This window comes from Gavia stellata, chromosome Z (genome assembly GCF_030936135.1).
Source record: "Gavia stellata isolate bGavSte3 chromosome Z, bGavSte3.hap2, whole genome shotgun sequence".
NCBI classification, from domain to species: Eukaryota; Metazoa; Chordata; class Aves; order Gaviiformes; family Gaviidae; genus Gavia; species Gavia stellata.
In genome coordinates this window covers 19,480,526-19,552,614 of record NC_082637.1, presented here as the reverse complement: position 1 = coordinate 19,552,614, position 72,089 = coordinate 19,480,526, and positions in this window count along the sequence as shown.

Here is a 72,089-nt window from a genome sequence, read left to right as displayed (position 1 = left end):
TATAGATCACTTGACTCTTCAAAAACCTGGTTAGCTAGAATTAAAAAAAGAATCCTTCCTGGATTTCTGGGTGATACTTTTAAAACCTTAGATCTGGTCACTTGTTAGGAATTGATTTCTCATTGGGCACCTTTCAAACCAATTCAGGAAAGAGGGCCATCATGATGTAGTGTCCAAAGATCACCCCTACAGTTTGCAATAAGGTGTGGGAAGTTAAAGGAAATGGAAGAATCTGACAATCCAAATTCTCCCCTTTTAAGGTTACAGATGTACTAGAGAAATACTGTGATTACTCTGTCTTACCACATTTCTATGGCTGGCGCAGTGCCATTCGAGGTGGCTGACTGCCAGTGAGGTCTGTGATCTTTTGATTTTCTTCTCAGTGTGAACCATCTGCTCCTTGAGTCCTTGCTGCAACTCAACTTTTTTAGCAAGTTCAAAGTTGGCTACACCTTTCTCAGCCTCCCTTATTTTCCAGGAAACCCTCTGACCCAGATTGCTGATTACCTTCTTGATTTCTTTTTACTACTGCATTATGGGAACGTTGTTATTGGTCTTCCTAATGAATCCAGACATTTGTCACTGAAGAGTGAGGTGTTTTCCCTCCTTTTCAGTTTTTCTCTGAGCCCTTCCTGGGAAGTTTCCAGACGCTGTTTTAATTCCTTCTGCGAAGCTTCAACCTCTGACTGGAAAGCATCTTTGGCTATCTTGGAGTTTAGCATGCTCAACAGCAATCTGAGCTCACAATTTCTTCCCCTGGGGAAATCTTTGGTTTCCTCTTCAAAAAGGATCTCACTACTAACAGCATTGTTACTGTTTTTGTAGAGTAGGTAGCCAACATTCATGGTTTTGCAGACTGTTTCTATTATGACAGAAGGTATACAATATAGCCATATCTTTTTTGATGTGATCCTCTTTATTTACAAGGTGTACAAGGTAACGTTCAGATTCCAGGAGCTAAATAAAGGTCATGCAAGAGAAAGCATTTTCTTTGCTCACAGATACAAACATTTTTTCAGCCAATACTCTGTTCCCCAAATTCCATGAGTTGGCTTTCTTTCAAACTCCCAAGTACTTGTCTTGCTGTCTTTTTGGCTTCTTTGCTTGCATCTGGCTGCTTCTGCCTATAAACACACACACTTTTACCAAACAGTACACAGTTTAGATGAATTTATAGTCATCTCCCAGCAAAAGTCCTTCACCATCTAGCTCAGCTTCTGATTCAGCTTACATATGGCCAGAGTTTTGGGTAGTGACTCATTTGTTTCAGCTGTCTTATGTGCCTTACACTAAAAAGGACTATAATTGCTTCTTCTGTTTGCCCTATATGAGGAGGCCTGTTAACAGCGTCAATGATGTCTCACTCAACCTTCACCACAATACTAAATCTGTGCTTAAGGAGCACTGGATTATCCTGTGACAGATCACAACTGTATAGTCTGCCGTAAAACTGCAACACAGTTTAATTTATGTCCTTATCCATTTTCATCCTACTGGTTTTCTTGGAGCAGTCCTCAGAAAAGAAATTCTGTGGCATCAAGTGAACAGGAAAGACTATCTGTGAGTTAAAGTTCACCCTCTATTCATCCTGCAAGGCATGGGTTAATAGACACAACTGTTTCTTGTTCAATCAATTGCTTGATCAGTCAATGAGAGGTGAGATTACCAATAAATGCAGCTTCACGGTCTTTTATTTCACCACTTCCCGTGTCAGTAAGGGATGGTATTGGCTGCCGGTGTTGGCAGCAGGGGGCTGCAGGGTGGCCTCTGTGGGAGGAAACTAGGGGCTGCCCTGTGCCCAGCCAGGTCCCATGGACCCACGGCAGGACGCAGCTGAGCCCATCAGCCAAGCTGGTGGCACCTCTGAGAAATATGTTTATGAAAGGGCAAAAACACTGGACGGGCAGAGGAGGGAAAAGAAGAGTGAGAAACAGCAGAGGGAACAACGTGTTCCTGAGCCTCAATTTATCAGACCAAATCACACCTATATTGCTGTACTAGGGACATCCAGTTGGCTAGAAAGTCAACTGTATAATAAGGCATGGTTGGGGTGCTGAGGGGTGAGCTGCCCACTGCCACACACTTGGAAACAAAAAGCAAAAGCTTTTAGGCAGAACCAGAACAGCTGAGTCTCCAGTCATAGCTCTGTGTGGTTTACATCCTGCAGTTCTTTTGGATTTGTGTTGGTGAAAGACAGAAGGCAATTAAATGTTGCCTATACGTATGCTACAGAGACATTTTTTCAGTAGCTGCTGAAAACACATTCTCTCCTGTACGTGCAGACAAATAGTTTCTGTAGGAGGGCCTTGGCCAGGACACAGGATCTTAGTGCTTTCAGACTGTGGAAATACAGATCTATAGATCTATTTATCTTTTTCTAACTTATGTTGTAATTACAACCAGTAAAAAAAAGGTCAGAATGTCAGATGCAAAAAGTATAGCTATGACACAGAATAGGCTGAATTTAACACCTATGCTTTAAGTCAAGACTGAAGTTAAAAATAAAATCCATCTTATATATTGATCAGCAATCATGTGAAACAAAAACTCCTTCCCAAAAGCTGGCATTTTTATTGATTATTATGACTTAAAGTGTATTTGAAAACAGTAATATAACTGTTAGTTATGAAAATACATACATTCTTTTTCAAGAAATCTGTGCAGAGCATCCTTGAAGCTTTACTGAAACGGCTTTCCTTTTCTCTCTTCCTGAACACACACACAAACACACACACACACACACATTTATTTGTGATGCTTACTGCCAACCTCAACATGACTTGGCTATCACTATGAAGAATTCAACTGCACATGTTCAGTGGGAATCTGAATGAACCCTCCCTGCAGATGGAATAGTTCTGAGAATGTCTTTATCCCTTGAGCTGGGACACTGGCCTATGTAATTTTTTGAATTAAGTCTGTTTACTTTTGCCTTAACAACTCTGGAACTTTTGTTCTGGCCAAAACCAAATCAACGCCATTCAGGCCTTTTTTTGTTTCATTTTCTGATGGTCCTGTAATAAAACAGAAAAAGCTTTTCAAAAATCTGTTTGTTATTATAACTTCACCCTAATTCCTCCCATACAGGAGATGGATCTCAGTGTCTCAAAACACAGAAAATTCCTGAAGATCTCCGGGATTTAAAGGAATTAACACTGCTCTTTAAAATACCTAGCCAGCCTTTCTATACAAAGAAAACAAAAATAAACAAAGTGCTTTAAGAAGTCCATAGTAATAAGAACCTTTTCTTTTATTTGTTCGTTCTTCATCCAGACTTTATGTCATTTCTTCTTTCTGAAAAGGAGCTGAAAGAACAGCATGGAAAATATTTGTGTGTTACCTTAGTAAACTCCAAACAACATACCCCATCCAGTTCTATAGAGCATAACACAGTGTAAGGCATGGGACAGCAGTTCAGTTATGCTATCCTTGTTGTTGCTGCTAAGGCTGTTTCCTGACTCTATTTCTGCCACCTCACCTTTTGTGTTCTAAGCACTAGTAAAGAGTTTTGTCTAAAAATCAGAGACACATTGAATAAGCAATCAGAAATTCTAGTATCACTGGGCATCGTGGTATCACAATTGTTTGGTTACCGACTTAGTACACCTATCTAAATAAAATGTGGTTCAGTCATCACGGTATGTAAGACAAACACAATCAAATGATGGCAGATAATTTAGAGAGCCACTTCAGTGATGAGACATAAATAAGCTGCTATTTCTTCTATCATCAAGAGTTGTGGTTAGAGCAGTGATAAATCTGCCAGCTTTTCAGTTTCCTGAAGGATTGATCTACACATTTTTACCTATTTGTATTATGCAAGTTTTGAGTTAAATCAAAAGCCTCCTGTGAAATAGATGCTGAATTTTATTAATATTTCTTAATTAAAATCCATACAACTGACTCATTTAAGACAGTTTCTAGGTAAAAATCAAGAACAGTGATCAGGGAACTGATCTAAAAGACTTTGTGATTTTTGTGCTAAAGCTCCTCTGAACTGTGCTTGTAGTTCAGAAAAGCATATTCTTGCTGCCTGGAGGTTTTGTGAACATTTTACAGACCCAGTGGTTTTAACAAGAAAATCACAACTGCACAACTTGATTTGGTGGGATGATTTTAAACATAGTTTCTGTCTAAGTTACACCAGGAGGTGTCAAGGTCTTTGAATATTCATAGTCTGATCTATCCTTACTTAGTACTGTTGTATGGTCCTCAGATCATTTCATGGTAACTGTGTTTTTCATGTTAATTTAAAAATTTTAGGGTGGAATTTTTATATTTCTTGTATTTAGTTGTGCATCACTCCTAAAGCATCTCTATTGGTCCTGGAGTAAAGTGACATCCAACACAAGTAATGGCAAAAGAATCAGCCCTGAGCATTGAAAACAGTAATATGATACAGACCTAATTAATGGAACTCTAGAGATACATGGACACAATATTATATGCCATTGGGGAGGAAAAAACCCACCGTTTTATTCAAGAGAGAGTAAGGAGTATGAAAAACTATAAACTTCCAATGAGTCCCAGTTAAGCAGCTCATGCTGAAGATCTTATCTGTAGAAAGATAAGTAAATAAAATGATCAAAATTCTAAAAGAATTTAAGAATAATTCACCCTAAAACTAACCCAAAAACTTCACCCCAAAGTAGGTAATTCTATTTGTGCTGTGTTTACAAAGATAGTATCTTTATCTCTGATGTGGTTGGAAATGCAATTAGTTAATAGCAATATATAAATTAACTAAACATTATTTTCACATCCATAAACAATAACAAGAAGGTAGCATCCAAAATCCCATTCAAACTGGGACATGGATAAAATCTGCCTATGTTGCAGATAATATAACAATCACTGTGTTTTTCCATCACTGTCGAGCTGCATTAATCTAATGAACTTCTCCCTGACTGGCCTGCTAGTTTCTCAGGGGCCTGACTTCAGTTGTCGACTTCTGCTCACAGATATACTAAGAATGTAAGTGCCCATGTCTTGCTCTAACTCCACTGCTGTATAGGTTCCAGTGGGGAGGCTGCCTACGTTTTCCCTAAGTAACCAAAGAAGTCTGGTAATTTGTCATGGCTTTATGGTTGATTTCAAAAAGTGACCTCTTGCTTAGGAGGTTGTTCTCATGCTCTTCTGATCCTGACAAGTTGTGAACCATTTGAATGTGTAGTAATTTGGGTGCAATGCTCTTTTGTCAAAATCGAAAATGCACACATACGGGGCCAGAAGAAGATCAGGCTATAAGGCTCTAAATCAAACATAAGAATGGACCAAGGCTTTTGATATTTACTCCTAGCTGGATTCTTCGATTTATTTTTATACATACCCAGTCCCCCTCTGAGGGGAGAGCCATTTGTCCTTTTAGCCCATTTACTTTTGCATTTTTTGAAAGGTGGGGAGTGCATCCTTGAACCTGCTGGGTAAGTGACTTGCCTGAGCCATGGGAGCTGTGACCAAACCTCTCAAACTGACAGGGGCCCCAGACCTTTTTGATGGCCCTTCCTCTGGGTGGAAACAGCTCCCATGAGACCACATGCTCATGGTCTCCACAGAATCAGGGGAGCCACGGACAGCTAGTTTAGTTGGACTGAATCTCTTACAAGATGTCTTCAAGACCCCAACTTTTCTCCATTGATTTTATGGGAATGTGGGCAGTTATTTTAGAAAGACAGGATCACCCCGCCCTGGAACTGAGTGACTAAGATGCAGGCAATTCCTAAGCCAGGCATTTATCACCGAATCTCATCTGGTGCTAACAACATTAATAGATCTGGGAGCAAACACTACTTCTATGGTATTTCGGTGTGACACATTACATCATTATCACTGAGTCACAAATGGCAAATTTTTAATGGTACTTTTAAAAAAATCTGCTTTCCTGTTTAGTATTGGTTTATGATAATTTTTCAAATTATTTATTTAATTATTTATGGCTTTATTTTCTTAATGAAGAAAACACAGGTGGAAATCCCTCAGCTGAGTTCAGCAATGCTGTTTAATGAGCTGACAAGCTTAAAAGCTACAGTGCATGTGCTTCAAATGGCATAGCTTTTCCAAACCCCCTCTTGGAGGTAAGGGTGGTGACTGAGCTATGACTGACAACACCATGAACTCTCTGATGGCGACAGCCCTTCTCTGTGCTGTACAGCACACAATGTGTCACGTTGTCATACCGTCTGCTGCCTTTGATCCTCCCTGGAACATGAACTCCCTGATGAAGAACACCCAGATGTGATCATCCAACCTCCAGATTTGCATCAGGAAAATTCTTAATTAGGTCAAAATATTCCTGCGTGTCCACTCTGTGTGATGCAGCTCTCACTGACGTAGATAGGTATTGCATATTTTAAGCACCTGTAGCCAGTGAGTAAGGAATGAAGGCCAAGCCCCTTTTCCCTGGCTACTTTCGTTAGCCTATACACGGGCTGCTGTGTCACACAAATGGACTGACTCAGCTATGCCTTGACCCTGCATTGACCCTATAGTTCTCAGTCTGAAGGAAATAATTAAGTAATAACTGAAACACACACAAGGTGTATCTGCTTACTGTATTATTTTGCCCAGATTTACAGTACTTAGGAGCCATCAAGTATTTCACTTCAACAGAGGAATACAATTATAATATTAAAATTAGTAGTGAGGGATCCTTCTTTCACAACCTGTATATGCTTTTTCCCTACCGTTGACTGAAATGGAGACCACAGGAACAGTCATTGCTTGGCTGCAGTTTTTTGTTTAGGTTTTTTATGTGGATTTTTATAGTTTCTTTCCTGTTGGAATTAGGCACATTGTGTGGAGAGGCCAAGGGCATCAGGTCCCTGCTCTGTCGGCTACACTGCATTTCAGGCATGGGAGTTGAGGTGGCAGGCAAGAGCATCCCGCACCATCAGGCAGTACATAGATGGGAATGGGGGGAACTAGTCTTGTCATACAACTGTACGGGAGGGTAGTCATCATATGAGGGAAATCATATGCTCTTAGCATCAACGAGTAGCACATAACTTTTCTCCTGGACCAAGAACTGCCCACACCTGTAAGATTATGGATTTGCATTTAGCAAAGGCCAAATACACAGTGATCCTGAAAGGCAGTGGAGCTGCCTTTCCCTGAGTAAAGATCTACCTCACCAAAATGAATGCTGATATTTGCATCTACGCAGTCTTTAGCTGACTGACTTTTAAAGGGCTTATGGCTGCTGCTCTGGACACTTGATGGAAAATGCATTTTCCGTGCATTCACACACTTGCAAGCTGTAGCACTGCAAATCTTTCTATACTTTCCTCACCAGTATGTGTGAGCCTTGTCTTGAAGGAGCTGGATTTAGGGGTTACTTCATTCACCCTATGCCCACCATGAGTCTGTGGTGTGGTCTATGTGCTGAAACTGCCAACAAGAACACAACTGGCTATGTGAATCATAATGACATGACTGAAAAGGGTGTATTCTCGCCATATCAGCAAATGTTCTGGGTGGCTTTATAGTATGGTCATATGTAAAGTGGGCTGAGATTGCCAATTTATTTCATAAAAAGCAGCAATGATTTATATTCATCATCCAAAATCTGCAGAAACCTGTGAAAGCATTGATGGAAATGCTACTGCCAAGCCATTGAGCCATCAGTCCCCGTGGCTGTCTGGACTGCCATATATGCCAGCACGAACCACTGGATAGCTGCCGGCACTCCACGGCACATGCGAGACAGAGGCAGACTCAGTGGGTCATGGAAAGGTACAGGGGGCCCCATCTCTGGGAGTGAAAAGGTTTGGTTTTAACACCATTTGGGCACCTACCTACTTGCCTAAGCACTTCTCTGTCATTGGTTTCAGTAGGCACTTAGGCATCTGTTTGTGTTTTAGCAGCTGAAATATTGAAGAAGAAGGCAAAAGCTTCTTATCCTGCTGTGATGAGCAGGTTGCCTGGTTTCCTGGGGGGATCCTCTAATATCAGTAAAGCTTCACATAGACGAAAGGACCTGCTTGCTAAATAAGTCAACAGAATCAGGGCCTCTGAGGGGGAGAAGCTGAGGGAAAGGACTGGACACAGTACAAACAGGGAATCCTACTCCCAGCTGCCAAAATTGCAAATCTGGAAGCATTATTTGTGACTCAGAATTACTCATTATCCAGACGTTCTTCACATGTGCTGTATATACTCCTAGGGTGGAGGTTTTAAAATGGGGAGAGGGAAACCTGAACATTTCCTGGGGTTCATTGGAAAGAAAAGGTTATTACAGTTTTTATTTATTACTCTTGAATAATACATCTTTAGCAAAAAGTTATCCCTGAAAACACATTAGATGCAAATAAAAGATAAAAAGAAAAAAAAGAAAAAGGAGAGGGAACAGCTGAAAAAAGTGTAGGTCACTGCAGCTGTGTTGGAATCAGAATGGTTCTGTGATGGACTAATGAAAGATATGTGAATAATTTGTTTCATATTTATCTACTTTAAGGTCATGTACAACATCTATTATCATAACATTTGAGCTCCTCACAGTCTCTGTTGTATCTTCACATTTCCCTTGTCAGATCCTATTATTTCCATTGTACAGCTGAGCAATCAAATCAGCCAGCAAGCCAGGGAGGATTTACCCTGCTTTTACGCCATTTATAGCACCTAAGTCAGAAACTCAGCCCTTGTGAGGATGGCCTGTACTCAGGAGGGAAAGTCAGGCATTGCCAGAAGGTGCTTGAGATGTACCTGGGTTTTATCACCATCCAGGGCAGCCTGTCTCTACCCCTCTGAGGGCCAGAGGGCAGCTGGACTCCAGGGAAGACTCTGTTAACTGCCGTGAGTTGGATGAGATGAAAGTGGATCTCAGGGATGTGCCCACGATCAGACAAGATGCTTGAAGCAGGCCATGAAAACAGTGCACCCTCCTGGTTCCATATTGCTAACCTAGCTGTTTCTGCTAGCTGTTTTCTGAGAGAAATATGTCCTTTCATAAACCTCAGCACAATCTATATGTATTATCAGCATGCCCAGATGCCTTTGAATTGGCACTGATACAGGGACATAATAAGCTATTCTCCAGCTACCAGACTATATGCTGTTGTCAATATATGTTATTCAGTACAATTCAGCATCTTGGTATGGCTGGAAGTCTGTTACTGGCTTGCACACAGTGTGCGTCTTTTTAAAGGCAGATAAACTGTAGGCTGCTCAGATTTTATAAACATGTTTTCTTCTTCCCAGCTGAAATAAAAGCTGGCCAGAATTCAGGCTCACAGAGACACCAATTTAAGTCCCAAATAAGTCTTTAAGTTATGTTATTTCAGATTTACATGCATGTAATCAGGAGCAGAATTTAGATTATTATGTTTAATCTAGCTCTACTCTTTCTAATTCTTTCCTGGTGGGAAGATATTAAAGCTTTCAAGAGTCAGTCTTTGTTCCAGTTTTTTGTTGTACCCATGGCAGGTTTATAATTTTTATGTTTCATCCAATTGGAATGACAACCACATGCTGTAGGATTTTTCCCCTCATTACACAAACCTTCACTATGTGCTCTGCTGAGCAAGTATCTGGTCTTGTATCAGGTGAGTAAAACTTAATGAATTAAAGTATAAGTCCCAACCTGCTTAGATTGATTCAAAACCCCCTTTTCCAATTCATGTACTCTGTCTTTGCCATTGCTTGTGGCTTCCCAAAATTCCTCATGGGTCTTGCAAGGCTGGACTTCTTCTCTTTGCTGCTTGTACTGATGGCTTTTGACAGATTAGGTTTTTGAAAATAAAAATACTTTGCATGAATATAACTCTTAAATTTTTAATGTTCTTAGCTTAGGGTTTAAGTGACTTGCCCGAGGCAACAGAAGGAGTTAGACAAAACTGGATTAGACACAAAGTGTTTCTGGCTCGTTGACTTGGGCTCACACCTCTAGACAAGGCTTTTCTTTCCAGAACAGTAAAATTGCTCTTTCAGTATTAAAAAAGAAGTCCAGTAGGTAAACTTTCAAAAACTGTGAGCTGAGCTCATTGAGATTTGACTTAGAATTTCCCAGGTGTTGATATATAGGAGCATCACTTTTCCCTGCCCAGCACTTAGCTCTTACTTAATTTGTGTCTTTTCCTGCTGTCTTCCTTGTATTATGTGATGCAGAAAGACGTGATGTTAATATTTGTTTATTTTTGCTAAACTGTTGCTATTTTAATTAGTTGCACTGTTAAGAGTGTGTTATTTATTTCTTTTCTTAATTTCTTCTGTCTTCTAATGCAGCCTCTTACACTGGTGTCTATTAAACTGAAGACCTAATGGTTGGTGATCAGATGATTGACTCTTAATTTTCTTTTGGTTAAGCAGAACAGTGTGGGCTGCTACACTACCTCAATATAAAGTAAATTTCCCAATTACCTATTCATTCTCATGGTTCTTTCTGCAATCTTCTGTGAAATACCCACCTTTTTTCAGAATTGTGTACACTGGAAAAGACTACAGTGGAAAAGACAGAGTGGGTGGGAGCAAACTGACCAAATGTGGACTACTTACTCAGGAGTCCCTATATGTCACTGAAGAGAGACAGTCACTTGCAGGATGGAATTAATCTAATAGGTTTCAGAAGTCTGCCCTAAATGAATCACAGCATAAAAGTGCCTGTTTCTCACTCATTACTGTAAGGAAACCCAGGGTGAATAATTCTATGTGGATGACCTAAGTTAGGTGATATGAGTCCTACTTTGTAATCCAAAACCAAGGCACACTCATTTCAGAAGAAATAAAATAATTTTCTGCTGGAGATTCCTTTAGTAGTACACGCAAGGGTTAATTTACTACTTTTGATATTGTGGGAGAGCTCAGGCCACAGTTTGTGGGGTGTTTGCAACCTTGGGGGATAACTTCAGTTTGTGGCCCTACAGTGCTTTCTCTGGAGCAACTTTAGAGCTAACTGCATGCTGGGCAAGTTGCCTTGGTAGGAAGGCAGCATGTTGCCCAGTGCCACCTCTCCAGGTGGTCCTGAAGCCACGTAGCCATTTGGTACAGGTCATACAACCAGAGCTTAGCCAGGGAGCCACACGGGGAGCAGAAGCTTAATGCCACTGGGTGTGAGTGCCTCCCAGCTCCATTGCGTGCACAGCTGCCCAGCGCTCCCCCGAATCTCCAAATGCTCGTGTCTGCTTGTCTTAGCCTACTTGCTGTGCACGTGCATGCTCGTCCCAGCTGTTTGGCAGGTAAGGCTGCTGTAGTAGCGGTTCTTTTCTGTCATTCACAAAAGGTATGCAGCCTGCCCAGGCAGATAACTTGGATGCTGCTGTCTATCCCAACAGCTGATTTTCTTCCAAGATCACATAGTATCTTTCTTAAGTTGTTGCTTACCAAGCTGGAGTCTCCATCTCCTTTAAATATAGTCGATCTTCTCTTCTCATACGTGTGTGATTTTGTATTTGGGTGTATACATATAGTTTTCTAGCCCATGCAGCACCAAATAATTCAGAATTTATTTGCATCAATGACTTCTCTCTTTTTGTCATTTATCACTTCTCCAGTATTTGCATGGGCTATAAAATTTGACAGTAGGAATTTTATGTTTCACTTCAGGTTAGTAATTGAAGATGTCTAATGAGAGAGGAACAAAGAACAGACTGTAGTGTGACTTCAGAAGGAACAGTGATTCTCTGATTACAGTTGTAGGTTAATGCTTATCAGTCAACCTATTTTAATTTGTGTGGGCCACACTCACTTGTTTTCTCAATCATGAGTTTATGCGGCAGCATATCAAACATCTTCCAGAATTACCACATAGAGCTTCTATGTTTTAAACAATTGCTTATGAAAGGAAAGCAGGCAGACACACAAAATACTCACATTTTCCTATACTTACTTTGATTTGGAGGGAAAAAGTGTTCAGTGATTTTTAATAGACAAATTACCATTTTTTACAACCAACTTAATAGCATCCAATTCTTTAAAACAAAAAACAAACAAAACCCTCTGCAGTGTAGACAAAATCCAGATAATGGAACTACTGGTTGGATTTCGACAGCCTGGCTGGTACAATCATCATGAAGAAGCAAGGAGTAAAATCGTAGTAATAAACATAACTGTATTTCTTAATCAATAACTTGAGTCCTCTGGTTTACTGAGATTATACAATATATTTGAACCCTTGCGTCTGTACTGTTTTACCTTCTGATTGCTTTAATAGAGCTGCTGAATTTAATTAACATCTGAAACTACTTGGATAGCCAGATACTACACAAATACTTTTATTGAGAATCTGAAGTCTTCAGACAAATTGTAGTTCAGACTTGTTCTTCCTAAAATGCAACGAACTGTGTCCCATGCCTCTAATTTCCATTAGCTACAGTGTGAGTAAATCAAAGTCCTCATAGCCTTTCAGCTAGTGCTAAAACTTGCCGGAACCGTGTCCTGTAAGTCTGTCTCCCATCTGGGCTGGAAACTGAGCAGCTGAGTTGAGGATTTGCAGACATCTTTATTTTTCTAGAGGTTAAAAACTCTATAAACATTCTTCCCCGTTCTCTTGCCTTCCCTCCTGATGTTGTAGGTGGTCATTTTATAAAAGTCTGTGCAGCTGGAAAAGTTATACATTCTACATGCAAAAGCATAGCCCTACCATTCCTAATGATATTGGAACTAATCAGAGCTATTTCCCAAAAATCTCTGAGCATGATTAAACAGAGCACACTGTGGAATTTTTCATGCAGATTGGGAGACAGTTCAAAGCACTGTCAAAGTTAAGCTACTGCTTCAAAAAGAACAGATGGGAAATGTATATTTGATTTCCACACGGAATGGAATGAGGAACTGAGCCGACCCTGGACCAGCCCTAAGCTGGAGGCAAGATCAATAGCACTGCACTTCCAGGTATGTCTGTCTGATCCACTCATGCTTCCCCTATCTCTCCTCCATCTGTAGTGAGAGTGCTAAGGAGTCTGGTATTATTTACAGTATGTTTGCTACACCTGTCATAGATTCAATGGAGATTTAATTCTATACAAGCCAGCACAGGTAGAATGTAAAGAGGAGAAAAACATTACAACTGCTTCTTGTTGACAGACAGCCTCCAAGTGAAGTTGGATAGCTGTCCTAACTCTAGCCTGATCCATTCGGTGCAGAAGCTCTGTAGAGACACACTAGTAACATGCTGTTTAAGGAAGGAAAAAAAGAGAGAAGTAAAATCTGGCATTTTTGTCACTGCAGTCATTACACCAATGAACATTACTGGGCAATTATTAATCAACTCAAAACTTTCTACATGCAAACTGGTAGCACTTCTTTAAAGTTGATGCATGGTTTCTCTGTGCAAAGACTTTGCAGAATCAAAAGCTCTCAGTGCAGGAGATGGATATAAAGATGATTTAGACTTTTGGTCATTTGGGCAGTGACAACTCCCTTGCTCCTCTTATTCCTCATTCCCTAATTGTCCTTCCCTGGAGATTACACAAGTATATCCATCGCAGTGCTAATTTTGCATCTTTTGGCAGGATCTTGTATGATGATGCAGTCTACATTCCAGAAAAAGAAAAACACTGGTATTTACAATTGCAATTTTGATGAGCTGTGTGGCAGCTAAAATCATTATGGGTGAAATCTGATCTCAGCTTCCAGACCACAGAAATAACGTGTCTACATTTAAGTAGGGAGGGGAACACTGATTCATATAAAATAAAGCTTGAATCATAGAAGAATGAATGCTTCTTGAAGGCTTACAAAGTTAGGTTAATTATTTGCATTTAGTGTGCATTTTGATTTCCCACAGGGCTAGGAAAATGTAGAAATACTGTCCTAACCAAAATAATACTTGTCTTCACCACGTTTCTAGCCCACAGAAATGCAAGAGGTCGCCTTGAAAATCCTAATCCCACCAGACTTCCAGCCTTGTTTCCAGAGAGTAGAGGGCAGGTAAGTCCAGATAACTTTCAAAGTTTGTATGCATATCAAAACCAGCTACAAAATCTGTAGATGGTGTAAATCAGCATAGTTCCACTGATTTAAACAGGGCTGCATCAATATTCACCAGCTGAGCATCTGGCTCCTCATCCCATCTCTTATCTCAAACATGTGTGCACTAAATATTTCACTGTATCTTTCTGACATTAATAAAGTTTTTCCTCTTACCCTGTCTCTCACTATACTTTCTAAAGCAACTCTCTTACATGTGTTTGCACTTTGCAGCTATCATTTCCATCTAATACCCATTATTTGTATTTTAACTATCATGCTGTTTTTAAGAGTACATAAGAGCTATTTAGCTATGTGAGGCGGAAGTGCCATAGCAGATTGTGTTATTGCTTTTGACATTGATCTACAGCTCTAAGTTATATTGCTGCTATGCTTTCATAAAAAAAGAAGTAGATAATTTTCTTCCTCCACAATACATGAGTGGTTTTTTTAAAATGTATATAATTACAGCCTAATACAATTATATATACCAGCTGGCCAGACTTTGACATAACAATAAAAAACTTTCCTTTAAAATGTCTTCACAGTTTTGAAACACACTTTTTCTCAGCTGGTCTTACCCCTGTGGAAGACTAACTCATCTCATTTCATACCCTAGTTACAATACGATTTGGATGGAGTTCAGGAACAAATCTCCCATTCTTAAGATCTGTATCCCAGAGCAGCGCTCTCACATTAATGTGAAGCATGTGGCTAAATCCCTTAAATGACTGAAAACTTCAACCATCATCTTTTCTTTTTTTTTTTTTTTTTTTGGCTCAGCTCCTACTGTTAATCAGAATTTATTTTTTTTTTTTAAAAAAGGATCCTTTCAGAAAATAAAGAAAAATGTGAAATCTAGATGAATGGGATTCCTCCGATAGTGTTCAGATTCTATTCTTCCCAAGTTTCACTATCCACCCTTAAGAATTTAGTCCATACCCAACTCCACGCTACAGCTGCATTGCTAACAGTACACAAGCTAACTCGGTTAAAGCCAGTTTAGTTGGGCTGACAAGCTTTAATATCCCACTTTGATTGCAATGTAGGCACACCCACAATGTGGGAGAGGGAACAGAAGTAAAGCAATATGCCCAAGATTACAGAGGGAGCCTGCAGCCGAGCCAGCTAGGAACTCTAGACTTGTGGCTTCAGGACCAACCCCTTTTATTCCCTTCCAGGAAACTGTAGGATGTATTCTACCTTCCAAATTTCAGGCATAATGGCATTTATAATTTTGGAATTTATGATATATTGTGTTTTGATTCCTCCCATATTCTGTCCTTTATTTTTTTAATTACATGATATGTTTGTGGATATTGTCTGCCTAGCTACTCTTATCATGAACTGGGGATGTTGGATGCCTGCAGAATTCTTTTCTGCACTTTTTTTATTGTATACGTAGTCAAGACTGAAATCTTTTCTTGCTGGTTTCTGTACTTACAAGGCCTGAGGCATCGCTGCACTACTGTAGTTTTAGGTAGTAAATAATCCTTTCCTCCATTTTCCACCATGATTACTGAATTAGGCCCAGTGTTTATGTGCAATTAAGAAAAAAAGAAGTGATAAAAATAAAACAATCTCTAGTGGCTCTTGGGGCTAATAGGAAAAAGTAGTAAGGAAACATCCTCAGAGATTGTTTTAGTGTGATGTAATTTTGCTGGTACTCAGACACCATGGGAAGGAAAACCTTGGAAATACTTAGATATAAAGCTCCAGTTGATTTTAAGAGAGATTGCACATTAGGGTGGAATTTGGCCTTTCTAATTCACAGTGGTCTTATGATCTGACTCAGGCTTATTTCAGCTCCAGCTACACACTCTCCCTCTCCAAAGGCTCGCTGCTGTGATCCGTTCCAGGACTGCACAGGAGGGGCATTTATAATGCAAAGCGAGGCACTGCAGCATGGTTTATTCCCAGAGCTGCCATTGTCTACCTGAATGACCTCAAACAAGCCGCTTTACCTCCTGAATTTTTCCATCTGTACAGCACTCTGAGATCTGCAGATGAAAAGCACTATATGAAAGTGAGGAATTATTATGGACATGGCTTAACGAAGTTATTTGTTTGCAATCAGTTCCTTGTATCACACAGTATGTTTATATTGCCTCTTTACACTTCACAGCAACGTTTTCACCCTGATCAGTACTCAGAACAGGGAGGACGTGACTAGGAAGATGACTCATATCATCCTCTAGGATACAGAAATGATATCAATTATGCCTGCTAATCCTCATTATACCTGTCTCAGCCTTCTGGGAAAGAAAACTCTTGTTTTAGTTAGTCTTTTCTTAAGCAGTGGGAATTTCCCAAGTAATGTTATTTAAATACTATCTCTAAATATCCATGCTAGTTCCCAAGACTGCCATTTGTTCTGAGGGTACAAACAGCACAGCACAAGCATTTCTCTGGATCAAAGCAAAGAAATGCCTAAAGGTTTAGTTTACTGGCATTACCTAGGTGGTTCTAACTCTCCGGTTTCCTTGCGGGGTCATACTTGCAGTAGGCAAACTGCCTGGGAGAGCACAGGATGTGGAAATACATAGTGCAAAGTAATGCTATTACCATGCAACAGTGGTCCTCATTACTTTTATTTAGGGATGCTGGGCAGGCAGAGATTTAGGGGGCAAAGTGTTCAACCATGCACCTCCTTCCTAATTAACTCACAGTGTGGCCAGCAACAGCAGAGCACTGAAGGAGGCTCCACCAGCCAACAGATCTTACTGAGAAGAAGAAAGGGTGTGTGGCTCAGCAAAAAATAAGGCCTTCATAAAATTATTTTATTTGGATCCTTGCCTACAAAATCTCAAAAATAGCTGATATTCCCAGCTGCCCCTTTGGTCAGTAAGGCAATATCCAATCTCGTTTAAAGTCATTCTCACTAGGAGAATGGTATTTCTGTCATCCCACAGGGGACCATTTCACAGTCTGATACACCTCATTCTCACATTCATCCTCCTTTCCTTTTCTCAGCATTTTGGTTGTCCTAAAATAATTCCTTTCCTATTAGACATGTTTTAAATATTTATCCATGTGGCCTTTTTTTTTCCAGTTAACCAAATTTGACAGATTTAGTACTTAATCTTACCTATTAAAATCAATTCTCCGCACCTCTACTTTTTTTTATTGTTCCTTCACTGCTCTCCAATACACCGATTTTTTTTTGGGACATAAGTTCCTAAAATGTAGTGGAGTGTTGTGGATGGAATAATACCTACAATGTTCAGTAAAGGACTTTTGCCATACTGCCCACTGAGGATGTTACCCTTGCCTATGCAATTCACAGCTGTGTTACCCTTTGGATGCTGTATCCTGTTCCCAATGCATGCCTAACTTTCTGTCCACTCTCACCTCTTGGCTTCTTTAAAATGACTGTTTTCCAAATTCCTCCCTTCCTCTGAATGTGTTTTTCCCTATATTCATAGGCCTCTTTAAAGACTGACCCTTTATTTCTTTTCTCCCATTCATTTTTCAAATCTCCCTGGATACATTAATGTTATTTTATATCTTCAATACTTGCAACACTTACTTTAATATTACTTGGGCTCATATAGGCATCTCGCTAGACAGAAATGCCTACGATCGACAAAGAACAAAATAATTTCAAGTTATAAAATTCATCATAATGAAAAATCCTAACTATGTTATCTTTGATGAGGTTTGAAAGTTTGCAAAGCTCACGCTTACAAAAATCAGTAGCATCTTTCTTCTCACTACAGACAAGAACACTGATACTCAAGAAGCAAATCCTCTGTGAAAGTAGTTTGAAGCAGAGGTATTTTCCTGATGAATGCTTTCTGATTGGGGAGTGGTTTTGTGAACACGCAGCTCTTGTTAATCTTCTTGGGACACTTCCCAAGCTAAAAGCAGTATGGTCAGACAGTTGATATGTCAATTACATTCATATTGAGAGATTTTAGCTTCTGGATATTTCCAACATATCCAAAACTAAGGAGCAGTTCAGAAGTCTTTGTTAAAAAGGTTTGGGGAAAAGATCACATTGCATGCAGCAGCTGTTTGCGTGGATTACCTAGTCTAGCCATTCTGTCAAGGCTAAAAAAAATACTGTCTGAACTGCAGGGAGAAAACAAGTCACTGAAATATCAGTTGAAGTAAGAGTGTGTTACAAGCAGCATGGCTGGACTTCCTCAGTAAGTGGGCTTGGACAAGTAAGTGGGCAATTCTAAACAAAGACCTTGCTTGGCTGTCCCATTTAGAGGTATTTTTGGAGTGAACAAGCTGAAATTATTATTTCATTGCTGTGTAGAGCCTTCAGATGTGTGTTGCTTTTTACTATGTATTTATGATCAAATAGGACAAATACATATCCAAGGCTTAGAGCTTCATTTTATAAAATGGTGGGACTCAGCTTGGCTTTGCTAGGCTCTCTGTGATCTTCCAGCATGTATGTTTCCTTCCTTCCTTCCTTCCTTCCTTCCCTCCTTCCTTCCCTCCTTCTTTCCTTCCTTCCTTCCCTCCTTCCCTCCTTCCTTCCCTCCTTCCTTCCTTCCTTCCTTCCTTCCTTCCTTCCTTCCTTCCTTCCTTCCTTCCTTCCTTCCTTCCTTCCTTCCTTCCTTCTTTCCTTCCTTCCTCCCTCCCTCCCTCCCTTCTTTCCTCCCTCCCTCCCTCCCTTCCTTCTTTCCTCCCTTCCTTCCTTCTTTGCCTCCTCCTCAAAGAAAAAAAACCAAACAGCTAAAGCTTCTTACCAATATCTTGCTCTACCCTTCTGAAACCTGCTAAGATGCATATTTATCCTGGAAGTCCTCTGCACTTTAGTCTGCTCTACTCTAAAATAGAAAGTTTTTGTTTGTTCTTGAATCACTCTCTAGCATCCTGGCTTCCATTTCTAAGCACTGGCTACTCTCATTTTCATGGGAAAAAACCATCACAACTGATCACAGGGCTTCTACAGCAGACCTAGACCGTCTGCAGTAATGAACTGAAGATACGATGATGACAAAGCAATAATTAAAACACGCCCAGTGACAGTTTGTTGACCCTAGATGGAGCATGGTGGAGCATGTGGGAAAGGTTTCCCTTTTATAGTTGTTAATTAGTCAGCAATACAGTAATCAAAATTAATACCCACTAATGAGGATTAGATCTGATGATCAACTTTGATTCAGGCTATTGTTGTTTATGTTCTTTTATTTCCTTTTTTTCATTTTCCTGTGGAATTACATATTTCATTGTGTACTGTTTGCTAACACTCTTTACTGAGATAATGGAGGGGGCACAGCTCCTTGGAAATCAGCACAGTTTAAAACAGTCTTTGCAAGTTTTATTCTTCTTTTAACCCCTCCCAAAACTTTAAGAAACCCCTCATTCACTCACTCAGGTCACTTGCTTCTCCTCATACGGGGAGCTGGCTTCATTTCTCACTGAGAAGACACAAACACAGCTCCCTGTTGAGTCACTCAATGCTACTTCTAAACTGGCTGGAGGAAAGAAAAAACCCAAGAGGTGCTCCTTCCGTCAGAACACGTCTGCATGGTATATTGACATGACAAATGAGGCTGATGTCCCTCTATGGCTGTCATGCTGTGGAGCTAATTAGTCCTGAACCCCCAAATGGGAACAGTCATACCAGATCTATCAACATTTTAGCTGGAGGGAGGAGAAGGCACAGAGTCACTTGTCTTTTGCAAGATTTAGTAAAGAACAATCCATGGGTATTGTCTACCAGCCACTTTCTGAACTAGAATCGTCTGCAGAGCCCTAAAAATTTTAATGAAGGAGGCTGCAGCCCAAGAAGAAGCAGCAAGGGCACTGCCTTGTGCAGGAGCAGGACCCAAGGGCTCCAGTCTTCTTGCCCTCCATATGAGTAAGAGCAATTTATACTGCCTTTCTCATTGTGGGTGCAGTTAATATATGAAAAGATTTGTCAAGTTTAGACCAGCCTTTAAGCTTTCCGGATTTGCAGACTGCTGGAGATTTCCCAATGGACATTCAAGCCCTTCAGAAAAAAATCTATTAGTAGGTTTTTAAGTCACCTAACAGCAGGCTTATTTTTCATATTTGCCTTTTGTGGACCCCTCCCTCCATCCCAGGAGTCCAGAGGCAACAGCATGAGCATGACTGAGCTCAGAAAAGTAAGTTAATTCCCACCCTGATTGTATCTGATTTCAGGTACTGGCACAATGTTGCCAGTTAAACCTGACACATTCTTTTCCTTCTTGTCTAAGCCTCAGCATCATACTCAGGAAATTTCATATGCCTAGAAAAAAAAGATCTTCTTGAACCACTGATGAGTTGTATGTACAAAATCAGTTATTTTCTTAGAGGTGCATTTTGATCAGCTCCCTTTCTGAGGTTTTTGGGGCACAGATCATCGATGTCTCACTAGAACTGTCAGGACACGTATAGATTTCCCTCTTATTGTTCATTACAAGATAACATAACTCTAAATCGGGCTAGTGACTCACCTCCCCCTGAGGGGCTGCAGTTATAAGAGAGTTAATTATTCACCTTTCAGTCGTGGAAAGATTCCATGCAGCTGTTGGTATTGGTCTGGCTTGTCTTCACCCAACCACACCTACTGAACATCAAGGAACTTACAGGGGGAAGGGGTTGGGGTTTTTCTTTCTTTCTTTTTTTTTTTTTTTAACTGACCAGGCAAGATCCTCATCCGTATGTGACTCAATAGCTCGACTATGAACTCAGGTTTCATGAATGTGGAGAAATCTCACTGAACTTTCACTTACCTCCCTGAACTTATGCTCCCTCTCTCTGTTTTAAAAGAAACCAAACAAAACAAAACGTATTTTGCACTGGACGTGGCTAACATTCCCTGATCTAATCTGGTCTGCAGTCCACATTTTGAGTAAGAGGCGTATGCAATATTAAGCTCCACTCAACAGGACATATCTCTAGGTCTGTAAAATCATGCACTACCCCTCCCCTTCTCTCTCTCCCCCAGTTCCCACTAGCTGGCCACCTAACAGCTCACCAAGTCATTATTAGGGAAAAAAAGCCCAACCACCTATGTTTTAATTTAGTTTGCATTACACAGCCAGCTGTCCCTACTGAGCCCCTGTTCAAAGATACAAAGCCCCTTCGTTCTGCCTTGGGTTTCCAAGAGCACCACACCAGTCACAGCACAGGTAATAACCCCCTCTACACAAACACAAACATGCACACGCGCACACGTGCCCTACAATGTTTCATTCTTCCTATTTCTGTCCTTGTCAGCTGTGTCTGCTTTCACTCAGCACTTAACTCTTTCCCCATCGGCACCAAACCTAAAGATCCTTTAATGGCAAGTACAGAAACAGTCCTAGGAGCAGAGGTCAAAATCTGTGACTTCCTCCCAGGCACTGGGCTGCAGAAACATGCTTTCTCTTGTGCTCTGTCTCTTTGGCTGACTTGGTCTTAGACCCCTTCCAAGTCTGCTTAGCGACAACAGCTTTGTAAAGACAACCATTTGCTTCCAAGTGATCTGCGGTTTAGATCTAGCAACTAAGGTGTTGTGCAGATACGGTTGCCATCACCAATACCTTGAAAGATTGGATGAAAGCACCTGTCTGGGAGGAAGAGTTTTGGGGAAGATGATTGCAATGTGAACAGGGGTCCCCTAGTCACAGGGAGAAGTTTTTACTGTCTCCTGCTGGCAGACCTAACTTCAGCAGAGTATCTTCTGTAATCCCAATTTCTGGTAGTTCGGCTTTCCCTTGATCTGTATGGGCTGTCTGGTGTGTGCTCCTGGACGTGGTGCAGGGGGACAGGCACGTACACGCTTGGTGTCTCCTGCCTGGGCTATGTCTGGCCCCCTTGTCTCTGCTGTGCCTGTCTCCTGGAAAAAAACCTGTCTGGGCTGTATTCCCACATGGGACATAAACCGAGCATAAAGAAGGAAGCTTAAAATGTTTGTTAGAGTAGGATACTACTGTACTGAGCTTTAAACAGAGCAGGAAGCAAGACGAAGACTGGCTGCAGCACAGTATTAGATACTTCCCTGGGAGTCATATTCATGCCCTGTCTCCCAAATCTAGAAGAAAGGATTTAAAAATCAGTCTTTCGTATTCATATCACAGCCCACTGGTAAATTAACTACATTAAGGTGTTCAACCATACCAGCCAGGCAGAAAGTCTTGCTTCTGGGTGCATTTTGTGCCAGGACTAGTCCCATCCGTGTGCTCTGAAGGTAACTGTCAGCTGGGCACTGTATAAAGAGAAGAAGGGAGAATATTTTTAATGCTGGGTTGAAGCAGGGTTCAAGGCAGTTCAGGGATATCAGAAGTTTTACACCTGGGCATAGCCCCACTAGCATGTGATTAGACACTTGTTCTGGGATTCTGAAGCTTCCTGTGATACCTGTGTATTATACTTGAGTGCCTAACCTGGTGGGAAGGTATCAAAGTCTTTTTATTTTTTAATTGATTCCCCAAAGTCAGATTTTCAAAGGTGTTTTGGTGCCTGAAGAAGCACCTTTCAGAAATGTCAGTTGGGATTAAATGATTATTTATATCCACCATTATAGATAGGAGTAACGTAAAATGGCTGGTGGTCCCAGAGTATTTTTGTAGTGGCAGAGTATTTGTTAAATGGTGTTTCTGAATGCTTTTAGATCTGCAGGAGTGCATATAGTATTCTGTTTATACAAAGCCTCCACAAGGCTTTCACCATTCTGGTTTTATTAGTTTTATTTATTGCCACTACCTTCTGCTTATAGTTCTAGCATAACCTGTGAGGAAAAGCTGAATGACCACCTAAACTGAATGTTAAATACTTATGGGCACTTCACTATAGAACACCCTTATAAATTCATGTTATCTCAGGACACTATAAAACACTGCATGGCAGCTTGCTATTCTGGTAACACAGAGTATAATAAACAAAGATGGAGGATAGCATAAGTTGATTCCCATAAAAATGTGTCCAGAGAACTTAATATCCAAGTTGCCATAAAGCGTGTTCTCACTTAGCTTCAGTGTCATCTCATTTTCTGTTCCACAAATATATATAGTAGTGTATTTTTCTAAGCAAATAGAAAGGAATATATGGAACATACGGTCTGCTAGGAAGTATAAATACAAATGATCATATATGTCTTCATTATTATCATGCTTTCATTGGAAGGTTCAAACTCCAGAAAAAAGCGCATATAAGATAAATGGATAGAAAAATTGAAACTTTCTGCTCCAGCTGAACTTTCAGCTCTAGATAGTTCTGGCCCCCATACTTCCATCGTCTGGATCAGGCTGAGGATCTGATTCATCAAAATACTTCAGCTCTTGACTGTCTTTAACTTTGTGACTAATTCTATTGACTCCTAAGGAGCTACTCACAGCTATATATTTGTATATACATGTACATATGTATTAATGTTTATATATATAAATGCATAAAATGTATATACAATATACTTATATACATATATTTAAATATATGCATTTAAATATATACATTAATAAACATAAATATATATTAATATATTTGCAGAATTTGAGCCTTAAAAAGCAAAGGAAATTGAGATTGCATTTCAAAAGGAGGAGTGTTAACTGTTAGAAGAAGACGGAGATTTTTTACACTAATGATTGAAAAGTGCATATTGGTTTATAAGAGCGTTGTATTTCACTGCATTTGTCAAATTCAAAGAGTTTAGGAGTAGGCTGTGCCCAGTGTACATTATAAACACTCTTCCCACTTAGGGCAGGTATCTTTCTTAACCTTTCCCAGTCAGTCCCATGTCAAGAGGGTAATCTTGCTATTCTCTTTCCAATAGGGTCCATATATGATTTAGGTGCTCATACAGAGCTTCTGACTCACTCACTAGCTGACCTGTGCAAAGGTCTTAATCTCAAGAACTGGAATACGGGGTGCTGATTCAAACCCTTTGTCAAACAAATAGCAATGGTTGTCCTAAGACCTGCCCAGAGTGCACTGTTTAACTAAAAATAAAACCAAACTCAGCTTGCTTCAAGGTGGCAAGTGGAGATACTGCACAATGTCACTTCCTGGCCAATGCAAGACTCTTCGAAAGATTTTTCCCGACATCTTCCTTTACAGATAAATATAACTGTAACAGTAACTCATGATCAACAAATACTTCTTCTGACCAGAGACTTCTGCCATCTTTCCTTTAATTGCCTCCCCACACAGGCTAAGTAAGAGTTGTGCCTTTTATTCCCCGCTTTTTTCTTATGATTGATGACAGGTTTCCTATGAATTGATTGTCAGAGACTTCCCTACCACCCAAGAAATGGGATCTCCACCACAGGCACTCTACAGTGACTCAGGCTTAGCCTTGATGTGTTATTATTGACGAATACTATAATAAGTAATAATAACAATATAATGATAATAGCAGGGCTGATAATAGTAGTGATAGAATCAGTAGTAACAACAATAAGAAAACCCTCAATAAGCAATAAAGCACCAGCTCTGGAATGATATTATTGCCAAAAAAACATATTAACTTGAAAGAAGAAACCGATTAATCAGAGCCATGCAAAGGTTAGCAAAGAACCTGTCATTTGTTGAAAATAAGCATTTATTCAACCTCAGCATATCTGGAACCAGAATTGGTCAGCTCAAGAGTTACTCATGTCCCAGGCAGACAGTAGAATAGAAACAGAAAATATTTATGAAGGACTTAAAATTTGCTTTTAATCAGAAAATTTCCCAGTAGCTCTGTGCTACCGTATAGTACTATGGTATGTTCCAGAGGTGGTACCATAGTACCGTCATAGCATGGGATGGTCATTAAGACCTGAACACAGATGGACAAAGGTAGATACATGTTGTCAATCTGAGCAGCTGCAAGGCCAAGCATGAGTTATGATAGGTCTGATACAAAACTTTGGGAAGCTGTTTCAAAGCACAGGTGGGAAATATCATGTATCTCTACTCTGAATATTAACAAACATAAACACTGGGATAAATCTTAATTATGATGGCATGTTTTCCCTTCACATATATATCACATATTCCCTTCACATGTTATTCCTTTTTAATGATTGTTTGAGGTGGATGGGGAAAAACTTGTTTAGATTAGATAGCCTGGCTAGATTAGAGATATCATAAGGTCCTCCTTGGTTATGGGAGATGACAAGCAGACAAAATCAATCTTTCTCGACTTACAGGTAGGTCTGTATTGCAGTCAGGATGTGGTGGCTGTAAACATACATATGGAACCAAACCTAAATTAACCTGGTAAACTGTGAAGATGTGCTGACACAGACTTTAGCTTAGGCTATGCAAATCTGTCTGGGACCTTCTGTGCTTACTTGAGTGGGTAATACATCCTGAAATTAATGATGCAGTGATTTCACTGCTATTGGTTCAAGTAACACACAGTCTGTCAGCCAGCCAGGGCATGACAGGTTGTGGCTGGGGAACGCTGCACCCCAGTGATCCGCAGCTAGCGTAAAAAGCTGGTTGGAAAACAGCAACACTCAGAGAGACCCAAAGTTACACTGCATAATAAACCTGTCCTGACAGTCCCAGAGACCATGGGAGGACAAAAGTGGCTTAGACTTATTACTGCTACCTCTCTTTTCTTAGCTGTTCCATGCAAAGTCCAAAGTTCAACCAAGTTTAGCAGAGCCCAGGACCACTGTGAAGATGTAAAATCAACTGAGAATTAAAGGCTCCAGTACATTATGTGAAATACCCTCACTGAAGCCTGATGCAGACTTCTCAAAACTTCACAGAATCACAGAATCATTAAGGTAGGAAAAGGCCTGTAAGATCATCAAGTCCAACCATCAACCCAACACCACCATGCCCACTAAACTATGTCCCACAATGCCACATCCACATGTTCCTTGAACACCTCCAGTGATGGTGACTCCAACACCTCCCTGGGCAGCCTGTTCCAGTGTTTCACCACTCTCTCAGCAAAGAACTTTTTCCTAAAACCCAGCCTAAACCTCCCCTGGTGCAGCTTGAGGCCATTTCCTCTTGTCCTGTCACTAGTCACTTGGGAGAAGAGACCAACACCCACCTCTCTGCAACCCCCTTTCAGGTAATTGTAGAGAGCGATAAGGTCTCCCCTCAGCCTCCTCTTCTCCAGACTGAACAACCCCAGTTCCCTCAGCCGCTCCTCATCAGACTTGTGCTCCAGACCCCTCACCAGCTTCGTCGCCCTTCTCTGGACACACTCCAGCACCTCAATGTCCTTCTTGTAGTGAGGGGCCCAAAACTGAACACAGGATTCGAGGTGCGGCCTCACCAGCGCCGAGTACAGTGGCACGATCACCTCCCTACTCCTGCTGGCCGCACTATTTCTGATACAGGCCAGGATGCTGATGGCCTTCTTGGCCACCTGGGCACACTGCTGGCTCATCTTCAGCTGGCTGTCAACCAGCACCCCCAACTCCTTTTCTGCGGGGCAGCTTTCCAGCCACTCTTCCCCAAGCCTGTAGCGTTGCATGGGGTTGTTGTGACCCAAGGGCAGGACCCGGCACTTGGCCTTGTTGAACCTCATCCAATTGGCCTGGGCCCATCGATCCAGCCTGTCCAGATCCCTCTGCAGAGCCTTCCGACCCTCGAGCAGATCAACACTCCCTCCCAACTTGGTGTTGTCTGCAAACTTGCTGAGGGTGCACTCAATCCCTCATCCAGATCATCGATAAAGATCATCGATACTAAGCAAGACCGGCCCCAAAACTGAGCCCTGGGGACAAAACTGAGCCCTGGGGAACTCCGCTTGTGACTGGCTGCCAACTGGATTCAACTCCATTCACCACAAGTCTCTGGGCTCGGCCGTCCAGCCAGTTTTTTACTCAGCGAAGAGTGCACCTGTCTAACCCATGAGCTGCCAGTTTCTCCAGTAGAATACTGTGGGAGACAGTGTCGAAGGCTTTACTAAAGTCCAGGTAGACAACATCCACAGCCTTTCCCTCATCCACTGGGTGGGTCACCTGGTCACAGAAGGAGATCAGGATGATCAAGCAGGACCTGCCCTTCATGAACCCATGCTGGCTGGGCCTGATCCCTTGGTTGTCCTGCACGTGCCCTGTGAGTGCCCTCAGGATGAACCTCTCCATAATCTTCCCCGGCACCGAGGTCAGGCTGACAGGCTTGTAGTTCCCCAGATCCTCCTTCCAGCCCTTCTTCTAGATGGGCGTCACATTGGCAATCCTCCAGTCATCCAGGACCTCCCCTGTTAACCAGGGCTGTTCATAAATGATGGAGAGCAGCTTGGCAAGCTCCTCCCCGAGCTCCCTCAGTACTCTTGGATGGATGCCATCAGGCCCCATAGACTTATGAGTGTCCAGGTGGCATAGCAGGTCATTAACTCCTTCCTCCTGGATCATGGGGAGTTTGTTCTGCTCTCCATCCTTGTCTTACAGCTCAGGGTGCTGGATTCCCAGAGGTTACCTGGTCTGGCTATCAAAGGCTGAGGCAAAGAAGACATTAAGTACCTCAGCCTTTTCCTCATCCTTGGTGACAATGTTCTTTCCCACATCCGGTAAAGATGGAGATTCTCCTTGGCTCTCTTTTTGTTGTTAATGTATTTGTAAGAACATTTTTTGTTATCCCTTATGACCATGGCCAGATTGAGCTCTAGCTGGGCTTTTGCCTTTCTAATTCCCTCTCTGCATGACCTAACAAGTTCCTTGTACTCTTCTTCAGTTGCCTGCCCCTTCTTCCAAAGGTCATAAACTCTCCTTTTTTTCCTGAGTCCCAGCAAAAGCTCCCTCTTCAGCCAGGCCGGTCGTCTTCCCTGCTGGCTCTTCTTACGGCACATGGGGACTGCCTGCTCCTGCGTCTTTAAGATTTCCTTCTTGAAGAAGGTCCAGCCTTCCTGGACCCCTTTGCCCTTCAGGACCATCTCCCAAGGGACCTTCTCAACCAGTGTCCTGAACAGGCTGAAGTCTGCCCTCCAGAAGTCCGTGGTAGTGGTTTTGCTGACCCCCTCCTTACGTCACCAAGAATGGAGAATTCTATCATTTCATGGTTGGTAAGCCCAAGACGGCCTCCAACCATCACTTCTCCCACCAGACCCTCTCTGTTCATAAAGAGCAGGTCAAGCAGGGCACCTCCCCTGGTAGGCTCGCTTACCAGCTGTGTGAGGAAGTTATCATCTTCCATACACTCCAGGAACCTCCAGGACTGTTTCCTCTCGGCTGTGTTAAATTTCCAGCAGACGTCCGGTAACTTGTGTGTATGCATAATTTTTCTTCTGCCTTTTCCTCTTCAACATTGCAAACTAGCAAAGAGTGCACTGTTAAAAAGCAAAAAGTTACTGAACACAGCAACGCAGGGTTAGTTTGGAAGGTTTGGGAACTGTGCATACACACAACACATTTCAGCTTTGCTCGTCCTGTCCTCTCTGCCCCAACCTCTTCTCTTTCTTTCTTGCACTTTCGCAAGTTGTTTTTCTGCTTACATCAATTTTCTTGTTTTTAACCACAATGTATATTTGCTGAAGCCTGGACAGTCCTGGTACACTTGAACATGGTAAACATGGCATTTCACAACACTATCTGTGCTTGGATATAGGAAACATGATATTTCCTGAAAAGTCAGTTTCACTAAACTAAACTGTGTGGAATACTAAAAAAAAAAAGATGCATGGGCTCACAGAAATGATGTAGGTCAGGCTGAGAGCTTTCTCTTCTGCTTGTTATTGGTGAAAATTGCCCTCCTTGCAAAAGACTGGTTTTGTCCTTCTGCTGGGTAAAAAGATATAAACCAGAAATATAATAGCCAACACATTACCGTTCTGTAGGGAACTTGGCTTCAGTACACATCTACAAGGCAACTGTGAATCATGCATATATTAATACGTTGTAAAAGATTTATCATGTTTTTAACTGTTGTTGTGTTCTCAGCAATGATTTCACAGAGACGGTTGTTGAAGATTGCCATGTTTTGGTTTGCTGGGGCTTGACATATACATTTTCTTTCTAGTCTCCTGAGTTTCATTTCAGTTTTTGTGTTTGCTCAAAGTCACGTCAGCCAAAACCTGCTGGATTTGTCTGATGTGAAACTGAACCGGTGAGAAACCTCTGAGCTTTGCAGAGTTACAAACTGGAAGAAAAGCTGGGCTAAGCGCTGTTTGCAGTTCATTGCAGGCTGGTGCTCTGTGGCGAGCTGGCTGGGTGCCAGTGCAGTCAGCCACCACGCACCTTCATTGCACCATACGGGTCCTGCTTCATTCAGGCACCAAGAGCTTTTTTCCTTGAGCAGCCCACAGAGCACAATACAATTTAAAATTTTTTGTTGCAGTTAATCTTCACTGCTTTTGTTTCTTTTCCTACTGTTCTGCAGATACATAACAATGCTGCTTTTCAAGGCCAAGGCTATGACTAAGAGCCGACTTTTCCCCCCCCCTAAAATGAACCTTGACACTTGAAAAATTCCCCTGTACTTCCTTTTGTAAAGCAGGGATGGGCACACAACTATTTGTAGGTGAACGTTTGCTTTGTTAGTAGGGAAAAATGATAAACGCAGAATTGATGCAGGTTGTTGCATCTAGTCAGTAGTCATACTAGCACTAGTAGTAGTATAAGCAGTCTATATTTTAGAGGTTAAAGCTCTGGGAATGTAACAGCATGCAAAAAGTTAAGAGAAACTGGAATATGGTCCAGGATGTGTATGGTTAAGAGAAACTGGAATATGGTCCAGGACGTGTATGTGGCTTTATTTTTTTAGAAAAGTGAAAACCTGTTGTATTTCAATTAATTGTTCCCAGAGAATGTTCCTAAACAAATGCTAAGTTTTCAAATCAGCAGTTTAAATGCATAAGAATGGGAAAATAAATCAGAATGAGATCAATATGAAATATGGGGTGTGTCCACATAAGGCACAGTCCATTTTGAACACAGCTTCTGAAGAAGGGCCACACTTGTATAAATGGTGCTTAACTGAAGCTGGAGGTTTCCTGGACTGTCAGGGAAGCCTGCGCCCCTCTCCTCATTCCTCCTTTGTCCCTGCCCTTCTCCAGACTGCTGTGCTCTGCCCCTCTACCCCTTTGGGGAATTCTTTCTGCCTGTGAGGTGGGTGGACTGAGTGTAGGAGATAAAGACCTACATCTGAGAGGAGCCCTCACACAACTGGATGCTTCTTATTCTTCTTGCAATCTAAAAGCACACATTGATTCCAAACACACTGTGTATCATAAAGCTTTAATAACGGTTTACAAGTTACATGATTTTGTGGCTGCCAGACAGGAATTTGGCCATGGCCTTCATAAGATCTTCAGACGAGAAGGACCCTTTCTGCCTGCTGAATCCACAGTCACCCCGAGACTGAAGGCAACTAAGTCCTATAATCCCTGGTATATGTTACTTTAATTGAAGCAAGACCAAGCCTTAGGCATAGGAGACGTATCCTAAGACTGTCAGTATAATTTCAGATCCCCAACCCATCCCTTTCCAAATGGCTTACAAGGCCTTTCATGCATCTGTATTTTGACTAGAAGGCAGTAATTATTCAGGAATACAGCAGCAACACAGTACTCAATAGTTTAAAACACCAAATAAAATAAAGTATTGCATATCCAGGCAAAATTTCTGGGAGTATTCAGCTGTCAGGACATCTGCTCCCAGAGTTTTCTGGAGTACCCAAATGAAGATCCATAGCTAAACCTATGAAAATACCAGCGACAATGCTGAAGACAGTTCTGCAAAACTGGGTAAAACGCATCATTTCAAGGTGGAATATCATGACATTTTTTGAAAATCCCCGAACTCTAGCTTGTCTTGGAGGAGACGTTTTCTATATATCTCAAACAGCACAGCAGTCAAAGCAGAGCCGTTGTGGTCCTGCAGGTGCCAGGTTGAGGGCTCAGACTCTGAGGAGAAAGTCAGGTTGGGGGACCACCTGCAGTTTCCCAGCCTATTCCCTCCTGAACTTCCAGCCAAATACAGAAGGGCCTGATCACTCCCAGCCTACAAAGCTCATCACAAACAATAAAAATTACTGTAACAGTTGGATTCTGGTAGTGCTTGTTGTGTGTTTGGGCCTTTCTAAACATATAACCACACACAGACCTGGCCCCAAGGCACTCATAATCAAGGCAACGTGATGAGGCAGAGTAAAGGAAAATTAAGCATCATTAAGGAAAGGGCAGGGGGCAGCTTCTGGAACCTGTCATTATTTACTGATAATCTCTTACTGGAACAGAGGGACACAAGGGGTGCAGGAAGGGATCAGAAGGACAGGGAAGGTGGTAACTTTGCAGGTTAACACCCTTATTTTCCTCCCTGCTTAAAATAGCTTATCCTGGTACACGGGAGTGATGCCTCAGTTTCTGCTTTCTTTCTAAGAAAGAAGGTAGGCTGTTTCTATTTTGGCAGTTTATGAGTTTTTCAGAAATAGACTACATCAAAGTCTATGTGACTAACTTCACAATGAAAGCAGATTGGACCTTAGATTTGAAAAGTGAAAAAACTTGAAAAAGAGAAAGGAAAGAAGTATTTCTGTTGCCTTGTTGTCAATGTGCCCCTAGGGGGACAATTAATGAAGGTAAACAAGGATTTCCAACATTGTACATTGTGCAGCTTTTGAGTCCACTGTGTTGAAAGTGTCTTGGCAGCAAGAACAGACTGTGGGATGAGTTTTAAATTTATCTGGAAGAAAGTACAGATAAGAACAGTACCAACACATGCTTTGAAGGCAGAAGGGTTCCTAACTTTTTGTGGCATATCTGTTCCTGGACGTCTGCCTGGAGATGGAATCTCTTCCGGACTATCAATAAATGCATCTAGTGTACAACCTACAGTAATTCCCAAGAACCAATCTGTGCTTCCCAAGACATTGAGCCCAGTTCTGTTTCTTTGGAAATCTAAGAAATTCTTAATAATCTTCTGCATTTATCATTCTGATCTTCATTACAGTTTCTTTGCCAAATAAAATACAGACTCACAGAGCAATAGAGTTAGCATTGGATGATAAATCTTTGTTGAGAATCATTTAACACATTGCTTCTTTGCAGCTTTGGCCTCAGCCAGTTTAAACAACATAGGCCTGATCAAGATTTTGGGAGACATAATAACAAAACCTCTGGCAATAAAGATGAGATTCTTTTAGCCAGGTTCTTTAGAAGCAAAAAACGTAGCTGAGAGATAGCAGGTAAGCCAGAGGACCTAAGAAGCAGTTTTGTGTGGTTTTTTTGAGATCATCAAAAAGGAAAATGGATCCTTTCAATTTGGAAAAAAGAGGTCTTCCAAGGCTCATGTGCGAAGGATTTTGTGACGTGTTTTAACTAATGTTTTTATGACAATTACTTAAAGAATGATAAGTGAAATCCATATTCCTCACTCTGAACACAAATTATTTGCAGAATTAATAATTTTCTTTCCAGAACGAGTTGGTAGAAAATATGAAAACTGAAGTGACATGCTTTAAAGACTTATAGCCAAACTTCCTCATGCAGACGTATATATTTTACTGTAAATTTTTGAAAGACTAGTGGATTTAGCTACGTGTATAAAAAATGTCTGGCAAGTAGAGTATCTCAGCACACATGCCAGGTGAAGGAAGGAAGCCCAGACTACAGACAAGAACGAAGAAAAATACTGAATTTCAGGCCTTGAGCAGGGAGTCAGAAGATTAGATTTCAAGCACTGCCTAACCTAATGGGCCTTGATCACAGATGGGAGTTCTAGCCACTTTTCTAAAGCAATTAAAAAATGACATAGGAAAATAGAAGATGACAGGAATCTCACCACACAAAAGATTAGAGCAATCTGTTTCCATTGCTTGGGACCACTGCACCAACAGTGCGTAGGTTGTGATGTAAGGGTAGACAACATACCAACCTACCTACACACATGACAGAGAGGTATAGAGGCACTTGGCAAAATGTTCTTCTGGTGGCCAGAATATTCTAATGAGGCAATCAGACCTTCCTGGTAATGGTGAAAATATGTCAAAGCCAACTTTGTGGGATACTATGTCTTGGCAAAGATCTGACATTGATTTTGCAGGGGGGAATTAGCTGCAGTTAAAGCTTATTCCAGATGACCAAAGTGGTACATATGACAATGATTTTGGCAGCTTCGACAATAGAAAGTATACATGTTGCAATATGATTTTGCATAAGGAAATCATATGGGACCATGACAATCATTTGGGACTTGATTTTTTTTTCCTGGGGAATATAAGATTTTCCCCAAAGGCCTCTGCCAGTTTAGCTTATTGCTTAGCACCCCATATTAGCAAAACTCACATAAAGGCATTAGCAGAGAAATACAGGTAAAGCCCTTAAAATACCGCACCATTTCTTTAGTTTAAAGGTCAGTGTCACAGCTCACTAGACAGAAAGCACAGTCCGAGTAATTTTTAAATTACAGTACTGCTTTAGTTTTATATGGTAAGACCAGATGCATTTAAAAAGACAGCAAACCAACAACCAACAGATAGGAAACTCACAGAGTAAGAAACTCACAAAATAATCTTCACAGGGGTAAGTAAAACATAAATACTTTATTGACCTGTTATTACTAGGTAAAAGATCTCTTTTCTTATTTGCATCTTAGTCAAAGGCAATTTATGGTCCAATTCAGGGCTTAATGAGACTGTTGAGCGGAAATACTGACATCAAGAGCATTGCCCAGGAGTAAATACTATGGTCAACGCAAAAAATTTTTAAGAAATGTATGAAAATTCAGGTCAAAACAAAACATGTAGCTGTGGACTTGTCTGCAAAGCTCCTAATAAATCAGTCATGCAGTCTCAGAACCTTCAGCATCCATCACAATCCAATTAAACAGTCATATCCTTCATGGAGGCTGCAGCACAAAGCACCGATTTGGAATAGTGGTCTCTGAGGGTGAAGCATTCTTGTTTCAGGAACTTGTTAGTGAACTCCTCACTGGAAGTGATCAATCTGGACCCAAACTGACAGTGTTTAGATCAAACCGTAACCTGTTCCGGGAACACGTTCCATCCTAGGAAGGATGTCTGTGAATAAATTCCATCGAATTAAGGACTGCAGGATGCAATTGTTCATGCATGGCTGTACATATCGCTTAAAAATGAAGGCTATTGGTAGCTAATAAATGCCTGAAAGCAGTTTGAAAGCATTCAAACTGAGATAAATTATTTCAAAGTATTCTTTGATTTAAAAGCTCACATAATTTTTTTAATTATAATTAAATTTAATTAATTTTGTAATTGTTATAATTAAAGATTTCTCATACTGCATTAGCTGAATCAGTTCACAAACCTTACAAAGATACTTCATATTCTTCCCATTAATTTTCTTTTTAAAAACAACCAGAACTCATTTATTATATTGGACCAGACCAGGATTACACCCCAAGCCTTGAGTGAAGGCTGTCTGGTGATGTGCTAAGGAAACACATGAACCTCAGCCCTCAACAGCCACCAGGCAGGTGTGCAGATAGACACTCCTTGCAAAGAGGAATACCTTACTTGGCTTTTCTTTTTTCCTTTCCTTCTGCAGGATTTGGGCTCTGTACCCCCATTAATCACCCCCGGATAGCTGCATCTTTGGTGCAGAATCTCTTTCTTTGTGGCTTGGACTTCCTGAACTCACACTTTGTTTCTACTGCTTTAGATTACAGAGTGACTGCTTGTAAGTCAGTGTGGAATGAAGCTGTTATTAGAAAGAGATGCTCTTTTGATTCAGCATTGCTCCAGCAAGTGGCTAAAAGCAGACATTTAAATGTGCAACAGATGAATGAATGTGTCTTGGGATAAATATCTTATGAACTGGAAATCATCATCCTGTCCTTTCCAAACAACATTTCTATCTGCTTATGTGGTGAACTCCTGTGGTTTGTGGGCAGCTGATTTGGTAGGAGTTACGAAAAGCTCACAGATAAAGTTAGCATTTAATCTTCATTGCCTCACAGCCTTTATACAGATGTCCATTCTTACATATTGTGTGGATATATGACCAATGTACATGCAGCATTTAAGACCAAATGTCTACGTAAAGATTGGGTAATGAAGATTATATTTTTAAAACAATTGACACCTTACAAATGTTAAATGGAAATGTCTTAGACTTGCAAACATCGCTGGGAGTGCAAAGTCAGTAGCAGGCAGATGCTTTCAATTTTTATATTCCTAGTATTCTGGAATCTCAATGATACTTTACTTTTAATAATGTTACTGTTCTGTGGGTTTTTTTTCAAATTAACTAGTTGAAGTTGAAGGTCTCCATATGCCTTTGAGATGCTATTTCTACCCTTTATACATGTCCATATCCTGTTACAAATTTGCTGATGTGTATGGACAAATTGCTTAAAATAGAATTTTCAAAGGCTTTTAGATGCTTACACTGCAAAGCAGCATCTAATTAGATTTTCAAAAGCTCCAAAGCCAGTTTAGGGTCTAACTCCTGTTAGATACTGAGCCCTATTAGGCTGCACATGCATTTTTAGGTATTTGCCATTCCCTTGACTACCTGACTCAGTCTGCCTGTGCTCACAGGGACACCAGGGTTAGCCAGCATGCAGAGACATTAGCAACGCAGGGCTTGGAGTCACATAAATTGTCAGTAAAGTTCTCTGCCCTGGCAGCCAGCTTCATCATGTACTTCCTAACATTGTGAAATTAATTTCATTATTGCCAGTGAAAGCTTTTAGGTGCCCAAAAGGAAAGAGGAGACAGCAGCAAAGGAAATACAGTGTGTAATTATTGTATTTTCTTAACACTAAGAAATAAATTCCTATTAATCTAAAGCGCATTATTAAGAGACTATAGTATTGCTATCAAGTTGTAAAATGATATTATAATGATTCCAGTTTCCAAAATAAATGAGGAACCTCATTAGCTAGCTTTACCTTTGGCCTACAAAATATACCTTGAGTTGTTTCACATGTTCTTTAATTAATAAAATTTTGGATCTTATATCTTTGTTAAAGTGATTCATACTTAATACTTTGAATCAATTCTGAGAAATGAATACTTCTCTAGTACTTTGTTATGAGACAAGGTATCAACCGCTGTTACGTCACATTAGTGATTCATTAGTCAGACTTCTGATGCTGAAGCCAATCTTGTGACATTTGTATGGAAAACTTCTGTTCTTTGTTGGTACAGTAGCTCAAACAGTTCAGTACACTCCAGTTTTCATTAAACATGATGTTAGTGACTCATTTGTCATTTCAGTTTTAAGTCTGTTTGTCAGGGATTTGCGAATGGTGTTCTTCTTACCTAGTACTTTGGTTTCTCTAAATTGCTTTCTGTCTTCCCAGACGGTGTTTGTTATATTCCAACATGAATGTCCAATGTTATGTTGGAAGGAAACTGTTTACCAACCCATTTGAAATCAGGGCAGATGAGAGGGGTCAGCAGCTCTAAGGAAGTAGCTTTTTATTTAGGTGCCTGCAAAGGGGTTCACTGGAGTAGCATTTTGACTACAGGTCCACAAATTTATTAAAACATAGAAGCTGTAATGGCAACAAAGGCAGGCCAGGGAGTCACAAAGATAATAAAAAGAAGATGCAAGCTTCTAACCTTCAGAGGTCTCTTTGGTTCAGTCGTCTTCACTCTGACAGCATGAAGCTGCTTGTCTTTCTGTCTGTGCAGAATAGAGAAAGGGACAGATGTATCAATACAAATGCAGCAAAAGGGGGGAGGCAGAAGGAGTCAGGGAACATGCCGTAAGGTTGACAAGGATGTCTAGTTTTGGGGTAAGCATATCAAAAGTACTAAACACAGTCAACAGCAGTTCATGGCAATCCATACAGAAGCCTCTGCCTTATAATTTGGACTTTACTGATCAGAATTTCCAGGTATTAACAATTGTGGTGTGCCAACTAATGCAAAGCATTTCACTCTGATCCCTCCAAAGACCAGAAAGGAGAAAGATCTAATACAGGGTGTCAGTCACCTGTGGATTGTAAAGAGAGTGGAGGATATTTATTTTGCTTTGGTTAGACCTTGCTCTGATTTGACTTTTCAATGGGAGTGTTAGAAAGTGTGATTACCGGTATTTATACTATCATTCAGGGTGGACTATTTATTTTGTTCTGACTGAAAATAATTATTGACACAAAGGTTCAATAATTCAAAGGTTATTGTGAAATATTGAAATGGAAAAGACTCAGAATAATTTGAGAAAAACTGAAAATAAGCAGATTTGTCCTCCGAAGTTTTCCAGACACAAAACCCATAAACCTAGAAACTTAAATGCACTTTTTGTACTTTCTCTGGCATTATATAAAACATAACACCAAATGTATTTTATATTATACAGTTCATCCAAAATATACCCTAAAGCAAATAATAAAATGGAATGCACTTAGACACACCCAATTACACTATAAAACCAGAATGCTACATAGCAATTAATCCAAGGTAATTCATAAATCTAAGCAAAACCACTGAGAATAAAGTAAATTAAACATGATAATTTTGATTTGGCATTTAAAATATAGTAAAAATAAAATATAAAACTCTAGGGCTACTTTTGAAAACTCATCCTTTTTACTTGTAACTGTAGATTACAGAACCAAGTTGTGTAGTAAAAAAAAATCGTACGAAAATAAGTTATGTCACAAACATGTTTCCTTTGAACATTTAACTACTACACTGTGCTGGCATATCAAATACGTAGATGAGTAAATAGCATACATGGCAGGGGCTTTCTCTTTTAATGATTTCTGTCAGTAGCAAATGTCACTTTTTAACATTTGCCAGCCTGCATGCACCTGCAAATCAGACATCTGAAATCCCAGAGAACCGTGCATTTTGGCCAAAGTCCATTGGAGTCAATGAGCACCTAACCATTGACTTTTACAGGCATCAGATCAAACTACAGGTGACCTAAATGGCAAGACCAAGTTGCTTCAGGAGCAGTGCTGCAGCCAGACCTGATGGCTGTGCCTGGGCTTGTAAATCTGTGCAAGCTTCAAAACATTTCCGGATGCCAGGACATGGACAGAGCAGCCCTGGCCATGAACCTGGCCTATCCACCTCGTGTTTTCCTGAGCAATTCCTAGGCACAGTTTGGGAGTTCAGTGATCCAGGGATTTTTCCCAATAGGCAGTCTTCATGCAGCCAACCTGTTTTGGAGGCAAAGGCATAGAGTCAGGCAAGTTGCTGCCAGCTGGCTTTAGGGCCTGGAAGGTTCCCAGGGACGAGTGTAGATGTAGCTGCTGTGGGTCAAGAAGTGACTCTTGCAGAGGGTACAATAAGGCGGCCCTGGCCCAAATCTTTCTGAGGACTGTGTGTCTCAGGGTCATACGACCAGCACCTCAGCAATCCTGGCTAATAAATAGAGTAGAACTTCCCATGAAAATACTATCCCTCTCAGTGCAAAAGATGCAGTAAAAAAGTATGTTAAGAAACTGAAGAACGTAACATTGAAATGTTGTGTAACCTACTTGAACAACGAGGGCTGTTGTATATCTCTATATGAAGGATGTGGAAAATTAGCATATAATAGTTTGTTGGTACACAATGCAGCATGTAAAGATAAGAAAGTATGCAAAGTATGCAGTGGCTCGGAAAAGCTGATCATCATACATCTGTTCAAAAACGGGGGAGGTCTGGCTGTGTGGTGCTGAATCAGCTACATTTGCACAGTGAGAAACTTGTGATAGCAGTGAGTTGAACTTGCAGTAACCAAGCCTACTTATTGCAAAAATCATGTAGCAATAGCTCTGCATTACCAGGCAAAAACTCCATTTGGTGTATATATGAACCACATAGGGCAATACGTAAGTATAATTCATTAAGATCTCTTATTTTCATCTCTGGTGCCTTTGTGTGTATGAGTTAACCTTTTGGTCACTGTAAGCAAGCAGCAACATGAGCAGATTAACACATTGTTTTGAATAGTAGCCAAAGAGACCTTTGTGAGAGACCACTCTGCTCACCTTCACTGGAGGTTGCTCACTGCAACCCCCAGGGAGGAGGCTGCTCTGCTGCAGGTGTCCTGGGTGATGGATGGGGTAACCCCATGGGCTGGCACCATCAGACCCTGCTGAGCTCTGCAAGGATAAGGCCAATGCTGCCATACAGAGTGCAGTCTACAAGTGCTTTTGAAGAATAATGGATCTGATATGGCAAATGTTGGGACTTAATCACTTAAATGGGGTTTAGAGAGCTCAATATTTCAGCATGAGAAGGTAAGCACAGCTAGGCTTGGTCACAATACAGGGAGCGCAGATACAGAGTCAGATTTACCAAATTAGATGTCGAAGGCAAATAGTTCATGATTCCCCCTATTTAGATAGCAAACCTAATTTTTTTTGCAAACTCATTAGATTATTAGGATATGGGCCTAAAATAAAAACATATTTCTTGGCGAGTGGTTGGACATGGGTAGAAAACCACCTGACTGACATCTGCTATACTTATTTTGGAGAGTGGTTCAAGAGCACTGTGCCAGATACTGATGCTGGCTGGCACTCAGAGGTAGAAATGCTAAAATGAACGGAACAAATATTTTTTTTTTCTTTTCTTTTTTTTTAATGTAAAGGAATCTTGGCAGTAGTTGGAGAAAGACAACACAATGAATTGCCTTTTAAATTTGTATGATCAATCCCATCTATTGCTTTGTTCAGCAATGATACCCTGAGTATTCTGACCAAGTAAGATGATGAGAGGAACTAATAGTGCTGTTGGGAATGAAAAATTGTGGCTGTCTGCACTGAAACAGGTGGTATAAATATGTTTCCAGTAATTCCATGGCTGTATAAATTGTAATGTGATTATAGAGTTCTTTAAATTGTCACAGCTCTATGAACTATCATCTGTGGATTCACTTAAGACAATTGCCTCCCTCTAGTAAGGGCAAAATCTTCTGAAATAACCATCAAGCACATATGTCTACTGGAGTCTGCAGCAAATTAAGAGATCGGATGGTTGTGATTTCATAGGTGACCATTTTAGCATAGGCATCAAGCTAATGTTTTGACATTTTGCACCTGACATTGGATCCCTTTGTCTTCTCATTGTCATGAAAAGTTGATGAGTGGTGACAACTCAAACTCACCCCTGTGTCTTCAAAAGAAGAATAGGACAAGGAGATGAGGCATCACTGGCAACTACTGAGTGGATACGAAATATCGTATAGCATCCCCATCTTTTCACAGAGCTTTTGTCTTTCCACAAGCAGCATCTACATATTAATTACTTAAAACCTACATCTTATGCAGTTATTTTGTGAACAATATATGAGCTGGTGGTGTCCTAGTGAAGTGCACAAATGGGAGGGACAGCAATTTAACCTAAGGATTCAGGGTGATCCTACATGGTTTTAGCATAGTCTATCCCTTTATACAGGCAAAAATGTGACTTTGCTAGGCTATGCTGTGCTGGTGTGATTGCTTTAAACACAGACGTAGCATCAGTGATATGGAGCACCTCTTCACAATTGCTCTTCTTACAGCTGCTCTTCAGCATAGCTTCTTATTTAGAAGAAGCAGGTGACCTCATGCTAACTCCTTGTACCATGGTGAACATGAAGTTTCTTCATCTCTTAAGTAACTATGAGCACTGAGGGCTTTGTCAAGATGATAAAATTAAAAGTAAGAGTTGTTCAGAAAGAGAAAAGATGCATCTCATCTCAGGAAAGCACCTTTGGTGGTCTGCAGGATCCTCTCTCCAGTCTGTCAATGTTATCTGCTTTTGTCAGAAAAGGTAAAATAAGGTCATACCTCCCTGCTGCTCTTTCTTTCCTCTCTTCCCTCTCTTGCCCACTAACAGAGGAGCTTTTGCCAGCCTTAATAGAGATGTATTTAGTAAAATGGAAATTATCATCTGGAAAGCAGATAATTGAAATTGACCTATCATTCCCTTAAATGCTAAATTCAGACCCTGGGTATTTCATTTAGCTTTCTAAATTGTGTTTGCATTATATTGATTTTACAGTGTGGCTGCAGGGTTCTTTACACATGTAGATCTCATTAACTAGTCGACTGATATGGAAAGAGAGGGAAACACTCACTGTTTTTGTGGTGGCTCTCTGACAGATACATACAGAACCTGCTGCAACCATCAACAAGGACACCAGATCCAGTCAGGTCATCACTCTTTGGCTTGTCTGTGGGGGATATCTTTTAATGATTCCAGAAGAGGAAGCTTTTAATTATGCTGTCTCTTCTAAGATAATAAAGTAATGGGCATACATTGCAAGGAGGAACTCATGCAACAGGAAATGGAAGGCAGAAGTGAGCATGATGCAACACAAGGGTCACCCATCCTCTCTCCACGCCTTGCAGTGGGCAGCAAGTCCATTGGTTCAGTAACCCAAACACTGTTGGCAGAGTCCTAACAAATGCTGCAACATGGATTTCACTGGATAACCAGCTCAATACCAAACCACTAATTACCAAGGGTTTGTTTTCACAGACACGAAGCACAGGGGTGTCTACTGCCTATGCTGCCCTACATATCTGAAAGCCACAAAGAAAAATGTTCAATGAATATGCCAGAAAAAAGGTCAGAGAAAAGGAGGTCACTGTAAAATTACCTCGAAGCACACCGTGATCCACAGATTACGGCAAATGTGCATGTTTGTCATGAGTAGAGGTTAAAGACCTGGACATAGGACCAGAATGTGTAAAAGAGACAAACTCAAATAAAAATAATGGAGTGGGCAACTAGTACCAGCTCTGAGTCTGGTGTAAGAGCCAATGTTTCTCTTCTACAGAATAATAACTGTGGAGAGAAACTTACAGGCAGCAAGAAAACTTCTGTAGGAAATGTGGGGTCAGATGGAAGTGCCTGGATGGAGCCATATAGAACTTGTGATTTACTCAGGCACAAGTTATTGGGCTTAATACAAGGGGAACTGAAAGAAATTTAATGGCCTGTGACATACAGGAGATTAATCTAGATGATCTAATGGTCCCTTTTGGCCCCCAAGCACTATGAAAGAAAAAAGTGGAAAATCTTACATTTCTGTATAAACTTTTTACCTGGAAGAATATCAGATTTTTTTTATTAATCATAGTAACTATCATATTTAGCACTTATGGTGTTCTGTGTGTTTTTAAAAGAAGCATTTAAATGTGGACTCTACAAGTGTGTATGTATATATGTGTGTGTGTGCACCTCTGGAAGTACCAGAGTTACAAGTTAACCTACACATTAGGCTTAATGCCCAACATTTGATTCTCTTTCAAAGACTGATCTTTAATGACTTCAAAGTAGATCATACCTCTGTGTTGCATCTTGTCCGGATGAGCTATGGTGCCTCCAGCATGCAATGGTATGAGGGCTGTAAGGCATCAGTTCAGCACTGAATCACTGACATAGCTTCTCAAATCAAAGATGAACAGATCTGTATGATATAGACTTCTTGTATTTCGTTGCAGTTCACATAGGCTGGGGGTGGGAATTATTATGTACACATATTCTTCTGGCCCCCACAATAAGAATGCAAGTTGCACCCTGAGGTGGCAATTAGAGAGATGAACATGTATGCAAAATAGAGACCTAGAAAGAACTGGAAGGCAAACTGATGTTTGTGTATTTATTTTTGTAAAGGAATATAAGCCAAGAAACTTATCAGAGAAAAATTGAAGACCAGATTATGTTGCCTGGGATTTCTCTCATGTGTGCAGACAACACAAACCTTCAAATTATGCTCAGTACTGAATCCTCAGTATTAACAAAACAGGCGTTGAAGAACATTTGTAATTGGACCAATCTATGAAGAGCAGTTTCAGTAAAAGTGTGCAAAACACCTGCCTTTCCCTCATGACATCAACAATACCCTATGGGCAGTGAGCTGAAATACATATGTCAACCTGCACCTCTGTAATTGTGACATAAGATACCCAGTCACTTGAAATATAAGAAAAATCTCTGCATTCCTGAATGCAGAGGTTAAAAGGTTTGGGTCTAGGAAGAAAGTCCAGGGACATTTTATCTATTACACAGAAGTATGATGGAAACAACTCTTAAAGTTACCACAAGAAAAGCTTGTCAAAGAATGTTTTTTTTAGAAAAAACTCTTACATGTCTTCTTTATTGTGCCAAAGCTAATGCTGCAATTATTGGCTTGCTCTGACTAGGGTGGGAATAATACTACTTTTAGCTAGTTACATACAGTAAACTATTCCTATATATAGTTCTTGTTATTCACTTCTTGAAGTATGAGGAGAAAAAAAGCTAATCCAATCTAACACAATATTGTGCTGCACATTTGTAGAGACATTATAAAGAGACCTGGCCAAAGGGCTGCACTATCATGTTAATTAATGAATGTGAAAATGGGTATTTTAGCTACATAGCCACTTAATAGGTCATTTTTCTTGGATGCTATGTGCTGGAAAACAAAAATATGTGACAGAAAAACCAGTTATATGTCGCTGAGAGACAACAATCAGAAGTGAACGTTGAATATCGGCCTATTAAATTATGTTTGCTTGGTCTGTTTGTTATATTAAAGCACACTGAACAAGTTGGAAACCTTCTCTCAGGTCTATATTTAGTCTTTTCCACTCCTAAGTTGTTATTTTCAATTAAAAAAAATTGTAAAGCATCTCTCTCTCTGTCTCCAATCTGTCTGGCTAAAATGGTCCAGTGCTCTTGTAAGAGTAAGGATGATAAAGATTGAGTAATCCCTCAAGGTAATTCCTGACAGGATTTATCTTTTAACTTAGAGCATTCACACTGAGATCAGAGGCAATGCATACAACTGACTGGAGACCTCAGGAAGGCTGCAGTGGAGGGCTGCCGTGTTTGCGGTAATGGGGGAGGTCCACAGGCTATGACAAAAATCAACCTGCAGCTGGGACTGCTTCACAGAACCCCAGAGCTCAGGGCGGCGACTGGCACCACTGAGACCCATGCACAGGGAGGATGCCTGGGGCTGGTCCATTTCCAGCTCGCTCCTGGCTGCCCAGAAGAGGAGGCTGGGTTTGGATGAGGACAGTTCATTCATGCCAAGGTTTTGCAGGGGTTTGAGGGCAAATGGTTAATAATGTTCTTAATTAAGACTAAAGTACATTAAAGTAACTACATTAAGTAGTAGAAACCATTAAACATCAGACAAGTCTTACTGGTCATGTATTGGTGCGTTATATTGAGCAGGTTGCATACCCGTTTGGGAAGAGACCTCTTCAAAGAGCAGGTGATGGCTCACGAAAAATTCAGTTCTGGACTATGAATGTGCGAAGTCTAGCACTCCCACCCCACCAAGAAGCCACCTGGGACGCAGTCTTCTATCTGTGCAGGTAGCTGGACACAAATTACAGAAAGAATTAATTAGGCTGTTGAAAGGAAGAAAGTCATTAGTCTCCCAGTACAACATGAAGAAAAAACAGGGCTTATGGTAGAGAAGAAAAATATACAGCATTGTCAAGAACAAAAGTCAGCTTGGAGAACATGAAATACAATTCAAGGTTTAACTCAAAATAGCAGTAAACTGCTTTGTTACTGACTAATGAAGAAACACAGGAGTGTTGAGAGCTAATGGGAACACTCTGATGCACACAGTTAAAAGGTCAAAATTTAATTAAACAAATCCATGACATAATTAGAACTGTCAGAGACAGAAAACACAATAATGTTAATAATTCTGGCCCTTCTTCATTTCAGAGTTGTCCGTGTTGCAAGTAAAATTTTCACATAAGTTTCTGGAACAGAATGTGATGTAGCAAGCTGTGAGGGTCACTAGTGTTTTCTTAGACAGCAACACAGTGATTTACAGTATTTTAGATTTAGTGTCTCTGATAGAAAAAAATATGGATACATTTTACTTTTTCACATAATCTGATTCTTAGCTTTCTTTTAAAAAACAATTTCTAATGATTCAAAGATACTCAGACTTCAGTTCAGCATCTGCTTTTAGTGTGAGTGGTCCCCCACATTATTTCTTCAGGTATATTATGTTGCCCAATATTTGCATCAATAGCATCTTTCCAATTTGTCTTGACAGACATTCCTTATGTTATTTATTCCTACCATTAGGAAGACTTATGTTTCTTTACTATGCTGTAAGTCAGGTCCTCAGGACTTTCCGATATGCTATCAAATCCCACCTTTACTGCTCTTCTGAAGTACCTACTATTGGGCCTGATCCATCTCTTCACTGAAATAGTATAATGATTTCTATAGACTTCAGCAGGTTATAGATCATACCTACAGGATGCAACTGAAGATGATTTCTCTTCCACGGCATACAGAATATTAAAGCTGCATTTGCTTTCACCTGGTGTAACCATATTTTCTTAATATTCAGAGAAAAAAACAAAGCTATCAGATGCTGCATGATGCATGATTTGCAGATGGTATTTTAGGATTTTTATCTTCTATAAATATAAGCATAACATCATTATTTTTCTTGTCACTTCATAATTATTATTCACTTGGTTTCACGTCTCACACATAATTCCATTATGGAAAAGCAGTTTGGTGCTTTTTTGTTTTGTTTACATGTAGTAGGAGTGAGAGGATGTATTATCAGTGAGATAAAAATAGTGTTGCAATATTTGTGTCCAACAAATTGCTTTTAGACAAGAGGTGTTACCGTCTGGATGGTAGTGCATTTTTGTCATCTGCTGTGGAATTGTAGCTGAAATTGAGTGGTCCCAGAAAAACTTGGTTGTAAAATGCTATATGCATTCATGCAGGGGATTAGGATTGCCCACATCCTGTCTGTATACAGGACAAAAGCTGTTGTTGGGCTGCTGTTCTCCATCTGAACAGATGCTCTTAAACTGGTTGTATCTGGTCTTCTTCCCCATAACCACTGGGGCTTCAGAACTAAAATCCTTCTTTTTTTCCATTAAAATGTAAGTTGATGTTGTAACAATAACCCCAGAAGCAGTACCTAAAATACACACTGGAGGAAGAAAAAAGAAGGAAAAAGCTATTAAGTGGACAGCTTTGGCCAAAACCCAGATGCATACGCATCTGGCATCAAATAATTTAGTGTGAACTACAGAAGAAAGCTTTAAACGTTTTGTAATTCCTGTAATTTCTATGTGACAGTATGCTACTCTTCTTTAGCCTGGCCTTGAGGTCTGTCCACTCCAACTTGAGATAAATTTTTTCTTGCCTTGCTCAAGCAAAAGGTGCTATTTATGATGGCAATACAAAATAACTGTAATAGCCTTTGGGGCACATCCATTATACTGGTGCTTACAGACCAAATTCAGTGTTGATGAGATCAAGTGCAATTCATTTTAAACAGTTGTGTCTCCTTAGCTGCAGTGAAAGCATGTTAAAAAATATTTGCTGTTGCACAGTTTTCATTCCCAGCCTGAAATGAAATAACAGAATTTCACTTTTCACTCTTCTAATGACATTAAAGGTGTATAAAGTCATTATTCTGTTACATGAACTTCTTGATGTCATGAATTCAGTTACAGCTCTTACCTCTAAATGGGAATAAGATATTAATGAATATAGGTTGCTCCAGTAGCATATTTACATATGACAGGTTTGGTGTTTTATCGTATACAGCTTTTCAGTGTTTTTAAAAGAATTTGTATAGTTGATATTTTTTTCTGGTAGTCATATTTTTAAAGTATTTTATTTCATTGTTAATAACAAATACTGGCATTGTCTTTTTCTTGGCTCAACATGCTGATAATGCAGTAATAGATATATTGAGAAGTTCTAACATACTTAATTTGCTAAGATGTTACATCTCAACACCAACAATTTTGAAAGAAAAAAACTGTCCACATAGGATAACATAACTTTATTTAAATTATTTAAAATAATTCTTTGGAAAGCTTCACCCCAGACATTCTTCATTTAAAGAGGGAACTAGGAAAAAAAAGGGAAAGAAAAAAAGAAATGTGTCTACACAGGGCTCTCCTGTTCTTAATTTTGGTTGAAACCATGCATACCCCTTTGAAGTATTGGCTCTAGTAATACACACCTTATCCCTCTCTGTGCCAGCCATATGAACCTATTTACATTGTAAGATTCAGCCAGAGGCCAGGAAAGAGATATGTACAGTAATTCCAAACACAGTCTATAAGGAAGTGCCTCAAAGATTTTCATAAAAGTCAATGACACCTATCAAATGGCATTAGAAACATGTAAGCAGGCATGGCCATGATTACCTCAAACTGACATGATAGTACCTGTCTCAAAGAAATTGCACTTTATTGAATTGTCTTTAAACATTTATATAAAGTAACAAAGTCAGCAAAGTAGTTTAAACTTCCACCAAAACAGATGTCAAAGAGTGACTATGCTTTGAAATATAAATGAAGTCAAGGGTCTTCTGTTGCTTTTGAGTAAGACAAGCTGACTGAAAAGCAAAACAATTTAAATGAAAAACATTGTTTTTCTGTTGTGGTACTTTTAGCCATAACTATCTATCTGTCTGTCTGTCTGTCTGTCTGCCTATCTAATAAAAGTAATCTGTGCTCTTAAAGGTAAAGAAACAAGACTGAAAATGGACTCCAAAGCCAACCTTTAGTACTTTGGAATAACGGGAGATATTATTTTCCATCTCTGGATCCCTCTTCAGTACCGGGTACTGCATACCCTTATAAGGAACTACGTAAATATCAGCAAAACTTACTGAATATCATCAATGCACGTTCTAGGTATGATGCTAAACATTTTGGAGATTACTTCAGCAATCTAGTTATGAAGAATGACAGTCTGGCATATGTCATAAATCTACAGTAAATCATAAATCTGACATAAATTATCATAGTAGAAGGGGAACTGAGATAAAGCCGTACACATTCAGCGGTAACAGCTTTGGATCACCACAGAACATATGCGTGTGCTTCACTTTAAGTACTGAAACCATCTACATTCTTCAAGGGAAATATGTGCTTGGGGGACTTTTTGCTTATATAACCAAACCTTTGGAAAAACAGTGTTTTTCAGAATTTTCCAGGACTGAATTTTCTGGTAGTTTTTTTTCACATTATACAATATTGACAGCATTTGTCACTCTGTCACTGTCAACAACTGATTGGGCATAGATCCCTGGATACTCACACTGCAGCACTTCTCTATCGTGATCTCAGTCTGTGTACGAGCATGTGTTGAACACATTAAAATGAATCATCAAAAGGCACCAGGTGCGTGGAGTGAACAGAGCCATATAAAAAAGCAAGAAAGTTGTAAGTGCTATCATGCCCTGTTTTCCATGAAATAAACAAGGGAATACTGCGCCTTTCCATATTTATTATAGTTAAGGGTTCATTTAGCTCCCACAGTAATCCAGACCATCCCTAGGCCAAAGAATTTCATGTACTAAGATGGAGGAGATGACGGAACTAAGAAAGTGCTAACTATCCATCAAACAGTTTTGCTGTGGGCTGTGTCCATATGCACTTTGTAACCCATTCTCAAACCCCAGAATTATTTAATAGTGTTTCTGCTTACACTACAATGTCTCCAATTAGCATAACATTATTGTTCTGGAGCTTGACCCCTGGTGTTTTGGGATATTTGGCTTTCCCCTGGCCATTACCCAAATTCTGGCATTCCTGAACATCCATATGGACATAAATTTGCCAGACTTCAAATTCCAACCAGGACCATCTTGTGCTCTTGCTCTGCACACATTGCTGGATCACAAGGAGATGTGCCAGGTTCTTGGGTCCTTCTCTGGGTCTTCATCCCTGTCCGTTCAGCCTCAGCTTTGGATTCAATCTGGGCAGTGGTTGCAGTGAGAGGATGCTCTGTGGGTTCTCTGCAGCTCTGGCCAGACCTCTGTCCTTTCACAGATGACCTCCTGTAGGTACCTCACCTGCTCTAATGCTGATGTCCCGTGTGGAAGCCAACCAAATTCAGAAGCCAAGCTCATGGGAAAAAACTGTTCCACCAGGCTCTGTGCTAACTTTGCCCCACCTGACAGGGACACAAGTTCCACTCTTTATGCCAGAAGCTCTGGAAGTGGTTTTCCAGTCCTTTCTTAATAATTTTCTGTTTACTACCCCTAGCATTACTAAGATGCCTCAAACGCCTCATCAAAGTAAAAATGAGAAATGCAAGATTAATTACTTTCTGAACCTTTTCTCCAAGTGTAAATAGTAAAGTGTCTGGCAGTGAACAGCAGTCTGACATTTCATTTGCATTATACTGATATGAAAATCTGCTAAAAGTAACCAAAGAAAATGTGCGTTTGTTACTATCAAAAATGTTCTAGCGTTAATGCTGGAAGGTTAGGATATATCCTGCTCACTTTGCTGGAGGCATAGTGAAATTTTCCACATCTGCATACTGAACAGTATTCTGAGAATTCTGTTGGAAAAAATACTGTTCCTTAGTATTATTACCACCAATTTTTCCTGTTACTATTATTACTGTCAATGCAATATGTTATCATTGATGGCTGATATCATGGGCCTACCATCCAAGCTCAGAACATCAATACCAGAATTCAGAAGTGGCCAACACACTCCTGGAAGTTCCCTCAAATTCCCCAGACTCAGCCCTTTGTACACACACCACAGAGGAACTATATTGGTGGTCTCCAACCTGAGATCAACTGGATGCTGTGTAACTTTGCTGGAGAGATGGGCAACAAATACCAGCTGGACCATTCAGGCATCAGTCATTCCTAACAGGAGCTTTTCTGAAGAGTCCTGCCTACATCATTCCTCCCTGTCTTTCCAGCTTTATGCTGCCAGGTCTTGCTGTAATATTGCCATTATGGATGATTTGCTGGGAAATGCTTTAAAAACACTTCTAAACAATAAAAGTGACCCAAGTCATGCTGTCACAAAATGATAACACAAAAGCAGCAGCTCATGGGAAGATACCTGGAAGAACAAAAGTTAGAAATCTTGCCTTTCTGTTGACAGGCAGACGCTGAGATCCCAGCCCTGAGGCGGGAAGGGCAGGGATCATCGTCCCACTGCTGTGATAGCACAGCCAGCTGCTTGCCAGCCTGCCAAACTCCATGCGCCTTGTGCAACTGAGGGATTTGGCAGTCCTGCCTTGTCTATCCACACCTACAGTGCAATATTGAGAGAGGGTAACCAATAGCCTGAGGGATGAGGCGCTGAGCTGAAAATGTAAGGTTTAGGCTTTACCACTTCAAAAGGCTGACAATAATCCTGTGTGCATCACTAACCATATTTTTGACACTTTGACTTTTTTATATTCCTGCTGGCAGACAGTTATTGTTCTGACCCTTCCCCTTTGCTATGAGTTGCACAAGATCACCCCACCCAGCATGGGGAGCAGGTCCTAAGCAGGAGAGATCCAGAGCTTGGCCCTGTTGCTTGTTGGAAGGAATCAGCCAAATGCAGAGCTCTGCTTGCTCCATGCACATCAACAGCCAGGGGTGAACTGAGACATCCGGATATGAATGTAACCAAGTTGCAAACAGCCCTGCAAAGTAGCAGTATGTGCTGGGTCCAACACCTGAAAGTGGGAGGATGCCAAGGAAAAAATCCTTCTTCTGCTGTCATCTGTAGGGTTGTATTCTGTGTTGCGCATCTTCATATCTGGGGTTTGAGGGGACAACATTTGTGATCGGATGATGAAAGATGAATAATAATAATAATAATAGACTGCAATTGTAATGGACCACTGTTGAATGGCAGCTTTTCCCCAGGTCTGAATCCATTTTTTTAAAGCCTAAGTGAGTCTGTAATCATAAAAATTATCTCATTAAAAAATGGCTTAAAAATCAGACAGGGAACTGCACAAACTTGTGGCCGCTAGACCTTTTCTCTGCATGACCCCACCAGTCAGCAGGCAGGGCTGAAGCAAGCTTGTTACAGCCCAATATTAAATGAACAAAGAGGCAGAGTCTGGTTGCACTAGGGTGCACTTTGGAAAGACAGAATGTGAAAAAGAAGTATTCTTTCGCAAATTTCATTTAAATGGGCTTCAGTGGAAATTTAAAGAATTCATTGCACATCAGTAGCAGAAATACGAGTGCTGTATTCAGTCGTACACCTCTCATTGTATTTCTAACACTTCATTGTTTCTCAGACAAAGCATTAGCATTTCTTTCATTTCTGTAATAATAAAACATGATATTTATTACTAAGAGGTAGAGACTAGAGACAGAAGGTGGGGAGCTTTCATCCAGAGGGACAAGACAAGTGCTCTGTAAGAGCATTACTTAATGTGGAGTCATGACTCACATGCAATGTCATTTTAACAGCTTTCTGTGTTTAATTTCCTTTCCTTTAACTGGTAGCCTATCACAGCGGCACTCAGACTGCGGACTATAGACCACCAGTGGTTTGTGGGGCTCTCCCAGGTGGTCTGGGGAATTAAATGTTTTGGGAGCTACACCATACCTGACAGATCCCAGGGAAGGGTGCTCCAGAATGCGATTTTTTTTCTTCTTGCGCAAATGGTCTGTGGAGCAAAAAAACCTGGGAAGCCATTGGGTTGGGGAGCTCTTTTACTTTAATTTTTGTGGGAAAAAGTGCTAATAGTTGAGTTTTGGACACTGGTTTACATTCTCAGCGTCTATAGCAGTCAGAAAGCTTTAAGCCTTTGCAAGGGAAGACAAAACAGAGCCACAGATGATGCAGCGCAAGACGACCAAACAGGGGGCTGGAAGCCCTGCAAGTTTTATCTGCCTGACACTTTGGGGAGATTTTGGGCAGTTGGATCTCATTACTTAGGCCAGATTTAATTGTGGCTTCATGCCTCCCAGCTCCTGTGAGGTCCCAATGTCCTCGAGGGAGAACTTCCCTGGATTTCTTCTCCCCTGCTCCTCAAGAGGTTATGTTTGGCAGGTGGGGGGTAGCAGGGGACAGAGCACATGGACCCAGTCATCTCCAAGCCCACATGGTGTATCTTCCACAGCGGGACTGCACGGCGGCATGTCTCAACGATGGACACACTGCCAGTGGTGCCCACACGGGACTCAGCAGCCATGACATCGATCCTGGGAAAGAGAGAGGACACTCGCTGCTCTGCTCCCGACCCTCGTGGCCCTGGGGGGTGACTGGAACTTGGGTTGCGCGTGTGGCTCCGTCTAGCAGTGGTGTTTCAGGGTGAACTCCGAAGGAAAGGGTGCCACCTGCTGAACTGCCACCCGTGATTCCTGCAGCACCTGACGTCCCCTTGGAGGTTCTCTCCGGTGCTCGCTGACCTAGCCTAATCCTGCCACGGCTTACAAGATCCTGTGAGCTCACTGCCTAAGGGGGCATGGCTGCAGGCTAGGTAGGAGAAATGTAATACTTAAATAATGCATCTGCTTCAGTGTACAAAAATGCAACAGTTCAGAGAGGGTAAAGAGGATGGGGGAAAACTGGAAAGCTGTTTGCATGTCCAAAATTAGAGCTTGCACCAGAAGCAAGAAAGAGGACAATATAACTAGTTTACAAGGAAAGAACACTTCCAGTAAGGTTCATTTAGCCTATTTCTAGCAAGGAAGTATGTCCTGGGCAATTTCCATTGCATTATGATGGGCTTAATTAGAGTTGTCATAATCAAATAAGTGCATTTGGCAGAGCAGTGGGAAAGGAGAACACTACCATTGCAGGGTTAGCTGCATGCCCGTCTTTTGCTCATCCTGTCCAACAGTACCTGCTCAGATGTTAGACTTTACTTTTCCTCAGGTGCAATTCCAATGGTTTCCCAGGCTCAGAATAAATTTGGGGATGCTCAGTTCTGAGCATTAACTTCAAATGCCCAACAAGTCCAAGTAGATCTGGGGCATGCAGGTCTTCTACAGACTCATTTGAAAAAAAATATAATAAACATGTTCTGGTTAAATTATTAGGTCATGGAAGCCTGTTCTGTACAGCCTAAACACTTTTGCTGTCCCTAAAAGCTAGATAGACTTCCATGGCATCAGTTTGGACCCTAATGACTTCAGTGAGATTAAATTTAAGCCTCATGTAGTGATCTCAAGTCTTGCAGTATTCCTGGGAGCCTCATAACTGCTCAAAATTGCTAGATTAGAGTACGGTGTGACCCTCTCTTGCATCCGCACTCTTGGTTTCTCTCTCTTGCCTCAGAGATATTTAGGGAATGCTGGAGGCCAGAGGGAAGATGAAATGGGAGCTGCAGGAGGCTGCCATAAAGAGGCTTAGTCTTTTTGAGAGGAAATTTTCCTACAACTGTTATTTAATGCTATTTTGGCCTTTTATGTTATATGGGTTTTGACGGGAAAACTAAGGCTTCTTTCTCCTCTAATTTAGGGCTTAGCTCTGCAAATGTCTTTAAAACCACAGGTCCTATCTATATTACTGGTATATCTTGCCTGGAAATATTCACTGAAAGAATAACTCTACTTTCACAAAACAGATTTTTTAGTAATATTTAATCAATTCTTCAGAACATAATTTTTCTTCCTTCAAAGTCACTAAAAAATTGCTCTATGTGAGAAATAAAAAGACCTCAAGAGCAAGAACTAAGGGCCAACATCAGAACAAAATTTTCAAATGTATCACAACAATCAGTTATTAAAAAAAAAGTCCCCAAAAATCAAATGGCAATTTTGATATTTCTCCTAATTTGGCACCAAGAAGTTCCAAAACATCTTCCCCCCACCCCCCGCTCCCCCCCCGCCATCCTCAATGGAGAGAAGAATTAAATTTTTTGTGTAGTCTTTCAGTCAGGGTTGAGGGTGCTGAGCATCTTACAAGATCATGATTTGGAACAACTCCACTGCAAGTCAATGGAATGATATTAGAGCAAAACTGGGCTAAAAAAGAGAATCAGGCATGTAACATACCCCGGGGACTCAGAAAGTTCCAGTTTCCTTTCTGTAGTCTTACATTACTTGCACTAGTACCAATGCCATGAATGCCTTCAGAATTTCAATTGTTAACAGTAAGCCATTTTAATAGAGATCACTTTAAAAATGGTGTAAAACCAGGTGAAAGCAAATGCATGCTGCTCTACAATCGGAGATTAGAAGATAGCTAGCCAAGAAAATGTAGGAATATTTCAGATTTGGCTTCTGGGCTGAGAAGTAATATTTTTTGCCAGATTTCAAACAATTTTATTGTAGCTACTAAAACAATACACCAATAAACCACCAAAATGATATTTTTGGAGTGAAATGAACTTTCAGTAAAATTTGATACTTCCAAAGTACTGTTTGTAATCACTTGAGAGAGAATTTTTTTGCCTCTTTTTTTTTAATCTTCTTGTGAAGTGAGAGGAATGTGCAAACCAGTATGGGCTAGTAAAGCATATGACACAAAGTTTGGCTCTACTGAAGTCATAATTGGATGAGACTATGATCCACCCACAGAAATAACACAAATCCTTTAACAAGAGACTTAAGAATAGTTAACTAAAGCCAACATAGCAACAAACTTCCCCTGAAAACACACCTTATCTCAGGAAGTGAAAACTATTCATTGCCTAAATTTCAATTAACTTTGTCACGCTTTTTAGAACCACAGCAGTTGCAAGCTTGATTCACGTTATGATGACAGATAATTGCTTTTACAGGTCTGGCTTGGTGGAACTGTGGAAAAAGGCTTGCCAGACTGTATTACATGAGTGAAAAACATTAAATAGACAGCTAACATGTCTCATCTCTTCCTCTACCTCTTCTCTCTTTTTTTTCCCCTATCTTTTGTAACCTCCCGTAGAGGTTTATGTGTGTGCATCTGTGTGTGTCTTTGTGTCTGTGTCAGTAAAAGCCCAAACATTAGATCACAAGTTCTTGTTTATATAAGCTTCAATTTACCCTTCAGGCAGAAACTTAGAGATTTCCAAACACACAGATGCTTGCCACTACCCAAATTCAATTTGAAATGCTCTGCACAACATCTCCTTTAACTTAACTAACCTTGTATTGTTCAAATACTTCATAACGTGTTTTGATTGCCAAACATCATTACTAACTTTGCTATTGTTAACAAAACTAATTGAAACACAAATAAATGGAATTCCATAAAATGTCAAATCTTCCAAAAAAAAAATGTATTCATTTTATTAAACACATAAATCCAATTTTACAAATACTTACTATGCAAAATTATTATGGAAAAGCTATCACAAAACCAAAAGAAAATGTTGCTACCTGGTATGATTTAGACCCTGAAAAAGACCCTACAGGAATCTATAGGAACCGGCCATCATCTGCCAAGAGTCTCAGGACTATAATTTATTCACATAGAGCAAAACCTAAGAAAGGGAGACAGAAACCCCAGGAAACAAAGCAAGGTTTACTTAGGGAATTGCCAAAGAATGCTCCCCTCAAGGGAAGATTTGGAAGTCTGTGGAAGACAGAGGGAAAAGGGCTGAACCTAGCATGCTCTAGGGAATGTAAAATTTTCAGACCATGACACGCTGCAGTTTCTTTTCATGGGCACACTGTGGAGGCAGTGGTTCTCTGTTCTAGAAATAAGTGAAATAGGAGAGATTCAGGAAGACAGGATCAGTGTTGCTAACTTCCAAAAAAGCTCATGCTGCAAATAACACAGAGGAGTCTTCAAGATCTCACCCCTTATGAATTCATTTCAAGAGAATACACAAAGCAAATGTTACTTAGTTACAGACAAGGGAAGCAGAAAGTTTGTCATCATTAATCCTCCTTTTGCCCCCTTTGCAGGAAAGTAATGCTTTTAACTGTGCTTTTTTTTTTTCCCCCCTTTCAGATGCAACATGGTTTAGAAAGTGGCTGCACAAAATCCTCCCAAAAATCATGAAGATCTGAGTCCGTAGCAATGCCATTATCAGCTAGATGACAAGCTGAATCAGGAAGCGATATTCTGCATGGAGGTTCTTCTGCAGGATGTCCTCCTCCTCCTGCCTCTCCCTGATCCTCATGCGCCTTCCAGAAAAGGGATGTGGATCCCCAGTCTGCAATTTCCATCCTATGGAATGGACATGCACAAACTCTTAATAGCAATTAGCTGACCCAATTTAACTGTTGTTAATTTTTCTCTAATGAGCTAGCTACTGCAGAGTAAATTTGTGGCAAAGCATTTACTGTGCTACAGTGGACTGTGATTCTGCAGCGTCCTTTACCAGAGATGATGTTGTTTATATCTCAGTGAGAGATTGACAGGATGCCCTGGGTAGACTGCAAGATGCAGTATGTAATAGTGCGTGTGCGGGATGCTGCCGCAAACAGCTGAAACACTGCAAGTTTACTTCCTAATTTACCCAATAGTAACTTGCTCGTCTACCTATATGTGGTTGATGTATATTGAAAATACATTGTTCTATGCCCACAGGATATCCATATATTGTCCCCTTCTGGCACAACATAAATCTATTGCAGGAATTGTTGCATAGCTTGAAAAATGTAAGCACAGTACGTTCTCCAAGATTCATAGCAACATATGTCTGTGTATCTTGTTCAGAGCTGTGCCTGAAACATGTTAATGTGTATGTACAAGTAACGGCACGTAGAGGGGGTTTTGGTTTAGGCACATTTTACCACTGGATTTATATGGGCATGAGGTAACACCTACTTTTTTTTTTTTCTTCAAAGAGCTAATCCACATGCATAATTGAAACAAGTCCTTATTCTGCTCACTATAAATATGTACCAGATGTATCTTTTATAAATGCTGTATTTTGTAGCGTGGTGGGATTTGCTAGTACCTGTGAGTTATGTCAACCTTGATCCAAAGGGAAATAAAAATGAAGAGCATTGAATTGTAGGATATGATGTGTCCTAGACATGGTCACAGGCAAGTCTGTAAGTACAGTAAACAGCTACATTATCACCCTATTGATTTACTCTGTGTAACATGATGGCTTGATTGCTGTAAACAGGAATCATGCCACTAAAATAACAAACAAAATTGATTGTACTGAAGCACACACATTGTAATTTCCACTGGCTTTTAGGCTTGCTGTGGTATACATTCACAGATCATGGGGTTATGATTAGCTGTTCTTCATGGTCTAACAAGAGAATAAAGATGTGAAAATGTGAATACACTGCATTGCATCCTTAAGAATTAACTTTAAGTATTGGGCTGCTCACAGTTTGAAAGCGTTTTAAAAGGACTAATCATGTGACAGTGCTTTGGCTTTAGATAAATAAATGCTCTGGGACTTCTGATACAATACAAGCCAACCCTTTTAAAAATACAGACATACCGCAGAAAAAGTTGCTACTACTTTGGGTTCTCTGAAAATTTTACTTCTCTGCAAAATGCTACCACAGGATGTCAGATATGGACCCTTTTCTCAGCAGGTCCAGGTGACCCAATAATAAGGCTTTACACCCATGTTCACCAGCAGAAAATCCTGTGTATAGTCCAAGAGATACAAAACAAACTGCAGAAAAAACCAACACAGCTTCAAAGCTTTCTGAGATGTTTATCCTCTCATTTGTGCATCTGCTAAAAAGTCTCTGTTTTCACTTAATGTATTAAAAAAATACAGCAAAAAATAGAAAAGCAACTTGTGAACCAATTACTAACAAGTAAAAGTGTAACAGATGCAAACAAAGAGCTGCAGTATTTTTCACCATATGTTTCAAATCAATCTTAATCCCTTCATCAGTTGGAAACAAAGCATAATGTTGTGGTTCTAACAGTAACTAACCTTGATCTATCAAACCATAGAAAAACTAGCAGTACTTTGACAAGCCATTTGTTATATTTATCATAAACAGTCAATAGTATTAACTAAGATTCATTGTTCATTTAGAATTATATTATCTAATTATTCCCATTTCAGCTCCTTTTCTAATTGCCCTCTGGTGTTCAAATTCCTCTATTGCTCATTTACTAGTTTCTGCTCTATTCAGTTGGCATTTTGTTTAACAGCCTCCAGTCTGCAATTTCAGGTACACAGGTCTGGAGGCGAACAGGGTGGTGATGGGGAGGAGGACCCGGGGAAAGGGCTGTGCAGGACTGCAGCTGCTTCCCCCTCACATGCCGCAGACGGTGCAGAGCACCGGGGAGTGCCAACGCTGTGGCTACAGTCCCTGACGTCCTCCTGAGAAATCTACCCACACGTACAGGCACCTGCACAACATGGCATTTTTACTGTCTTTAAAACAAGCCATTCATCTTGAGGTTAATAGCAAAAAAGTTCCACATACTTGGGTTGCAACAAGACTGAGAACCTCGACATGCATTTTAAAGCTGGAGGCTCTTTCCTGACTTCTCTCTTCCTCTCTCTCTTTTATTTTATCATTTAGGCATTTCTTTGGCTTTTGCACCATAGAGCCCAAATAGTACTCCACATCTTTGAGTCTGTCAGCATGCAAGGGGCCTGAGAAGATAGTAAGAGGGAGGCACTGGAAAGAACCCCACAGTTTCAAGCTTCAGGTGGGAGGCATGACTGGATGATCCCTAGAGAGCCCTTCCAACCGCTGTTTCTATCATTCTCCCTTGCAGCTTCCTCGTAAATGCACAGAGACATGTTAGTAAGAACTGCAGGTGCATTTTTGTCACCTGTCTGCACTGTGTGCCGCAGTGGCTAATATTGTGCAAAGGTGCTTTTGACGTGGATGTTAGGGTCTCCTTTACCACCTGTAAGCAATCAGCTGCAGTGTCAGGATATTACACACTGTGCTGAGAAACATCTCGCAGGTTTGCTGTAATGCAGTTCCCTGTGGACAAAGCTGTTTAGGCAGTGCTAGCACTGGGATCTTCAATATCATGGCATTTACGGGCACATTGTTACCAGGTCAGACTCTCTGCTCCCTCTGTCACTTTCCTCCCAGCTCTCTGCATAGAGCTCTGCTCAGGCTGGTGCTTGGCGGGGTAAATATAATCTCTCTTGCTTTCAGGATGTATGAACTGTAGAAACTGAGCATTGTAGGTCTGCCAGATTCCCAGCTCTCTGAACCATCTTTGCTTGTGTTTGCCAAACTTTCACTATCATTGGCTTATGTTCATGAACTCAGTGAACCTTGCACTCAAAAGTGAGGTGAGGAAGCAGTGACTTTTAATGTAAAACCTATGTTCAGATCTAACCATGTCTTTGGGCCAGCTCCAAAAGAGGACTTAAGCACTTTATTTGAGATCTAGGAGCTTAAGTCCAAAACATGACACTGAAAATACATGCCTGCAGACATCTGGGGTTAATAGGCAGTTGACCTTTTTCAATTTAAAATTTCCCCCAAAGTTGCTCAGTTTGTGCATCTACATTGACCTGTCTTGACATGGACAATCAATTTTTACTCCCTCTTCCTTATGAGATGATTCAGAGTTATACCTCCTGCCTTAGAGGGAAATGTCCTGACACCAGACTATAAACCGATCTGGGCAAACGTATGATCCACGACTATGCCACTGCACTGACAAGACTTCAAGGTTTATGGGGCCAAACACAAGTCAGTAGTTTAGTGGTTAAGTGGCTCAGCTCAGTAGGAAAAGTTCTGAGTTCTGGTTTTTGCTCCCAAGACAGTGTCTGTATTTTAGACGAAATAGATAAAATACAGGAATGATCATGGAAACAGGCACCAGAACTGTGGTCCCTAGCTGTAAACCACTAGACTATGTAGTCATGCTCCACCTCTCTCGGTCAGTCTTTTGTAAGTTCTGCATAGCAGCCCCATTCTCCCAAGGGGATGAGAAGAGTCCTTTTCTACCTCCAGCATCACCCAATCAGGATTAGGTAACCTCCTGGTGATGTCCATCTTCTGGAAAGCGGGTAAAGAGGGATTAAAGTATTTTGAGATGAGGAAAGAATTGAGTCTGTTTCCCCTGAGCACTCTCACTACTTTTGAAGGGCACAGCACAAGTTCTGGCTACATTTTAAAAGAAACAAATGAGACCTGCCTAGTTCTTTAGAGACATACACCTTCCAGAGAGGGTCCTAGCTGTACATATCAAGTGCATAAAAGCAATTTCTTGCAGCCCTGAGTAAAGGGCAAGATCTAAGACATACAATATCCTTGGGTTTTCTTTTTTGGCTGGCTCCTGGAGGCTGTATGCTGACTGACAGAAGGTAGCTCCTGGCTTAGCTTGATCTTAGGTTCTTGCTGTCATTCTAAGATGCCTACATTTGCATGGACAATTTATAGACAACTAATTTGGGCTTCTGGTTTTCACACTGGGGTACCAGACATCTGAAAGGTTTTGAAAACCCAGGCTGGGTATTTAAAACAGATCAAGCCTACAGTATGGGAGTACTAAAATTTCTCTCCTTTCTTGGTCTCTCCAGCCTCCTGCCCCTGTCCCATCATATGCCAGTGAGAGGGAGAACGTAGGCGAGACCGTGGCTCCAGGACAAGTCCCTTAGTCTCTGCCCCAGTATTTTTTCCTTCATCTTCAGATTCATCTCCATCTCTCTCCTCCCTTCCTCCCAGGGAGGGCAGCTGAGATTATGTCATCAGATGCAGCCCCCCTTTCTCCTCTCCTCATTTGCGTTTACCCTTCCCATTGGTTAAAACACAATGGTTCCACAATGATGTCACCCAGAGGATGCATGTCCCAGCCTCATTGGGCGCTCACATTGGCCAGAGCAGAGCCAGAGGCTTTGTTACATTAAAGATTCACACAAAAATGAACTTGCTGTGTCTGCCCTTGCAGGCAGTGGCAATGCTCCTGGCCACGTTCCGGTGGCCAAGAGTCACCAGAAAAGCCCTTCGCACTCAGCTGGCTGAGTAGTCAAGGATTAGATAGACAGATGGACTCGATGACCTATACAGAAATGAAACATGGTTAAAACATACACATGAAGAGATTGGATTACAACCTCCTTTTCTGTTTGGTGTCAAGCCAGTATTAGCCAAGCAAAGGACCAGCAAGAGTGCCACAACTATCTAATTACTGATTATAAAATAGAGTCATTCAGAGCACTTTCTGGCTCTGCTCATTGGTATCATCCCTGAACTGAGGCCCAACATCCTACTTTACAGAAAAACAAACCAGTAGCAGAAGTGAAGACCCTAGTGCATTACAATACTCCCACTGGAGGCTGGACCTAACTGCTTGCGCAGGCTGAAAATGGGGCACATGGTGATCATTTCCCCTCCTGCTGTACGCAAGGATGGTGGGTCCCTCTCCAAGGAGAGAATATTGGAACTTAACCCCATGACTTTGCATGCATGCTGTTCTTGTCCAATGGAGTCATTACTTCAGGCTCTTTTCTGATTCAGCAAGATGTAATCAGGTCTTCAATATTTAGAGTAAGTTTTCTTCACAGCTTTCATTCTCCTGAAATAAACCCCCCAAATATAATACCGTGACTGGAGTTACTGGCTGTTACACCAGTTTTGACAGGTACCATATGATAGCTCACAGGATCGTGCCACTATCTGTGGATGTGTGATCTGCCTTGATTCTGTCATTGATTATTAACTGCAGTCCTTGATGATGCCTTTAGGAACTGAGACAGAGAGCTCCATAGTCAAAAGGAGGACAATATCAGGTCCAAATGGTTAATTTTTTTTGCACATAGAATGATCTTATGTGCATAGACGCTGCCCGTCACCACAGCACTTGAGTTTCTCTCTGATTTGGTGTTCATACCTACAGCATAACTCCTGTGGTACCAAAAAGGACATGTGCCCCACTGTGTACTCAGAAGAAAAGTATCACAGCTAAGTGACCTGCACCCTGACCTGACAGTTTCTCACCCTGTCTCTGACTGGCCAAATCCTGCACAGGACAAAACTCAGGGTGGTGGCTGTGGGCAAAGTTTTACACAGATGAACCTGCCATTTTCAGTGATGGGTTTGGAATCAAATTATTCCTTTTTATTACATTACCGTAACACAACAAAAGCCATGCTGTATCTTTCACTGTTGAAAATAATACAGAGGGATGACTATAATTAATTTGTTGATTTTTGGATGCAAAGGGCATTGGAGCCACAAACCCATGCAATGTCCCAGAGTGATGGATTTTGCATTTGGATCTCTTTGAATACTGTCTAAAATTACAAACAGGCAGGCAATTTCCTACTGAGTCGGAAGATACTAATTTCTATTGCCTGTTCCTTGTAGCCATGTGGGATACACTGTACTCATTAAATATGCTGCTGACACCGTACTGCCAGGAAGCAATAGCTGTTGAGTAGGCGTAAAACCCACAAATATTTGATCAGAACATGTCTTTCATTGCAGCAATGTAGCCACGTATCAAAGCAATGTGATGAGGATGGTTTAAAGCAGAAATAGCAGTAGCCAACGCATGGTTTTACTGCTGCAACAGTGGTAGGAATTGGTCTTGCAGTGTTAATCCCAAATAATCTTATACCCATGAGCAAGAGCAAAGCACAAGCAATATAAGCCCAGATGGCTCCACTGAAGGTGAGAAGACATGGATTTCCTGAAAACATAAATATTTTTGCTCACCAGGATTCCTCCAAGGTAAAAATTTGTGGTTTCTCTATCCCTTGACCAGGAATCATGTTACTTAAAGATACCTGTGCCCCAATTCAGGAAATAGTAGATAAATGCTGGAAATACTGTTCTCATTGACAGACTCACTAATTTGAAAAATTGTGGGGGGGGGCACTAGGGTTTTAAAAAAAAACCCTATGATCATTTACAGTATTTCAGCAATATGAAAAGGACAAAAATCTCTATGAAAAGTCTTTGTTTTATACCACTGCAAAGGTGGAAAACAGATATGTGATGCTTCTTTATTAGGAAAATTTATTTGTTCTTAGCCAAAACATTATGACTACCACAATACAAAATCTTAGTGAAGACAAGGCAGCTTACAGTTTTCACACATTTTGGTAGGTTGTGCAGACAGCAGGAAAATCTAAGTCTATGCGTAAGCCACCTCATGCTAGAAACTGAAGCTGGGTTGTCTTCAGCAGGATTTTACCCTATGTTTATTTTGGTTCTTGGCACATGAACAAATCACTGCCAAGCACAGTGTGGGTACTGGGCTGCTTGTGATAACTACTCTGGTGCCTGCTCTTCAGGAAATTCACTCCTTACGAGCAGCAGGAGTTCGTTAGTTTGTACTTACCAGAGAGTATGGTGAGCGAGGAACAACTACAGAGTGGCCAAGCTAATGCACAGCCCTGTGGTAACAGGGCTCATGTGACAAAGTCCTGGCATAGGCAAGTTCAGGGAACTCACCTCCTTCCTGATGAAGACAAAACAAATGTGTAAATGTGCAATGGGTCTATATATCTTCTAGGGTGATCTCCCTGTTTACACCACAAATCACTCTCTTGACTGAAGTACATGCTTATTAAGAGTACATGCTCATTAAGAAATCAGACACCACCTATTACAAAAATAGCTAATTAAATCAGTGCCTCCTATATTGCTTATCTTCCTTTTAACTGTTGAAACCGTAATCTTTAAGAAACTTCCCTTAGCCAGTGAAATCTCTTATTTCAGGAGAAAAGGAGAGCTCCTTTACAGCTGCTGAGTGTGAGGAGAAGGTGGCAGCTCCACCTCTTCTGTTGTTGAGGTCTTCAGTGAAAACTCCCAAGCCTTCTCCAACTTACAGTTAACTTGGGTATTCCCAACGGTAGGAATAAGTATTTGCAGGTAGTACTCAAACGCTACAACTACTGCTTATAAAGTTAAGTATATCCAAACCTCTTCAGAAAATACTGATCAACTTTCAAGGATACCCAGTACCTTTTAGTTCGAATTGGGTTGTTACTGGAAAAAGCTCTGCTTTAAATTAATGTCTAAATTCTGAACTGAATCAGATGGTGTTCTCAGTATAATATATTAATTGAATGCAAAAGCAACAAGAATATTGATGATGTGACTCAGAACCTACTGTACAGTCCCACTCCCAGATTGTGGCTGTTGCTATATTTCTGACCATTATATGGCATTGCAATATTTTTAATGGTTTGGTTCTTTCACTTCCAGAACCCAAATCCCAGGAGCAGTAACACTTGTCTACTGCAGAGAGGTGTTGTGAGGTTTTAGAAATGTTCTGTACTGACAAAATGTAAATACTGTAAAATATAGGAAGTCAGACTGTCAAACGAGAGAAGATCAAATTAAATAACCAGTTCTCTATTCAAGCATTCAGCTATTTCCAGCTACTGGAAACTAGTGTGCACCTGTAGCTCTTGGTGAAAAGTGAGGGACTTCCAAAGCTGAGACTGTTAACTTGGGTGCTCATATATCAAATTACATCTTTAAAATTCATAGAGACTTGAAAATGCAGAGCTCATATTTTCCTTTCTTATATAGATATTTATCACCATGAATATATATTTAGATATATATGTGATACATAATTTGTGTGTTCTGCTCCTCCATGTCTGTATTTCAGGAACAATTTGCAGGTGGCTACAGCCTGCTTCAGAGCACACAGTAACGTTAATACAAGCTGACTACATGTTGTTTAGTTTGAAGCTGGACTGTTGTAAAAGTCCTGAAGCTCAGTGTCCTTCTCCCCTTCCATCCTGCCACTACTTTTACAGGTTCCGTCCTCAGGCCCTTTCTAGGATCCTTTCCTGGTTTCAGTTTGTTCTAATGAGCTTTTTTATGCACAAGTTTACTTTAGTGCAGATGGTATTTGTCCACAGCCAGAAACACTTTCCGAGAAGTACCATAGCTCAATGAATAAGTTCAAAAAGCATCTTAGCAAAAATAAACAGTCAAATGAAATATTGCTATGGTGCTATGAGCACCATAACTGGCCCTTTTTCACCTCCCTCCTCTTAGTTTTAACAATTTGATCTAGTAGACAACTACAAGAAATAGAAAATCGATTTCATGACTCTCTCTATATATATATATGATTTAATAAGACTTGGTAACTCGATCTGCTAACACCTGTGCTGCATTAAAAACAGGATATTGTATGTCTCTCTAAACTGTACCAGATAAAACTGTTCACGCAGGGTGTAGTGTACTTTGCATTGCAGGAGCATGGTAAAACATGCCTCTTACCAAGGACAGTAGAGAGTCCCTGGAGAAATCCTGGCCACGGCTTTTCCAATATAGATGCAATTTCTTCTTTGTGTGCATGCCATTAATTTTATTTAATTTGCCTTCATTTTATTTTTGCATGTGAAGAAAAAGGCAATGCAGGCATACAGTTGATACTTAATGTAATCATAATTCCTATGAAAATATGTCACAGTCCCTTAGAAGGAACAATGGTAGGAAACAAAAATGAACTGTTTTCATTGTAGCTGAAAGATGTATTACGAAATGTTAATGAACAGCTTATCACACATTTTCTTCATATGAATGTCCCATTTACCTGTTTCTCTTAGTGGCTTTAAGAGTAGACATTCATCCCTTAGCATTGAAGACTTTATATCAAGATTTGGCTCCAGCATTTGATACATTTGAGAGGAACAAAGTTGAGATACAACTGTAGTGAATAACATGATATCATCCCAAAAATGAGGAACTGGTGCTAACGTGTACTGCCACCAAATGGTCGATTAAATGAAAAGCACCAGCTTCCCCTATTTACTAGGCAAAATGGCCAGTATTCCCAGAAAATACTTATGTGGCCTGTTAGAAAAACAAGTTTTTATTAATAAAATAATAAATTTGATACAGTACTTATTATTTAATGAATAGCAAATAGGAAATCAGTTGTTTCAGATCCAAAGGGGAATTATTACTGGACTAAATAAAAATGCCTAACCTTCTGAAACCCCTTTCCTCTCCATTTTTCCAGTTCTAGTCTTTATTACACCATGCCTCCACTGAGAGCTGAACATCTCCTGTCTGAACTGGGATTTTCCCCTTCGTTGCTGCACCAGGGAGCTTTTTTTCCCCTTTTACTACTTTTCTACAGCTTTTGTTCCCAAAGCCTACCATCATTACCTTGCCAGGGATTTCCTGTCCCTTCATTATGACAATAAAGAAAAAAACCTAATCAAGCTATATGCCTCCCTCTCAGTCTGCATGGCTTTGCCTACTAAATTCTTCTTATCAAGTTCTGGTTCAGGACTCGCTCCTGTTGCAAAGCCTGCAAGAGACTGACACTGGCTAATGGCTGATGACAGAGCCACTGTGGGCCACCGACTGATGCTCTCCTATATCATAGAAGTCCCCGTGCATGATTTAGCGCCATTCTTCGGTGAGCAGTGCCAGCCTACAGCAACCAGTCACTCTGATGCCCATCTCACCTTGTTTATGATCCTACATTTGCTTCCTAAACTAAATTTTAAGTTCTGCAAAGCAAAGCTTGTATCTTCTTATATGCTTGTCTGGTGTTAAACACAGCAGGACCCTGACTGGGACATCTGGGTACTATTACAAAACAAAAAATGAATCATGCCAATAATAACTAGGATTTAAAAAAAAGCAGCAAAACTTATGGTCAGATTTTGGCATTTGCAGCATGGGAATGTAAGAAGTGCATCTCCTTTCTCATGGTCTCATGCACAGACTGTCCTAATTTTGGTACTTGGGCTAAATGAAAAAACACATGGTAACAAAGACTGACTTATTGGGGTGAGGGCTACTCTTGTACAGTATTTATGTACAGTACTTAGTGCACAGGAGCTCAGAGGGACTTGCAGGCATTGCCCTCGTACAAAAGTGCTACCACTGGCTCCAACAATGAGATAGAAAAATCAAGCCTTGCCTGAGATATTCTTCTGCACCAGACATGGAAATGGGTGCTGAACCGTGGGGAAGAGCAGCACTCTGTCGGCATGCCGCAGACAGCAAAACAGTTAAAACCTTCAGCCTGTGCAGTCCCCTGGGCAGCACCGTGCCTTCCTACCTGCCTGACCAGGATTTATTTATCAACACCCACAGCTGTGCTAGAGCTAGAGCAAAGGGAGAAAGCTGCCTTTGGCATGAATCCCTCACTCTCTGAGTTTGGACGTGATGAGAAAAAAAGGGAAAGCAGAAGTGGTAAAAGAAGAGAAGATGAAGGGCAAGATGAAGTACTGAGATCACTAGTAGTTAAAGAAGGCATGTGACCAGCTTGGGATAATATATTTTTTATTGCCCAGCACTACTTCTCACAGAAGTAAAGCTGTCACTTTAGTACCTGTCTGTTGGCCTGGGGGATGCAATGGTGAGGACAGTTTGAGGTGCAGTGGAGAAAAAGCTGCAGCTGAGATCTGAGGCAACATGAAAAACTGTATTTGTGAGATGAATGGGGCATCAAAGCTGTCACTGCAGGAAGGACAGAGGGAGATAGCAATGCAAAAAGAGCAAATTTAGGTACTCAACAGATGATAAAAATGGCAACAACAGCAGCAGAAAGTATATATAAATCCCTTTTGTCATTATGCACAGAATAATTTGCAAATATGAAGTTAATTTTTTTATGAAAGGAAATGCCAGACTATGAATACCTGCATCAGAAGGCAGGTTCCAGTATGCCAAAACCAAGCTCTGGTATGCTGTTCCAGACGGCTCGGTCACAAAACTAGACCCGGGTTAACACAAATGTTAATGCATGTACTTAGGCATCTGAGCACACCTTGTATTCTGTAGACTTATAAAGGAAAGTTAATTCCATTCAATTAACGATAGTTATGAAAAATTATATCCTGGGGGGCAAGACACAACACATACTGAGATCTTATCCTATACTTGTCTGTGGCAACAACACAGAGTTAAAAAAGAAATCAAGTAAAGGGGAGACTTTACAAGACCATGGAAGAATTAGTCTCAGTTTGCATATCCTCTGGAAAATTTATCGCTGTGGTTGTTCAGGATTAATTAGGGTTCTGACTCTGCTTTTAAGATAGAAAGCCAAATGTCAGTCACAATAACACAATAAGCATTGTATATAATGTGATTACCTCAAATAGTCACAACTACTGTAATGTCCTGAGAGGTCTCTTCCAGACCTTTGGTGCCCATCCTACTACACATATAACCCTTCTGCAACTGTAGCTAATAACATAGTCTTGAGCACCAGGACCTCCTCCATATTGATTTATGGGCCAAAGAAGCATTGCCTAAAAAGCTGGGGAAATAATGCCTCCCAGAGAGGACAATAGGTTTTCTTTACAAAACATATGTGCTGAATTTCCATGTTTTTATTCTGCTTTGTTGGCTTCATTCAAGATGCATTGCAAGTTAATCGCTTTATCATTTTTCGTATACGAATATCACCTATCCTGGAAAATAATCTCTTCTAGATTTCATGAAATAACAATGTGCTTTTGCTTTAATTGGAAGGGGGAAAAAAGAATAAGTCTTAGTTGAAAATGAAAGACTTGTGCCAGACAGACTGGATCTGTATTTATAATACCCGTGCTTCAGGGTATTTGGATGTATCCACAGTTTTGATTCAGACCATTACAGAGACAGAACCCAACTGTAAAACTCTAAGTGAGATCTGAGCAATGCTTAGAGTGTGTTTGGATATAGAGTTTTGGCTGACCTATTTAAAGGATGATGTTGTGCAAGTGATTACTCCATAATCTAGGCAAGTGCCAAGACATATTTAATAGAAAAAAGTAGCCAAGACTGTAAGGTTTTTTTTTTTTTTTTCATAAAGACTGAAAAAAAAGGATTATACACCACATTGTAGAGTTTTGCAGATATCTCTCTGGAGAAGTCACCATTTCTCCTAGAAAGAGCAGCATTCAAATTAGAGGAGGGCAATTTAGGGTTATTTCTGTAAAACAAGACAGATTTACTGTGATTCTGAAACAACTGTGACGGTTTCTTTTCCAGTAAGCTGGAAAAGCTTACTTAGCTACTGCCTAGTGATCTGCTTGGGCAACTTCACCTTACAGAGGATCAAAACCATGCCCCGCTCCCAAGGCTGTGCTTCCTCTCTCTTTCAGTTCTTCTCTTGGCCTCTGCACAAAAACCAAGAGGGTTCAGCCACTATTATTGTAGTTGTTAGGTTCCTCTGAAACAGTAGACCAAAACTCAAGCGCCGTAAGAAACACTGTATTGCATTAGCACGCTGAACAACAAAATAAGTTAGCAAGGAAAAGGCATCATCTAAACAGTGGACAAGGAATCAGGATTTTAATCTGCCTTCTGCTAATGATTTCTTTGTGGCCTGGAGGAGTATCTCGTATTCTGTCTGCCTTTGCTTCCACATCCTAGCTGCTCAGTAAGAGGATAATGATCACAAAGATTGTTGTAAAAATTAGTTAATAACAATAAGCGTGTTGATAAGGTCAACTAGCAGTTGTGTGTAACAAGAAAGTGATCTTGAGCATGAATGAGTCTTTTCCTGATGAAAAGCTGGTTTAAAGAAAACAGATTTAATCAAGAAAAAAATGCCTTTTGGTCCAACCAGAGTGTTGAAAAGATAGAAAGTCTATTATTGAAAAAAGAAGCTCCAGATTAGAAATGCAGACATAATATTCGCTAGTAAAAAGCAAGGCCCTGTTTGTAAATATTTGTAAATATTTGCACCAAGCCCCAAATCCACTCAAACACAGATCCTGTCTAGTCTCAGAAAATAGGTCAAGTTTATAAATGTACTCGCTAACATACGGATAAGCACTACCACACACAGAGCATCACTGCTAAAATACATTAGGTGGGCTGGCTGACGCTGAGATGGTTTTCGTTGTGGGATGACATATTCATTAAACTCCATCCACGTTTGCAACAGCTTGATGGTAAATGGGCTCGTTTTGGTTTCTCTTCTGAGAAAAACATCCCGTCCTTCCCACTGGGATCTTCAATCTAGTAAGCCTCAGGGCATACCTGGAGACATCTAAAAATTGAAAAAAGGAAAACATTCCAGGAAATTACATTTGGGCTTGAACTCTATATGCAATCAACTGAACAATGCATATGTGCAAAAACCACTAACTGTGGAAGTCAGTCTTGTACAGGCAGGGGAGAGCTGGGAGGCTGGTGCTGGGGGAGGCTGTGCACTGCGCCGCTCTCCCCGCTGCACTGCCACAATGCCTGCCTTCTATTAAACTCTCCTCCTGGTGGGGTGGGAATTCTTGTGTTCCTAAACCACTCATGGACAATTCATAAGTGTAATGGAAATTAAATTCATTGAATAAAATATGTGCTGTAAGTTAGGCAATTGTCTCTAGCATGTTCTCTGAAAGCTTTGTCCATTCAATTTCGAATGATTCCAAAGACAGATACATAGATATAACTTTTGATTTCCTCTGGCCCTCAGGACTCTAATGTCTGAGTACTTTACCATCTGTAGCATATTTATTCTCACAAGACCTCTGTGATGTAAAGAGGGACTATTAAATCCATCTTAAGGATGAGGAATGAGAGCCAGAACAATGCTGGGATCAAATAGGTGATCTGGGCTTGAGCACAGTATGAACTGAAGCCTTCCTGATCACAGACTAAAGCCTTAATTAGTGCATGTTTCCCCCCCAGTATTGTCTTTGCTGGGAGCTTTTTGAAGCTGGGCAATTCTGTAGAGTTGGCAAAAATTCTGTGAAAAATATGTACTTCCTTTTTTACAGTGTATAGGGTTTTTTTCCCAGAATGGAAGATTGGAAGGAACTGGAAAGTGAAACCCAAGATAAGGGGGATAGGTTGACAATCATAACCTGAAGGTAACTTCTGTGATATCAGTGAGATAGAAATTCAAGCGAGGCCTCAAGGAGGGAGGGGATGGGAGAATTTCCTTATAGCAGTGGGCAGAAAATCCACAGGAGTGATGCTTTTCACTTTTCAGATTGTATAAAACTTAAGAGCACTACCCGGCTATTACCCAGCACAGTCAGCTCTCCTGTCAGAGCTGCAGATAGGTTTAGTTTTTCAACTTGATTTGTAACTCAGCCCCTGCTGCCCCTTACTGCCTTCTGTTGTTCTCCTATGAGTGTCTAGCCCCGAAACACATTTTCTACTTAGGCACTAGATCACATGACACATATCTAAGCTGCTGTCCATTGTTACTACCTTTCAGTTTTGCTACTTTCCAGAAATTCTAGATTCTCTAGTTATATTAGGTTGCATTTTTCCAGGCTGAATCACAGTTTAAGTCTTCCAACCCATATTCCTTACCTCTCAGTGTGGACTTTATTATTACTGCTGGCCTCCTTCATGTTTACTTCACTTCCCAAACCTAATTACTGCAGTTTTACTATCCTTTTCCATTGAGTCAATATTGACATGCAATGAGACTACTCCCTATGACACTGTATGGGTAATTCACTGCCAGCTTAACCTACTGCCATTAACCATTACTTTTCGTTTATAACCCTTCAGGTAATGAATGCACTGATCACGTGCTTATTCACTTCCCAGTCAATAATTTTCCAAGTTTCAAGAAACAATGAACAAATTCATCTCTCATATCTGGCTTGATTTACTCCATATACTGTATCATAGAAATCACTGATGCTGATTTACATGCTGCAGTTAAGTTTCAATAAACAGAGGATGCTATGATCCCTCTATCTCTCCCTAACTATCCTGATATGGTAATTTTTATTATTCAATAATTCTTTGCAGCAAGAGTACATGACCAGGCTGCAAAGTGTGCAGCATGTCAAATGAGCCCACTGATGGGGAGAGCTGTTAGCCCACAGCAAACAGACTTAGTCAGCAAAGGAAAAAATTTAAATTCTTTTCAATGACTTTGCAACTAGTAAAGGCTTGGAGAACACAGAGTCAATTACCATGGCTTGGATGACTTATGGCACGTTAACTGTATTTTTGAAATCAAGAGTGATAAAACTATACTATATGCTGATAAATCTATATATATATGCTTATAGCTCACAGTTCTATTGACTCTGACGTTCCCAGCACCAATGTATGCATATGTATCATGAACAATTGAGAGCAAATATAACATCAGTCTTGTCACTGCCAGCATTGTGTTGTACTGAACGACACCCTGACTCAGATTCTGATGTGACAGGATTCTAGCTGGACATACTCAAAATGCCTTTTTGTTTGAATTACACCAGATGGAAGAGGTAGAATTGCCCACTACTTTGGGAGAAAATGTGGGCATTTTGAAGACGGCTTTTAGTGACTAAATGGCATTTTCTGCTTTGAGTAAATTTTGAAACAATCCTCAAACAGATTTTTTTTCCTTTTTTTTTTTTCTTTTCTGCTGCTTAAGGTGTTGTTTCTGAGAAAAGGTGAAATGAAGTCCTAACAACCTGTAGCAAATGAAATATTTACAGATACCCATATCGCTGTTACTGATTCATGCATTTACAAGAAATCATTTAAACACGTTGACCAAATGCAAATGTTAGTAATTAGATCCGGCCTCCCTAAATATTCCCATTATTGTTTCATATGAAGACATTTTTCTTAACTTCCCTTACTCAAAAAAGCTGTTATTTCTGGCATGGTATGGTTACCCTATTCTTCTCCAGCAGTTACTGCATTTTAGCGGTGGGTGAAGAATGATTTTTATATGTACAGTCTGTAAAACTCTTTGGGATCTGTCATGATGAAAGGTGCTCTGTGTACAACACTTATTAACTTACTGTATTTCATCAGGTTATTCTATTTCACATCATGTCACTCTACTGAAAAAGCCTCGCCAAAAATAAAAGCTGTGCAATGTCATCTATTGAGAAAACAGACTCCTTCAAGAGGCAATGTAGCATGCAGATAGCATGGAAGTCCCCAGGAGTTCAGGCTGGCATTGCTATAGCATGTAGGGACATCTGAGGTTTCAGCATGTGTTAGGTGTAAAACATTGTGTTTTCTAATGTGCAGTGAG